Source organism: Protopterus annectens, chromosome 15.part0, assembly GCF_019279795.1.
Source record: "Protopterus annectens isolate FY-2018-M chromosome 15.part0, PAN1.0, whole genome shotgun sequence".
NCBI classification, from domain to species: domain Eukaryota; kingdom Metazoa; phylum Chordata; order Ceratodontiformes; family Protopteridae; genus Protopterus; species Protopterus annectens.
The window spans coordinates 30,307,571-30,379,659 of NC_056749.1; the positions used below are offsets into that span (position 1 = coordinate 30,307,571).

The 72,089-nt window shown below is 43.5% G+C and overlaps 1 protein-coding gene across 1 annotated transcript; it reads left to right on the top strand.

Annotated features, from left to right (window-relative positions):
- Positions 1-1,474: 1,474 nt before the first annotated feature.
- LOC122790060 (guanine nucleotide-binding protein G(I)/G(S)/G(O) subunit gamma-5-like) lies at positions 1,475-51,652 on the top strand. The gene is made up of 3 exons (XM_044057626.1): positions 1,475-1,774; positions 20,221-20,384; positions 48,975-51,652. The coding sequence occupies exons 1-2, from the start codon at positions 1,688-1,690 to the stop codon at positions 20,344-20,346; spliced, it is 213 nt and encodes a 70-aa protein (XP_043913561.1). The 5' UTR covers positions 1,475-1,687; the 3' UTR covers positions 20,347-20,384; positions 48,975-51,652.
- Positions 51,653-72,089: the final 20,437 nt, after the last annotated feature.

A 72,089-nucleotide genomic window follows, 5' to 3' on the forward strand; every position in this document is an offset into this window, starting at 1 on the left:
CATCCTTCAAAAAGGTCTCACAGAGACGGATAACTGGTGCCAGAGCCATGGTCTAAAGCTAAATGCCAAAAAGTGTATAGTCATACCCTTTGGCAAAAACAATGTGCCCACAAATTACCACATAGGCGGTAACCCATTAAGTACAGAGAAAGTAATTAGGGATCTGGGGACCCAAGTTGATAGCAATCTCTCCTTTGACAACCACATTGCCAAAGTGGTTAGAAAGACCTTCTACATAGCCCACCTCATCATGAAAGGATTCACATCTAGATCAAGAGAGGTAATAGTGCCCCTTTATTCATCCCTCATCAGGCCTATCATAGAATATAATGCCCCTTTTGGGATGTACCTTACCCGACACCTGCAGCAATTAGAAAGACCCCAAAAGTACCTCACCAAGAGGACTAAGGGACTCAAGCAGATGTCATATGCTGCTCGGTTAAAAAAAATCCAGCTCTACTCAGTTGCATACCGCCTACTTCGAGGCGATCTATGCCTGACATATAAAGCTATGTCCAATCCAGAATTAATGGACATGCTCCACCTCAGTAAATCTAAATCCCTTAGAGCCACACGCTCGAGGGACTTGAACTTCAGCACAGAAATAAACAGAACTTGCTGGAGGGACAGATTCATAACCCAGAGGCTCCCTTCGATCTGGAATAGAATTCCAATTCATGTTAGGCAGAGCACCTCACTGAATCTCTTCAAGAAGAATCTTGATGAGTGGATGGGGGATCGTAGGTTTGTCCCGGGGATTACTTCGTGTCACTATTAGACAGAGGCACAGTAAACTAAACCTAAAAAAGGGCACAGTATACTCAAATCAAGGGGTGGCGTAAGCCAAACAAAATCGGGCTAGGCTTGTAATTGCCCCAGGGCAGATAGCCTAGTATGAACCTATGAACCCCGGGTATCACTTCTGTGTCACTGTTAGACAGAGGCACAGTATACTAACCTCGAAAAAGGGCATAGCAAAATTAATTTAAAATGGGTGGTGAAAGACACACACACTCTGGCTATGCTTATAAATGCCCTAGGGCAGATAGCCTAGTATGAACCTATGACAGAGTTATGAGGTTCTGGTTACTAGATCTTAAGGCACTAAAGGAAATATAAACCACCCTTTCTCTGAAAGTCACCAATTTTAGGAGGGATTAAGAGGAACAGAGCTAAAATTTGTGTAAAAATCAGGGGCAGCTGAGAGGGGGTATGGTACTGAGACGAGTTCCCATTCTTCGTAACAACCAAGTCATTTAAGCAACTGGTGGGCTAGTATGAATGAAACTGTACCACTGTGGACGCGTAATGGGCGACTCGCGCTTACAGCTGGTTGGGTGACAGTCTTACAAAATAACACTCGACGTTAGAAGCTGGTTGGATAGTAAACTCGACTTTGGAATGTAGTTGGAGTACCAGCCGCAGACTTGCGGTTTTGATTGGACATAGCCCGTAGGAGGTGGGCCAACTGGAGTAGGGAGGGAAGTACTGTAGGAAGACTTCCATGCTGAGTAACTTCCCAGGAAAGGTTGCAGTGTAGGAAGTGCGGTTTGTTTGTTGGGTGGGGCTGTGGGACGTGGAATTCGAAGTACATCTGTGTAAGTCGTATTAACAGGTAGCTTCTACTGGTGAGGATTTGTCTCCGTCGGTACTATTTGGGGTTTGCTTGGTCCGGTTCTTAGCCGCCATGTCTAACAACAATCACGGCAGTGTATTAATGATGCGGAAGGTAGTGCAGCAGCTACAGATGGAGCTCAGTGTGCGGCGAGTCAAGGTGAGTCACCTTGTACCCCGGGAAGGTGCGTTGCAGGGGATGGGGGTGTGAATCACCGTGTGATCGTGCCTATGTAGGAAACACTGTCCACTGCGGGCAGATGGTCTCTTGTTTCGGCAGGCCGAGTACTACATTTCCACTAAAACAGCTGGTCTGTGTGCTCTGTTCCCCCAAGTTGGCTACTGTTTATTACTACTAGTAACTGTTAAAAATGATTCTCTGAGCGTAGGAGTCTGGTATGTTTGTTTACTTCAGTTATAGCACCTTCACCCAGTGGTCCTGCCGAGTTTAAGGGAGTCCTGAAAATGACCAGGTAGAGTGCCTAGTACTACACGTTTACAGTTGGCTTTTACTTTATTTTACAGTTCGGTGACCGGCATACTTCTCTCAGAAATTTGATAAAACAACATCATTTGTGTTAGCATGCATGTTCTGAAGGGTATAATGTGTTTAAGATTGAATTTATATCGTTATTTAGTGACTTCAGCCGTTACCGATGCGCCAGAAAACCACAAGCTCTGAGGGAGAGAGCAAGATGGTCTAAAATCTAGACACTGAAAAATCTAGACAGCTGAGGGGTATAGTGACCGGATGGGTGGGCTGGTCTAATAACCCATTTCGATTATGACCCCTGTGCATCCATGCAAGTACTAGTATAGTGTAGGTTGTTTGTTGCACTTACAAGACGGCTTGCATACTTATAAGAAAATACAATGGCTGCGTTGCAAATAATTGAGTTGTGTAGCTCTCAACCAGTTCGGGAAAATTTTCAACAGAATAGGGGACAAATACAGAAAAAAGTCGGGACAGTTGGGGACACTTAAAATGTTAGTATTAACTTGAAACCTCGATAGAATCGGAGAATATAAATTAATATACATTTCTGAAGTAAAAGTATAGAATGCAATTGTTATAATTTAAGTGTAATTCACTACCTTTCCTCCAAAAGTCGGCAGTTTTAGGTGGGATTATAAGGGTCGGAGCTAAAATTTGAGTTAAAATCAGGGATGTTAGTGAAAATCGGGGACAGTTGTTATTGTATAAGAAACTAGGGTTACCACCTGTCCCACTTTGCGAGGGACAGTCCCTCTTTGGGCAGTTGTGTCCTGCAAAACAAGTGTAAAATTGGCAAATGTCCTGAGATTTTAGGACAAAATTATTTCTTATATGTTATGTAATAGTTGCATAAAACAGTTATTCTGTATCTGAAACACCTAAATGTTATAAGAAACAGAATAAGCAACTAAGAATAAACTTTTATTTAGGAAGAAAATGAAATTCTGTCCTTTGTACTGGCCGTGGGTATGTTTTGGCCTGCAAAATCTGAAGTTTGTACCAAAAATGTCCCACTTTGGGCATCTGAAAAGGTGGAACCCTATAGGAAACAAACAAGTCCTATGAGTGACTGCTTTACATTTGAAGTGAAGATGCATACCTAGCCTGTGTCACAATCATGTAGTAAGATTTATTGATTCATTTTCTAGGTGCTGTTTGATTATTTTTATTTATCTTCAAATATGAGTTTGTTCCTTATATATCAGTAAACAGGCAAACCATATTGAATCACCTGTCCGAATCCCTTTAAGCCTCTCCACTGGTTACATTTCTGAAGCCAGAAAAACAGCCATTGCAATGTGTCTCACCAGATTGTCCAGTCATGCATCCTGGTAACTGTAGACCTACTAATTTCATTAGCCCTGTATGGAAAGCTGGGGAAATGGGGAACAGTTATTTCAGACTTCTCAGATCTGAACAGTGAAATTCTCTCGATCCTTGACCCTGGTCTGTCACAGGCAGATCCTACCATGTCTTTTTATTTTCAAATGTCACCAGAGTGGCAGATAATAGTAGATCAGTGTTATTGCATACTTAGACCTGGTCAAGGCCTTTGTTGTCATTCCCTTTGAAGGCATGATTGGCAGACTTAATCGGAATGTAAATGCACTTACTGCACACTGGATAGCTAAGTAGTTATCTGATGGAATCTGTGTATTTGAGTCTCTGGTGGCACTTTTGAAACCAGAAAATTCCACCAGTGTACTAGAGGGCTTAGTGTTGTACCCTGTCTTTTTAGGGTCTTTCTTTGACCTTCAGGTACGCACTGCTCCCTTCTGTTATAAGTTTATAGATGACTTATAAATTAGTTGTTTTCCTACTGAACTGTAATTGGTCCAACATGTTATGCTTTCTTAGTAGTTGGTGGAGGGATGATAGGCTAGTCTTAAATGTGATGTAGTGTGGTGCACATTTCCATATGTTATGATGCAGGCGAGACAATCTTCCAAAACACTGTCATAAGAGTTCTGAGAACATTTGTTGAGTTTCTTTGCATTTGTCCGTCATGTTTGCATGCTAGATGGGAAGCTTTTTATGTGGCTTGACTATCAAGTCCAGAGAAGCCTACCTATATCAGTTGGTGTATTTATTGTGCTGGGGTAATTAGTTGGTGGTGGTTTGTTTACTGCCATTTTGGAATGTTTGAGCATACTGAGAGACTGTTGCAGTTCCTAAATACAAAGATTACTGGCCTCAGTTATCTGGATAGACTGGTAGCCCTCTGCTGTCTTAGTGACTTGTCCGTGCTAGTCTGTGTATAGCCTATTGAGCCACAAATCTTGTTTGACCTGTTCCTTCTAGAAATATTTCCTTAAATTCCCGGTTAAAGGATCTAAACCTTAATTCACAGGTAAGACGCCATTAGCATGATGTATTCCTATCCCAACATATCCCCACCTCTGTAACTGACTTTCAGTACTTGTCAGACAGGATTGCATTCTTGTAACCTTGTATGTGCAGCAGGATTGCATTCTTGTAACCTTGTATGTGCAGCCTTGTATTCTCTCTGTTTTGTCTTGTTGCCCTTATTTGAGGTTGAAGAGAAATTTTGTAATGTGGTTTATTAGCTAGACTTTAATTTGCAGATTGCCTGGTACCTTTCTATGAACCTTCTAATGTAGTTAGATTCTTACTATAAGTATTGAATTGGCATAACTTTACAGTACCTGCGGTGTAAGTAAATGTTGTTGTATTTCCCTGTGTTTATCCTCTTGAACCGGTTCAACATGCCAGTTGCTTGTTACAGCAAAGTGGTCGTACTTTTAGGATGTGTATTCCTTGCTAGCAATTTCTGCAAGTTGTGGTTTTCATGCATCCCACTTGTAAGCTGAGCTGGTGCCTTTGTCTACCTAGTTGTTAAGGGGAAGTGGTTGCCTGCTGACTTTAAAGTGAAACAAGGGAGTTGGGGGCACTAGCCTCCTTACAAATGATAACAGAAGGCATATTTTGTAGATAGTTGTGACATGTAACGCACTTATTACTTATTACAACTATGCCGCTTGTTTAAACTGGTGTAGCTGTAGTAGATTTCCAAGAATTTGGGGAAACTCCACAATAAGGGAAGCATTTTAATATGTTGGTGCTTTGCATGTAATGGTTTGTGTTAAGCAGCTTTCCACAGCTGTCTGCAGTTGGTGTTGTGTAAATGTTTTGTATTTCTATCATATGCTCACTTAAGATGGATATAGTGCAGCATATGAGGTAAAAGCCAGAGAATAGGATTATGCCTTTGTTTCTGCCCTGACCGTGCATTGTTCTTGTAGTTTGAGTCTTGGGTCACAGCTGTAGAGTTGGCAGTTGTTACTTGGGGCTGCTGTTCATGTAACATATCTGTAGAATTTGGAAAGGTTTGTGATACATTTGTGACTTCTATGTTAACCAGGTTAGCTTTGCATAGTGGACAAAGGGAGAAGGTTAGTGTTTGACAGTGAGCAAAAAAGAGTTAATGCATAGTGTACTGAATTTCAATATATTGGACAAATACACCACTGAACAATGAAACTCGTAACATAGTTAACAGTTAGTAATGATAGTACAGACAAACAAGTGGGGAAAGAGGGCAATCCCACAGGGACTTGGAGAGTTGTGTGCCTTGCATTGCTGTACTAGGTGAAACTGTCTTGTGTTATGACTGTGTACATTATTTTGGTTAAGCTCACCAGGGCGATCGTGACCACCCCCCAGATGCTGGCAGCTTTGAATACCTACTGTGCCAGTCCTTAAAACCTCATCTTGTATAATTTGACAGGTCAGTGTCTTGTCTGTCAGTGCTTCATACTTTATTCAGCTGTCCCCCAGTGCAACCTTATTTTCAAGCCTACTGCCTGCCCTGCACTAACCAGTCTAGTAACACCTTGCACACCAAATCAATCCCTATGATCAGAAGACAAAAATCTCTTTGCTATCTGAAAACCCACAAGAAAACGAGGTCCCTCTACTCTCTCTACACTTTGGAATTCACTACCTCTAGCTACCAGGTCTATGCATGGCCTAACCCATTTCAAAGCATCTTTTAAAAAAAAAAATCATCTAAAAAAATACATGGTTATGCTCCTGCATAAAGCCTGTCTAATGCTCAGGTCTTCCTCTTCTTCCACACTAGCCTCATCCTCCTTCTGTCACATTCACTCCCTCACAGTAGGCTCTCCCAACTCCATCTCAGTTTCTTTAACTTGTCCTTATGTTACTGCTCAAGCTGTAATGTCTATTCTTAACTCTCTCTGCATCACTAACTTTTTGGCTATTTTCCTAACTAAAACCAACATTCTATTTTTTCATGTACTGTAACACTGTCGTACATTATTTTTGGACAGTCTACTCCTAGGCTATGTATATGGTGAAGAGTTAGAATGTTAACTGTAATAGAATGGTCTAGATGTCTAGTATATATTGTAACATTTTTGTACCATTGTTTATGTTCTTTTGTATGGTCTTTCTAATGTTTGTATTGTATTGGATTATACTGTATTTGTTACTATATGTGGAGCTTTTCTGTCCGGGCCTCTGCCGAAAACTGGTTCTGTAAACCCAGTCAGACCACCCAGTAAACAAAACTGGTTCTGTAAACCCAGTCAGACCACCCAGTAAACAAATGTCAAATATTGTTTGGAAGCTGAATTTGTTCTTAAAAAAAAAAAAAAATTCTGGGATGAAGTAAGTCCTTTAACTATATTTTGCCTCTCTCGATACAACTGTTATGTGGGTTTTGTTTACCTACTAATATTTCTTTCACAGCTTGACCCACAAATTCTAAGGTTTGTTTCCTACTTCTACTTGATTTATTCTCCCAAACTGCTTCCAGTGCTTGAGTGTTGCCCTTCTACTTTATTTGCTATTCTCAACATTGCTGCTTCAAAAAGGCTGCTTTACCCTTCACTTTTTCTGTGAAGTAATACATCCTCATGTTCTCCCCCAGTGTTAACTGTGTTAATTGAGAGTAGCTCATGTAAGCAAAAAAGGTGACTGCACATTTGGGCGAGAGTTTCAGAAAAATAATTTTCAGATAGGTCCTTGCCAGAAATGTTTTCAAATCAAATCTTGTAGCATCATGGTAAGTACAAGGCTGTTGATTGTTGTGACCATTTATGCCTTACCAGCAGTACCCCCACTGTTTGTCTGAACCACCATTCTGAAGGATGGTCAGGCTAGTCCAGCCTGGGGGGGGGGGGGGGTCTCGAACACAATCCAGCACTGATAAATATACTGTACAGCACTCTGTATATACAGAGCAGTTGTTTTAATTTTGGTCCATAGTTGTCTTCATGCTTTGCTGCTCTCGTAGTAGTTCTAGGTGTTTGACTTGCACTTAAATTTTACCACTGTTTCTCCGTGTTATAATAGCATCTACCAATCCCCACCACACTTAGGGTTAGCCAGTCTTTCTGGAGTGAAATTGCTAAAATCAGTGTGATGTTTATTGTGCTTTGATTGTTGGTTGGTGTTAAAATGTGTGTACTCTCCACCGCCATTTGTCTGTAGAGGTGGCACCATTTCTTTTTGTGGTGCTTTTAAACCTCCAGTTATGTTTAAATCTGGTAGGAATTGCTAATTCTATAGAGTTTTCTAAGTCGTCATACAACTCTTGTGCACCTTCCCAGCTGAGGATGTCAGGTTATGCAGCTTACAGGACACCCTCTGTCTCCGAGTAATTGTAACAACCTGTAAACTGACAGGTGGGTGTAAGTGTGACTTGACCTCCATGAGTTAGCTCACGAGTTAGCTCTGAGTCCCTGGGAATCTCTCTAGAGGTTATGCAGCCCATAACAAAGACCAAGATGGTACCACAGTTTCCATTGGGTCTGAAAGCGTGGTAAGTGCAGACCCCAGCTGTGAGGGAATGCTTTCTGAAGATTTCAGTTTCTCTAACTATACTGCCATGGATGTGCCCATGCTCCAAATGCAGGAGAGCCTCATGGTTCACCATTTTAATGCTGTTAGCACTGAGCAGAGCCTGCTTAATGTGATCAGGTTTGGGTCTGGTTTGCTGCTAGCACTGAGCAGAGCCTGCTTAATGTGATCAGGGTGGATCTGGTTTACTCATAGGTTCATAGATTACTAGGCTAACTGCCCTTGTGGGTCATTTTAAGCATAGCCAACTACCCCATATGAGATTCAAACCCTGCACCTTGTGGTTGCAAGGTAAACACCTTAACCATTATGCCAACCTCCCACCCTAGGGTGGTGCTGGCACTGAGCAGAGCCTGCTTAATGTGATCAGGTTTGGATTGCTTATTACACTGGGATGTCAGTTAGTCGGAGTGTGCCTAAAAAGCACTATGGGGGCAGTAAGGGTTTTAAAAGCCTATAAAAAGAACACTATGGGGCAGCTATAGCCTTAAAAAAACAGTGGGGCAGCAAAGGCTTTACATCCAATATGCAGAAGGCTTGGAGCGAGAGTAACAGGTCATTCATCGTAGAGCAAGACAACAGCATCTCATTCCATGCTGGAGCTTACTGTATCCTTCTAGAATGACTTAAACAATCGTCTATAAAAAGTTTCCTTTGTGTGTAAGCATCCTTATTGGAGAGAGACTGCACACTGTGCCAGAGGCTTGCCTGCATTTCTGACATGCAGGGCAAGTTTGGGCTACTGCTCCTGTCATGCCACATCTATTCCAGAAAATAAATGCCAAATGTTTTTCCTTTGACCTCCTCTAGAGCTAATGGAGGAAGTTGTGGTTCTGGTAGTACCAGTGGGTGGGATCTGAAAAGAGAACTTGTATGCATATGTTACTCAATGGTACTGTCTGTGAGCAGGTATTAACCCCCTCTTGCTAGTGTAGTGCTTGCTACATAACATCAGTCGTATTTGCCAGGTGAAAAGGCCTTAAGGGCCTTGAGATATCGGAGATTCTGGTACCTGAAAGGCAATTGTCACCCTGCCTTGCCTTTGTCCAGCCTAGTAAGAGTAGAATCTGTGTGCTACTACAGAATCACCAATCACTAAATATTTGTGGAGTGGTCAGCTCGTCTGGATCTGTATTGCAAGTCCTGGAAATGTGCCAGCAAGTGTGCTGTTGGATTTTCACATTAGTCTTCTAGATCTTGAATTGTGGAAGTGTATGATTGGTCGGTCTCTTTGTGAGAGAGTGGGTCTCCATATTTGTTTTTGAAATACTTCACATGTCTCAAACAGAATTCATCTGTCACAAACAAATTTCTTCTGCTAAAAGCTCACTCCTGCACTATCCAAAGATACCAAGTGATGTAAGGCTGCCAATAGGAAGAGAACAAGCAGGCTGACTCTTCTTGGTCCAGCGATTTAGAGAAATAATAAAGGCTCCTGTTAAGTGAGGGAGTTTTTCAGACTAATACTCTGGTGTGATAACTATTTGCAGTAAGTAACTGTGTATTAACTATGCCGAGTGGCCTCTGTCATATATCTTGAAGTAGAGCAGGACCCTTTGCTAACAGTACGACTCATTGCAGGCAGCTGACCTGCTACGGGCAGCTTTAGTAACACTAACTAGTAACAGTTAGTACAAGTTCAGTGTTAAAGACTTGTGGCACAAAATATCTGTTTTATATTAGCTGCATGGATAAATGCAGCTGCATGATTAGTAGCGGTGTGCAATTGCATGTAATTTCAAGCCCAGAAAAGCTAGAAAGTAATCCCGAACGAGTACAGTAATCTGAGGCCTAGAAATGGCAGTGTTTCTCCTGTCATAATAGGGTTAAAGTAGTAGAAACTGATCCGCGTGTATGTTAAAGTGGGGTAAAATGCAACTTTTTACTGCAGTGTTAACCAAATTTTGCTCATTCCCTCTTAATTGGTGTATTCTGTTTCCTTGTACAACTGCAGAAATGAATTTTCTGTTGCTGTTAACTCCTGAGTGCTAATGCATTCTGTGGCATGGCTACGCCATGGTATTGTAATTGGTGAATTGTTGACCAGGGCGGTCTGTGATAGTTGGCAGTGACTGCTTCTCAGTACTTTTAAGCCCTCTGTCTGGGTCCAGCAGTGCTTTACCTTTGGTTTTTCACCCAGTGCTAATGGAGGAAACTGTGGTTCTGATGGTACCAGAGGAGTGGGATCTGAAAGAATTTGTATGCATATATCATAAAGTGGTATTGTCTGAGCAGGTATTAGGGTTCTTGCTAATGTAGCATTTATGCGGTTCCCTTCTGTATTACGGAGTAACATTTCAGGCATGCATAAGAGCAGTATAAAATTACCACAGGCATGTTCCAATTAGCTAGGTGGACAAATCGAGCCAAATTGTAGTGTGTGTGCACAATACACTAGTGTCATCCAGAATTACAGGCTGACTTTTCTATCTTGCATGTAAGCACTGGGCTAGCTACCCTTGTGGTCCTTAAGCCTAGCCAATTCTCTACAGGGTGAGAAACCTGTACATTGCATGTTTGAGAGGTAAACCTCTTTATCATTATACCAACTTTAGCTGCCCTTGTGGGCAATTTCAAGACTAGCCAATTTTCCCTCAAGTACCTTAAACACTTTACTATAACAAATCAAAACCCTTGTACCCTGGCCCTCTTCAAATGCAGTTTGGATCAATGGATGGGGAATCAGAAATTAACACCTGGGGAAGTGCTGGTGTCCCCTATGGACGGGTGTAGAGGCACAAACCAATGCCATCCTTTTGCCCTTGGGGTCATATATTGTGTTAAATCAGGCTATATTGGCTGGGCTTGTAAGGGCTCTTGTAATCGCCTGTGCACCATTGACCGATTCCTGTGACATTTGCTAGAGGAGACTTTGCTTTTTAACTAAACAAATGCTTATGCTTAAAAAATCCCTGAGGTGCCTGTTCATTTCCTAGAGCCTTATTGGTATATTTATCTGTCTAGCTGTTGCATCACTACGTGTTTCTTCCTACTTTTACATGATATTGGTTTACCTTTGCATTTATTCAAAGTAAGTTATTGAAGATCCCAAGCTGGTAACCTACAACTTTTGCAGACTGCACATCTCTTGTATATGTGTCGCGATAAATTTGTTCGTGCACATTTAACTTGTTAGTTGCAAGTTCTCTTCTACTGTACTGTTTGTGGTTATTTTGTACAGATTTACTTATGGTTTACTATCAAGTGCTTGAAGTGCACTTTGTCATTTGTTCAATAAATGTTGAATATCCTGACATCTGCATTCAATGTTATTCGCCATAGCAAAAGTTGATATCCGACACCAGGATATTCTATTGAACGTGCCATTAGAATTTGTCTTCTACAGCACAAGTTGTACTGCTTTGCAGGGGAGCAAGCCCCCCTGCACCACCCTCACCCCCTGCAAATTTTTTGTGTGTGTATATAATCAACTCTGAGATTGCACTACAGTGAGGAAAAAGGTAAATTCTCTGATCCTCACTGTACCACAATCTGCATTCACAATGCCGTACTCATACTAACGAGTCGCGCTTTACATTAATTATAGTGAATTTGTTGTATTCTGGTACGGCATAGTGCATCTTTGAAACTGTACTTTCTATCACCTGACGTTCAAGAAAGTGCATTTCAAGCTTTTTGATAGTAAACCATGCACTGCCATCTTGTGGCACTTGATGTTGCCTTTGTGTCACAGACTTTGCTGAAAATGGTCTTTAGACCAAGTTCATTTATCTGGTTGACATACTGAAGTAAACAAGTGAATGAAACTCACGATGGCTGCCAGGAGTTGCTGTACCCTTTGGAACCATATGCATTACAAATTGGATTGTATGTGATTTGTTTAATTAGACCTTATTATCATTTATGCATATTTCCCTTCTAAAGTGCATATGCTGTCGTCACTGAATGCATTGGGCATTTAATTCGTTCAATCCTGTTGTCTGTCCCTTTATAAACCTCTCTACTGTTAGGTATTTGGCTTTTCTTTGGGCAAAAATGGAGACTACGTTTTAGTCCCTGATTATTATTTCAACCATGCTTGCTAGTGTGTTCTGCCCAAAGTGTTGGACATGCACAGCTACAATCTGTTGCCTTTTGGTCTGTCTTGGACATTGCCCATTGAGACCAGTACATTTTAATAGGGTTTTGTATTTGCCTATTGCACATCCCGGAAGTAAACTTTTGTAGGCATATAGCCACCTTTCTTTCCTTTACCGTTCTTGAAACTTTCCTGAAATGTTTCGACTTTTTATACCTGTCGTCCTCTGAAACTGGTCACTTTCTACGGAGTACATTTGTTTTAGCTTTCTGATCCATTGCATGGCATCTGCAGCATTGAATGAAGTAGCCCAGTGCTGTTCTCAGCCTAGTCTCCCCTCCCTGGGCCTTATTGAAGGGTAGTGTATTGTAATAAAGTAGTGATGCACCTTTCTACTCATTGCAGCATGGAATGAAGGAGCCCAGTGCTGTTCTCAGCCTAGTCTCCCCTCCCTGGGACTTATTGAAGGGTAGTGTATTGTAATAAAGTAGTTATGTACCTTTCTACTCATTGCAGCATGGAATGAAGGAGCCCAGTGCTGTTCTCAGCCTAGTCTCCCCTCCCTGGGCCTTATTGAAGGGTAGTGTATTGTAATAAAGTAGTGATGCACCTTTCTACTCATTGCAGCATGGAATGAAGGAGCCCAGTGCTGTTCTCAGCCTAGTCTCCCCTCCCTGGGCCTTATTGAAGGGTAGTGTATTGTAATAAAGTAGTGATGCACCTTTCTACTCATTGCAGCATGGAATGAAGGAGCCCAGTGCTGTTCTCAGCCTAGTCTCCCCTCCCTGGGCTTTATTGAAGGGTAGTGTATTGTAATAAAGTAGTTATGTACCTTTCTACTCATTGCAGCATGGAATGAAGGAGCCCAGTGCTGTTCTCAGCCTAGTCTCCCCTCCCTGGGCCTTATTGTGTATTGTAATAAAGTAGTTATGTACCTTTCTACTCATTGCAGCTGGCAATCTGCTCTCACCAGCTCCTCTTCTCAGTCATCAGGTTTTTCTGGATTTGCCTTTGCCTATCCTGGGCACAACCCACCCCATGTCTGGGGTCAGATGATATTTAATATGCTGGTACTGTATCGTACTGCTGCCAGGGGGTGTGCAGTAACTCCACAACTTTCCAAGCTCCACTGTCTCCAGGAGGTGCATATGCAACTTTCTGACTAAACTGCATGTAAATTATGAAGTGCAGAACCTGCCAGGCTTGTGATGCTTCTTTACTGCAGTGAGCCTATACTGCCCCCTTTGTGTTGGATGCCCACTCACCCCCCCAGATGTCAGTCAGTGATAGATGGCCACTCGCATCCTCCCCTGGGTGGGTCAGTCGGCAGCTGTGCTAACAAGTTCATAAAGTTCATGGGTTGTCTGGGTGTAGTAAAAGCTTTGTCCCCTGCAGCATGTGGCTACTGGCTGTGGTGTACGCTTGTACTTTGCCTTTTTCTGCTGTGATTCTAGATAATTAGGATGAGGTCTGGTGTAAGCCATGTTCAAGAAGTGGATTAAAGCAAACCTTGAAGTGTGAATCTTTATTTTGAGAACATATAATTTGGGTGTGATCAAAGTGGCTCTTGTAATTCATTGTGGTATATTGAGCTTTAGCTGTTTCGTATTAGCTCTTCTGCACTTTTTATTCCCTCAGTTAAGTGTTGTAGTTTTGAAAGTTGTAAGACACAACTGCTGCAGCACAGCTTGTGGTACATTCGCTTTTCTACTGAAAAGGGTGGGGGATCTTTACTGCCTCCTAGACAGAGGTCAGCAGAAGTGTAACAGCTTTACATTAGTTGCTGCATTGTAGTACAGCTTGTAAAGCTGTTTCAACTCCCTAGTACTGTTCTGTGTACACTCTAACATGGCACTAAGCTTAGTGATGCTAAAAGTGCTTTTAAGCACCTTAGTTTTTATTTTACTTATATAGTAATGGTATCCCTTATACTTTACACTGTGCTTGTACAGCCAGCCACGCTTCTACCAAGAAGTGCCACAGATATTGGGGAGCCTCGTAAGGTCTAGGTGGAGTTCACGTGCCTGTGTCCTAAAGCCATGGCAATATAAATGAGAGAATCCACAGAGTTTGCTAGCAACTGCAGTTGTAATGTTCAAATCAGGTTATGCAATATGAAAACAAAATACCTTGTACACTACTTTTAAAAGTAGCCCCCAAAGCCACGTATGTTAGCAAGTGAGGAACTTGATGGTAAACTGAAGTTGCTTCATCTGCAGGTCTACCCATTTAATGGGGGGAGGAATTATTACTGTAATTTTATGTTTCTTCCACACCAGGGACTGAGAGCATGATCTCTGGACATCTGTAGTAACTTGTCTCATGTTAGCAGCTTGGCAGATTGCAATAGACTTAACATAAACCAGTCTTAAATTGACTGCCTTGTGCTCACTTCTGCATGAAAATGTGTGTGCAGTCCAGAAGGCACCTCCCACATGCATTTGTAATAAAACCTCTCCTTTTCTGAGCAAATGATGCTGCTTTATAAATGGTTTTAAAATGAATGGTAGTATAATTGACTTACAACAGTAAATGACTTGAATAGTGGATTTGCCCAAGTGCAATGGGTTCATTTTACTAGGCTGTTATTTCCAATGAATAGGTTGTAGTTTCACAATCTTCCACTGGGTGGTGGTAGTTCTCCTGAAGGTGATTATCTAACCTAAATGATTTCATTCTATTCTGAGCTGCTCACCTTTGAGATTAATGCTACTGTTGTGAGCTCATATTGGTGGGGACAACTCCTTTACTTTAGTCAGTAGCCAGTGCCTACCTGTTTGCAATTTTTTTTTGTCAGAAATAGCCCTCCCATCGTGCCTGTCTTGAATTGGTGCCCATTTGCGGACTGGCAGGAGTCTTTTATTGGCTGTTGGTGAAGCACCCACCAAGAGGAGAAAACGCTGAGAGAAGAAGGGTGCCACTTTTGAGATTTTTAAGTATTTTTTCTCTGTTTATTTGCTAAGTTTTTCTGCATAGCTGCCTAGCTTGAGCATTTTCTGGCTTGTTAAACTTGATTTCTGCATTAGTAGCTGTATTTAGAGCACAACCAAAAGCTGTTTGCTGAATTTCCTGTTTGCACTTAATTTTAAAATCGTTTTTTTTCTCAAAACTTGCATATTTTCTGTCTTTGACCTAGCACTCTTGTGTGGGGTCATTTAACTGCACTGTTATAACTTGATATTACTTGTGAACCTCTGCTATCTCTGAAAAAAAAACAAAAACAAAAAAAATCTTGCTTTTTTCCTACTTTTCTGAGATTTAAAAAAGTTCAGTTGCAGGCTTGCTGTTCCTGAACTGTTTGTAAGTTTCTGAGAGGCCATTTTTGCTTGGGCTAAAGGAAAGTCTCTCTGATAGTGGCAGTGAAAAACATTGAGCAGCTCCCCTGCCCCCCGTGGGAGTGGTTGCTGACTTGAAACTGTAGTTTTATTGGCCGTAGTTTTATTGGCCGTATTGGGTCAATTCCTGGCTCTTTCCAGCCCCCTGCTGTCAAGCACGCTTTAGCGCGGAGTTGCTACTAGAGCAGCATCGGGCAGCGCTGGTTTAACAAGGTTAAACTTTTTCTGGCTCCATAAATTCTGTTCTTCATTTTTTCCCTTAGAACTGCTCTACTAGTAATCTAAACAGTATATCCCTTAACTAAAAAGCGCAGCACTTGTTCCTAAAAAGCTTTTTTTTTTTCTCCCAAAAAAAAAAGCTCAGCACTTGTCTTAAAAGCATCTTCTTTTCAGGCTTAGCACTTCTGTATTGTACAAATTCCCTCACTAGCGAACCCCCCACCCCAGGAGTACCCACTTCCTTACTAAGTCCTCTCTCATTCAGTTACACCCCAAACTTCTTAATTTCTCTAGCATGTCGAAGGGCCAGATGCTGGCGTCCTCTCCTGTCCAGTTGGTGAATCTGGGAATATTGAGGCAATGTTACAATTGCCTCATGTACACAGACAACCCTCTCCTCCTCCCACATAACACAAATACTTGCGAGAGATGCAGCTATTTAGCCAAACTGGAGGCTGAGCTCTCTCAACTCAGGACTGGCAAGACCAGACAGGAGGAGAAGGCAACTACACACACCACAAAACCCAGTCTCGCATAAAGCTATCACAACAATGAATCAAACACATAAACACACAAAGACATACTCGGAGGCTCTGAGCAAAAATTTACCTAAACAGCAGAGGCCTCCAAAGCAGACACCCAAGCAACAGCCACCTCATGACACACCACAGGCAACACATAAAACACAATCAGTGTGCAAAGCAGTCACAGCCCTTAAGGCCAAATAAAACACCAAACATACTTGTCATAGGTGACTCCATAGTCAGACACACTGATGTCCCACTCACCAGGCTGAACAAGGAGAGGGTCACAGTAAGCTGCCTATCGGGCGCTAGAATCCGCCACATAACACAAGCACTCGGGTCACTCCACAGCAAGTACAAATATGACACTGTCATTGTCCATGCTGGTGTGTGACCTGAGACGTACCTCCCTGGACTACATGAAAAGAGACATAGAGGAGCTCTCTGATTATGTAGCCCAGGCAGGTATGACCCTGACCCTGAGCAGCATCCTTCCTTCACCAAGAATGATGCCACAACATAGAGACAAGATGATCAGCTTTAACAATTGGCTTAATTTCTGGTGTCATTCAAAGGGGATCCAGTGTCTGTCTGCCTGGGATGACATGCTTGACAAGCCACGCTGCTTCAAGGGACGGCTTGCACCTGTCACCCCTGGGATTCCGGATATTGGCTAAGGCTCTTGCCAACCCATAGTGCCTTTTTTAGGCAAGGCTCAAATTCTAAACCTACCACCCTAGAAAACAAAAATGGGAAGAAACTAAGGGTAATGCTGCTCAATGCCAGAAGTCTAAATCTCAAAATGCACGCACTCAAGGCCCTTCTCAGTATGGAGAACATCGATGTCTGTGCTGTGACTGAAACCTGGTTCAAGGCTCCTGAGAGCACCCCGGCACTATCAGGTTTTACCTCATATCATGCGTTCTGGCCCCAAAACCCGGACCACACCACAAAAGGAGGGGATGTATCCATATTCATAAAGGATACCCACACCTCCAGGTTGGTAGCAACGCACGAAGCATCGGAACCATCCAGGTGCAATTAACCATGGGCAAAACTGTTCTACAATTTGTAGCATGCTACAGGCCATCCTCTCAAACTCAGGAACCCCACACAGCCTTCCTGTAAACACTGGAGGGTATAAATTTATCTCCAAACACCATTACATTGGGTGACTTCAACTACCCGAATATAGACTGGGAACATTACTCAAGCCCAAACTTTCTAGCCCAAAGGTTCCTGGAGTTCATAAATTCAAATGCCATGGAACAACTAGTCACCGTTCCCACAAGAGGAGAAAATATACTAGATCTCATCATCACAAACATGGGGACAAAATGCTCCACACCGAAGTATATCCCTCATTGGTGAGATCAGATCATAAACTAATCTCACTGGATATCCACATCCCGCCCCCACCCCAAACAAAAAAGACCACAGTGAAGAACTTCTCTAAAGTAAACTTCACACTACTCAAGACTGGTGTGGAATCCTTCAAGGCCCCCAAGCCAGTGGAAACCACAACCCAAGCTGCGGAAGCCCTTACAAATGCCTTCTACGAACACCTCCAGGACTGCATGGATCATGCAGTCCCTAATAAAACCAAGACTCAAGGGCAAATGTCCAGTCTGGTGGACCCCAGCCATAAATAAACTTTACAATAAGAGGAGAAAGCTGTTACATGATAGAGCAAAATCCATAAGAGAAGACACCTTTGATCATTATTAGTAAAAAAAAAAAAAAAATACGAGCACTCATAAAATCATCCAAGGCCAACTTTGAGAGAAAAATTGCCATAGATTCAAAGGACAATCATAAGGCCTTCTTCAGATATGTTAGAAACCTGGGTGGAAACTCCCAGATATGCTCAGAATTAATCCAAAATGATACAAAATCACTGAACCCACAGACATTGCCAACATACTGGCAGACAGGTTCAGTGCAAACTTCACCACCCTCTCCTCCCCAAAAGGAGAGAACTATCCCAACGGAGTGCAGCCTCCCAGACGTCTCCAATGCGCAGGTGAAAGCTGCTCTCTCAAGCTAAAAACACAGTATCAGTGGGACTGGATGGTGTCCCTGGCTGTGTGCTACACTAACTCAATGAGGAACTAAACCCGCACATAAGGCAGCTGTTTAATCTTAGCCTTACCACAGGATACATGCCCAAGGAGTGGCGTACGGCAACTGTGGTTCCACTCCACAAAGGCGGTGCCTCTACGTACCCTGGTAATTACCGCCCCATAAGCTTAACAAGCCTGGTCTGCAAATCTATGGAGAGGATCATAATGGAACTCATAAACAAAGACATAGGGGACTTGCAGACATTGGACCCGACCCAGTTTGGCTTTGTCAAGGGCAGATCATGCCTTTTGAACTTGGTCGACTTCGAAACAGTCACCAAGGCCATTGATGAGGGAAAGGCAGTCCATACAGCCTACCTTGACCTTGAAAAAGCTTTCAACACAATACCCCACTCGGGTATTGTAGAGAAACTTGCCAGCTTAAATGTAAACCCATGTGTCACAAGATGGGTTGCAAACTGGCTAAAGGACAGAACCCACAGGATTAGAGTAGCTGGCGCCATGTCAGACTCCAAGCTGGTCACAAGTGGTGTCCCACAGGGCTCAGTCCTTGGCCCCCTGTTCGGCATCTACTTCTCAGAAGTACAGGCTTACATAGGAGGACTATGGCTGACAAAGTTTGCAGATGACTGCAAACTGGGAGCCATAGTGGAAAGTACATCGGACACAGATATCCTTCAGAGGGGTCTCACGGAAACTGATAGCTGGTGCCAGAGCCATGGCCTGAAGTTAAATGCCAAAAAATGTATAGTCATACCCTTCGGGAAAAACAAGGTAACCCCAAGCTACCATATAGGCGGCAATCCACTAAGCACAGAAGAGGTTATCGGGGACCTGGGGACCCAGGTTGACAGTGGCCTTTCTTTTGACGCTCACATTGCTAAAGTGGTTAGAAAAACCTTCTACATTGCCCACCTGATCATGAAGGGATTCACATCCAGATCAAGTGAGGTCATTGTTCCCCTGTACTCTTCACTTATCAGACCAATGATCAAGTACAATGCCCCATTCAGGATGCATCTCACCCGACACCTGCAGCAATTGGAGAGATCCCAAAAGTTCCTCACCAAAAGGATAAACGGACTCCAAAATCAGTCATATGCTGCCAGACTGAAGAAACTCCAGCTCTATTCAGTCGCATACCGTCTGCTCAGAGGTGACCTGTACCTGACATACAAGGCCATGTCCAACCCGGAATTAATGGACATGCTCCACCTCAAAAAAATCCAAATCTACCAGATCCACTAGAGCAAGCAACTTAAACGTTAGCACGGATATAAATAGGACATGCTGGAGGGATAGATTTGTCACCCAGAGACTCCCTGTTGTGGAATAAAATCCCGGTCCATGTGAGGCAGAGCACCTCACTGGCTCTGTTCAAGAGAAATCTTGACCGGTGGATGGGAGATCGTAGGTTTACCCCGGGAATAATCTCTGTGTCACTGCTGGACAGAGGCACAACAAACTAATGGGCACAGTATTTTTTAACATAAGGGGTGGCGTAAGCCACAAAAATTCTGGGCTAGGCTTATAAATGCCTTAGGGCAGTTGAACCTATGCTTGATTTTTTTTTTTTTTTTTTTTTTTCTTCCTCTCTCCCTGGCTTGTTTTCACTCTGGAGATAAGACTGTGTCCCCCTCCCCCCACCTTTTTGGAATGAGGGTCGATGATGTCTGGGCTTTTAATTTCTTTTTCTGCAGCATTGCTGCCAGGTCTAGTTGTGATGTTTTACATGTTCTTTGATTATGTTTTGCAGTTTAAGCATTGAGCTATTGAGTGGCAGGTGCCTGGTTCCTGTAACATGCAGTCTGTGTAGGAATTGAAGGCTGAAAGCTGCAAACCTTTCTCTGGAAGCTTTCCCTCCCTCATTGATAGGAAACTTTGTTTAGTAAGACCAGCATTTCAGAACTTGTGTTTTATGGAGTTAATCTGTTCCAACAATTGCCAATTTTCTGGTGTTGTGCATTCTAACATAGGCTACATGTCCAGTTCTGGAGATAGTTTTGCTTTCTAAAGTCTGGTTCCCTGCACTTTCTGAAGGCGTTAACTTTTTTCTTTTCAGGTGTCTCAGGCTGCCGCAGATCTCAGGAACTTTTGTTTGCAGAATGCTCAGAAAGATCCTCTGCTGATGGGTGTTCCTTCCAGCGACAATCCTTTCAGACCTCCAAAGTCTTGCCTTCTACTGTGATTGGTTTTAGAGAAGTGTTACTTTCTTGACTCTTTCTGGTAAGACATTTTTAGTTTATTTATTTGCCTAGTGTAGAACAGCGCAATTTTCCAGACTGAAAAACTGATGTGATACTGGCTGAAATGCATATTTGCCTTGGTGGTGGTGGCGATGGGGTGTGTTTGTGTTTTTTTTTGGGGGGTGGGCTCCTCATCTATGCTGCAGTGGGTGTAAGGCGGCACCTCTGCTGAAATGGATAGAAACGTATACCCTTTTCTTTACTGTCATGACTTTTCAATACTGCAGTATTGACTAAACTGTGTAAAGGGAAGGCCGCTGTCTTGTGATGTTGATGACCAGTGTGGGCTGAGCTGTGCAAAGGGAAGGCCGCTGATGTTGATGACCAGTGTGCTATGAACAGCCTGCCGTAATATGTTTCTGGAAGGGAGTTAACGTTAAGCACCCTGCCTGTCCCCCCTGCTTTGGAGGTTTGTTGCAGGTTTTCACAATCTGGCAGGTGTTGGGGGTGGGGGGTGTTAGCGGGCTTGCACTGTTGCGTGCATGTTAACTGCCTTCTGCATGTACTTGGGGCCTTGGGAATGCAGAGTTAGTGTATGCATAAGGTTTTCAGATTAAAAAGAAAATGTACTTTACCATTTGTTTACCATTGTAATATCAGTTGTGGCATAAACTTGCATTTATGTAAAAATAATCGTACCCTATTAAGTTCACATTTACAAATATTATACATAACGTGTATCGTTATATTATACAATGTAGGTCACATTATATAAATTTAATTCCTCCCTTCTCTTAGACATCATTCCTCCTCCAAAACCTTTTCTGCATGTATTGTTCAATTTCCCTTTAATTGATTTGTTCCTACCCTTTTCTAAAGATCCCACTTACTGTTCTTTTTCTTGTTACAATATTTACGGAGTATAGTTAATTTTAGATTTTGATTTCCCTTTTCTAGTAATTTTTTGGCAACCACCAGAATTAAATTTAACGAGGCCTTACTGTGTCTGTGCGGTTCAGATCCTGTATCCCAGCTCAAAAAAAAATGTCTTCGTTACATTAGTTTGTTCGCCCAGTATTCCTGGCAGTGCTCTGTAGGAGACTTAATCTGCCAGCTCCTTACACTCTGAAATCACTTGTTCCCAAATACGTCTTTCTTCCCAGTCACACCTTCACCCAGTGAAGAATTCTTTGGAGTAGTCTGCTAGGGGTATAAAAGTATTTATGCAAACACTTCCATGTAAAAATCCTAAATCTTACAGATTTTTTTCTCCTATTTGGGAGCCACACATGTCCTCCTGTTTATTCTGTGTGTGGGTATTGTACAATATTTTATATGCTTTACTAACTATCCCTTTTTGAACAGTCGACCAGTGCATGCCTTTCATTTAGCATTCCATATCCCTTTCTCTTCTGTCTATACTTTGCCTTTCCTATTCAGGATTTATATCCATCACTAGCCTAAAATCCAAATGTCTTCTTGTCTCTTCTCATTTGTTTATTTTTTCCTTCTCAGTGTTCCCAGTACCTTGGTTCCTTTCTCATCTTCCTCCAGTAAATTCCACCCCCCTCTTGTCTGCTGTCTGTACCTCTAATCCCTGTCGGCAGAATCTCCTTTCTCTGTTTCCATGTTGGCTTACTTTTTAGTGTACACTCTCTGCTAGTTTGAGTATAATATTCTCTGTCTGTTGTCCTTCATAAGGATTTGCATCCAAAATCTCCTCTGATTTTTGAATTACCCCCTTGCTTCATCATCATTGGTTTCCACTCTGCATTATAGTTTTCTGCTTGTTTTAATTGTAAAAGCCTTGACTGTGTAGCTCTAAAATATTATTTTACATTTGTTTACTGGGAAGGTCCGACAGGACAGAGCTGTTTTCAGCAGAGGCCCGGGGAGAAAAGCTCCAGAATAATTGCTAACATACTATACACAAGATATTTATGCTGTCAGTTATAAAAATATAGCAGACAAGAACATACGACTGCATAAGATTTACATAAGCATAGTGGTTTAGACATGCAATTAAAAGTATAGCCGGTAGTAATATTTGATTGTTCATACAGCATGTTTAGTAGAGATGATCTTGAAGATGTACTGAAGATGAGACCAAGGAAAAACTAAAAAAAGGAGAATATAGGTAAGTTAATATGAGGTGTGTTGACATTTTCAGGGAAGGGTTTTCAACTTAGTCTAGGGGAGAGTTAGTGGCTATAGCTGGGGCAGTAGGCGGCAGTGAGTTGGTATAACGTGTGATGTGTAGTGCATCTGTGGGAGTTTTACAGAGGAGGTTGGATAGTGGGTAGAGGAAAGGAGTTAGAATATGTCAGCCAGGTGCTAGGCAGTTGCATGTCCAGGAGTTATTTAGGTGGGAAGTAAGCTATTTTTTGAAAATGGTTTTATTAGGTTGCCCCTGATTTGTAGTGATATGGAGTTCAAAGTCTTGGCAATGTTGCTAGAATACAGGGAGTCACCAGGGCTGTAATGGCTTTTGGAGATTGCGATTAGTACCTTGTTAGTGGATCTGAGTTTGCGGTTATTTGAGTAGAGGGTGATCAGGTCTTGTAAGGCTGGAGTTTGTCAAGTTGGTACAGTATTTAATGAGCTAGAAGTTGGTTTAGAGCTAAGATGTTATGGATTTCAAGCCAGGAAAGCTGTTTTAAGGACCTGACAGTGGTGGGTGCCGTAGGAGGAGTTTGTGGAGAAGTTTGCTATTCTGTTGTAGCATACTGATAGCTTGCTTAAATCACTCTTGTTTAGATTAATTGGGACAGGAGAAGCATTGGGACAGGAGAAGCATACAGTAAGGTGGAGAGATTGGGACAGGAGAAGCATACAGTAAGGTGGAGAGAAGATGGGTATGAACTAGGGTAACTTTACTGTTGCTGGTTAGGAAGTGTATACATCTGTAAGTACCTAGTTTTTTGCTTTACAAGAGCTATGTGTTTGTCAAATTTCATATTGTCAATAATGAACCCTAGTAATTTGGTTTGTGTGATGGGGAGATGGGGGTATTATCTAAAGGAGAATGGGGGCGGTAGTTGCTGCTGCTTTGGAAGGATGAAAGCTTAAGTTGGGTCATTTTAGGATTTAGTATTAGCTGGGAGTTTTAGTCCTGTTTTGATGGATGTAAGGGCTTCTTGGGTCTTGATTTGAAGGTGGAGGGTAGAGCACATTAAGGTGGAGTCATCATCGTATTGAACCAGGTTTGCTTGAGGGGTGGTTTTGTGAAGATTTGTAAATAGTGAAAAGTAGGGGATTGATCCTTGGGGCACTCCTAGTTTTACAGGAAGTAGGGGGAAAGGGAGTTTTTCCACTGAACAGCTTGTTGGCGTTGGAAGAGAGTCCTGAAACCATAATAGAGTTGGGGTAGTTGGTTTTAATTCTGAGTGATGTTAGTTTGTATGGCAGACTGTATCAAATGCCTTTGATAAGTCAAGGAAAACTACAGACACTAGTTGACCGTTGTTGCGTTGCATATTTACTAGGTTACTAAAATTGAGTGCAGTGGTAGTGCTATGGTTGAGGGAGAATCTGTGTTTCAGCAAGAAGATTGTTTGAGAGGAGATGTTGGGACCTGGTTGTGGATACATTCTTCTATTATTTTAGCCAGTGGGGAAAGTATAGCTATAGCACGGAAGTTTTAGGTCAGTGGAGTTCCCCCTGTGTGAATTGGTATAACATAGGATATTTTCCAGAGAAGTGGCACCTTTTTGTTCTTGAGGTTGATCTGTTAATTATAGAGACTGAGTAGGAAATGGCTTTGGCAGCTATTTGTAGGAATCTGGCAGATAGTTTGTCTACTGCTAAGGTGGTGGGTTTGTTTGGTTAGGTGTCTATAGATTGTGTAAGTTGGTACAGGTTGACTGGTGAAGGAGTTAGTGTTTGATGGGTTATATAGTATAGTGGGGGTTGGAGTGTGGGTCTTGACGGCTTTTAATATAGAGTTGTTAAAGAACTTTAATTGGGTGGCTGTGTTTATAGAGATGGTGTCTGTTTTGAATGAGTTTGAGTTACCTGGTTGGAGAATACTGTTAATAGCGGCCCAGAACATTTGTGGGTTGGTAGTCTGCTTAGTTTGAATTTCACTATAGTATTTTTGTTTATCTAGTCTGATTTGCTTTTTTCTTAGTTTCTCAGTTGTAAGAATGTTTGCCTGTTGGGGGTAGTTTGTTTTTGCTCCAGGTGTCCCATGCTCTTGGTAAGCCATGGGGCATGGGGATCTGGCTTGGTGGAGCAAGCTGGTTGAGCAGGCCTAAGAAGATGGTGTTGAAATACTTGACTGCTTCAGCTAAAGGAAGTGTTAAGAGGTTTCTATTTCCACAGGTAGATGTTAAATACTGCTAGCTTCCGCAGTGGGGGTTTTACCTGGTATAGAGTCAGATGACAAATGGTCGTTCTGCAAGCTATCCCAGCAGTAATATTTGAGAGAGTAATTTAAGAACTGTCAGAGAACATTCTGTATTCTGTTTTGGACCTGACCAAGTACAAGATCCATTCACCACATCTGGCGTGCTTTTAAGTAAGTTAACTAGGGTATAGCGATTCTTTGATTCGGTCAGGAATATAGTGAAGCTTGGTTTAAATATTTTTCTTTGAGACTGTCCTACAATGTTTTAAATATTTCCTGTGATTTTCAACTCTGCCACTATGAATATATATTTAGTATTGTCTTGTTCTTTTATGTATTGGTAAATATACTTAAGCCTTTCATTGTGGCTGATCTGTGTAGAGATATTTAAGTTCTGAGAGTACTTGCATATTTGGTGACACTGTGTAGACCACTCCTAATAGCCTTGCTTTTGGTCAAACTACCATTTTTATTAATAACATTACACAGTAAGATTGGAAACCCTTTAAGGGCCTTAAAGTAGCTAAGATTTGGCTGGTGGCAGTGTTCACAAATAACCTTATAGTCTGGTTAAAAGGGGGCATAGCGTGTAGACGTTGCCAGCCTTTCTTGTGTGCATCTGTTTAAATCTAATATCTGATCTAACATTTGTGTGCGCTTAAATCCAACACATATATACTGTTGCCAGTGGTGAGGATTGAGGCTTCTTGATATTACTGGTCCAGTAATCATCACTGACACAAACACTTGAAATGGGCCTATATGAAGCTGGATGAGATGGATTTTAATCTTTTTTTTTTTTTTTTTTTTTTTTTTTTTTTTAGGTATTGCAACCACAGCACTTTTTTTTTTCTGGAAGTTGGTGTCTCTCCTCCTTTTAAAATGTTGTTAAACCTTCCAGATCTGTAACTTTCTGTCCTAGCTTCAAAACCTCCATCAGAATATTTCTGGAGATTTTCCTGTAGATTTATTATACAGTATAATTTTTATTGCCGCCTCTTGTTTCCAACCCTGGCTTACTTGTGTTCCATAAATATTTCGTTTGCACTTTTTCTTGATTTTTCCCCCACTTCTCTGCTTCAGTCCTGTCTACTGTCCCTCTTTTGTAGGGACACCCTGATGTTCATAACTTTTCCTAAATATTGCCAATTCCTCTACACTCTCTGGTTATTTTTCTTGTTGTAGGCTCCCTAAGTTTGGCAACAACCCATTTTTCCTTTGTCGTGCCAGAAATCTTTGTGCTGGAGTTTAAAAAAGTGTGTCTGTGTGTGTGTGTGTCTGTGTGTGTCTGTGTCTGTGTGTGTCTGTGTCTGTGTGTGTCTGTGTCTGTGTGTGTCTGTGTCTGTGTGTGTCTGTGTCTGTGTGTGTCTGTGTGTGTCTGTGTGTGTGTGTCTGTGTGTGTGTGTCTGTGTGTGTGTGTCTGTGTGTGTGTCTGTGTGTGTGTGTGTCTGTGTGTGTGTGTCTGTGTGTGTGTGTGTGTCTGTGTGTGTGTGTCTGTGTGTGTGTGTCTGTGTGTGTGTGTCTGTGTGTGTGTGTGTGTGTGTGTGTGTGTGTGTGTGTGTGTGTGTCTGTGTGTGTGTGTGTGTGTGTCTGTGTGTGTGTGTGTGTCTGTGTGTGTGTGTGTCTGTGTGTGTGTGTGTCTGTGTGTGTGTGTGTGTCTGTGTGTGTGTGTGTCTGTGTGTGTGTGTGTCTGTGTGTGATATTGCTGAAAGCAAAACTTTTATTCAATTACTCCCTTATTTTTCTCTTTAGTACTCCGCAGTTCTGCTTTTTCTGTGAGACCCTCTAATTTGTAGTAATTTAATCTTTTTCAACCCCTGTAAATTACTAACCAGGTCTTTCTGCTTTTTTAACCATATTTTTTTTAATTCCATTTTCATTTTATCCCAATGACTTAGCTGTAACTTCTGGAGTACGTTTTATCTTCCCTAATAACTCTGGATAATTTCCACTAGCCATTCCTTAAATTCACCTCGTAACAGGTAGGTATGGGAGCACCAGTCTCCTCTTTATTTCATTAACTTGTATTATCTTTGTAACTTGTTGGTGCATGATCTGAAATACTTATTGAATAGCCAAGTTCTTATTAAATGGATGTGTATTGTGAAATAATTTGTCAAGTAATTGTACCTTGGGGAATAATGCACAAGATCTGTCTGAGCTCCTGCTACTCATTTTCACATCTTTCCTAGCAAGTATTTTCATAAATTTCTTCAGAAATCTACCCTCTTTGTTTATATTTTCCCTTTTATCCATCCGATATACATCCTCATTGTTTTCAAATCGGATTCCAATCCCCACCTACAAGTAATATTGCTTGCTGAAAGCAGATTATTTCTCCTCCAAAATAGCAGTTTTAGGTAGAACATAAATACATGCCTCATCTCGTGCCAGTTGCCCCTTAGTAAGTCTGCCATTACATTAATTGCTAGAAGAGGAAAGATAAGTATTCCTATTTCCATTGTCCCTGCTATTCTGCAGACTCTCTCCCTCTGCCCCTCTCTCACCCTGTCAACAAATTATATTCCTGGGAGCAAGCTTGAACACAACTTCCAGATGGCTTTCCTCATGCCAGAGAAACCAATTAATTTGACCACTTACCTCAAACGAGTGGCCATCTGCAAAGCAATTACTGCAAGCCTTGGGGTTCATGGCTTCGTGCATTCTACTAATTCCCTATGCAAGACTGCATATGAGGAAACTATAGTGGTATCTAAAAAGCCTATGGTGTCAACATTCCGATCCTAGAAGCATGATTCCTATCTTACTTTGCCTATGGTTAGAATTCGTTTGGTGGGCAGAGGCCTGCCACCAAAAAAGGGACTACCCTTCACTCTACCCCCTGCTGTCCAAACCCTAAGACTCATCAGACTATGCATGGGGGGCTCACCTGGCAGGGATGTGCATTCAGGGAAAATGGAACCCAAGTCAAATGCGCCTGCATATCAATCAAAACGAAATGTTAGCTGTACAGAATGCTCTGACAGCCTTCAAGGACCACATTCTTCCAGGATAATTAATGGTAAAGACTGACAGTGCCACTATGTGGTACATAAGCAGGGGGGTACCCATTCTTACTCCCTCTGCAGGATAGCCATGGATTTGTGGAACACCGCCTTGAGCTACCAAGTGCATCTACAGACTTAATTCCTGCCAGGAAAACTAAATACGCTGGCAGACGAACTAAGCAGAAATCTTATGGACCCACACGAGTGGAAACAGGAACCAAAGACTTTCAACATGTTTATCAACAAATGGGGGAGCCCAGATATAGACCTGTTTGCTTCCCCCCAGAACTACCAATTGGACACATTCTGCACAAGGACTCATCACAAACAAGCTTGGAAAGTGGATGCTCCGTCCTTAATCTGGAAAAATCTATCAGTTAATGCCTTTCCTGCTCTGCCTCTCCTCTCCAAAGTACTACTAAAGATCAAACAGGACAAACCAAGGGTGATACTGATTGCACCAGACTGGCCATGACAACACTGGTACCCCCTCTTGCGCAGTGTCACAGTTGGCCCCATGGCACCTGCCTCAGACCCCTACCCTGCTGTCACAGCAGGAGAGCCAGATTCTGCACCCCCATCTTCAAACCCTGAACCTGGCAGCCTGGCTAATTATCTAATCTGTGTTACCATCCCTCAGTAAACAAGTGATGGATGGCATTTTGTAGGCAAGGAGGCCTAGTACTAGAAAAGCTTATGCTGAGAAATGAAAAAGATTGTCTGGAACCAAACTTGAGGGATGGCCACAGCAGTGCCCAATTTACCTCGGATTCTTCAATACTTAATGGAGATGCTTCATAAGGGCCTTTCCTTTTCCTCCATCAAAATTCATGCCTCAGCCATTTCAGCTCATTACAACACAGAAGCACCCCTCTTTTCTCGCCCACTGCTCTGAGGGACAAAAAACGAAGACCACACTGGAGAGCCCTCCACTCCAGCCTGGAACCTTAACTTTGTATTGGAAAAACTCACTCTTCTACTTTTGAGCCAGCTGCAAGTGCAGAGTTGAAATTCCTTTCTTGGAAAACCACTTTCCTTTTAACTATCTCTTCAGCAAGAAGGGTATCTGAATTACAGGCCCTTACGGCAGTGGAGCCTTTCATCATCTTTCATGCGGACAGGGTGTCCCTCAGGACCAATCCCTCTTTTTGTTGAAGGTGGTATCCACTGTGGCTCTTAATCAGTCCATTCATTTGCCAACCTTCTTGTCTAATCCACAGAACAAAGGGGAGCGGATACGTGTACAGACAACTTGGATTTTACTTGGACAGGACTAAACCTCAAAGGAAATCTGAACTGCTGGTGGCATTTGCTTGAGGGGTGGAGGGGAAGGCTATTTTAAAGCAAACCATTTCTAAATGGATAGGCCATTGCATTTATTTCTGCTATAAGCACCAAGGAAAATCTATCCCACAGGGAGGGGGGATTAGACCCCATTCAACCAGGGCTGCATCTACCTGTACAGCCTTTCTGAGGTGTCCCTACCAGAGGCATCCTAGAAGCTGCTACCTGGAGTTCTGTACACATTTTCACCAAGCATTACCATTTGTCAATTTTCTCTAATTCCAGAGCTGGCTTTGCCACTGCAGTCTTGCAGGGCTTTATAGCTGATGTCCTTCATGGATGCATCTGCAGTCATAACAAATGGGTTGTCCTGTCGTCAGGCAGCCCTTCGGTCGGCCGGATTCCAAAGTCTGGGTCCGGCCTCGGCTGATGTCGCACTTCACCCGACGTCATCTCTGCTGGTCTTCGGGTATAAAGGCATCAGCCGACGCCATTTTCCTCAGTCTTTCTTGCCGCGTGGCGCCCGAAGCAGAAGCTGTTCGCAAGTGCCGGTCGGTCAGATCCAGAGTACTACTACCGAATACTACTTCGAAGACTTCTAAAAAGCTAAGTACCCCGTTGGGGACTCTTTCTTGCCTCAGCCGATGTCAGAAAAAGTCAATAACTGTTTAACTTGTGGAAAACAAATACCTCATAAAGATTTCCACTCTTACTGTTTGCCTTGCTTAGGCCCAGACCACGACGTAGCAGCCTGTTCGGCCTGTGCTTCCTTCAACCAACTAACGCTTAGGCGTCTGTCGGAGTTTGCTGAACAGTTTTTCGGCTCAGATTTTGCGTACATTATGCCGTCAGATCCTCAGACTACCCAAATTGTTAAAAAACGCAAAGAAAAAGACCGACACTCGCGGACCGCGGTTTCGGCCGAAACCACGGTTAAGCAAGCCGCGAGTGTCTCTGTTTCGGCCGAAACCGAGAAAGCTGGTCAATCTTCAGCCGAATCCATGACTACTACTGAGGCTCCTGCTACCTTATCTGAATCTGCCTCAGAAATTTTGCCTACAACTGTGGTTCCTACTGATCTATCAGACACCATCCCCTTGGATATCTCTACCCCAGCACGTGGTGCTGCTAGGCCTCCTGCAGCCATGTCTATTAAGGCCTTTGCCAGGGCTAAAGCAGCCAAATCAGCTAAATCAGTGCCTGTTAAACCACCCTCACTCAGGCCCACTTCTAGTTCTCAAATGCTTACTTTGGCAGAAGATTTAATATCCTTAATTAGGGGATCCCAATCTCACCCAGACAGGGCCTCTCAGCCCCCAGAAAAGAGACCTAGAGCAGAGCCCCCCGAGCCTGTGTCCTCTGATTCTGCGGATGACTCAGACATTACAGACCAGCCAGAGGCTCCTTTTTCCAATTATGAAGATTCAGATGCTGAAGAATCCATTCCAGCTGCCTCTCCACCAGAGGAATTCTCCTTTGGGAAACCTTACATGCCATGAGAGAACAATTCCAATGGCAGGGACAAGATTTCTCAGATTCAAGAAAAAGGCTTAGGACTTTTCTGCACTTACCACAACATAGGCCCTTAGCTATACCTCCTGTCCTATCTGTTGTGGGCGATGCATTTAATGATGTCTGCACTGCTCCTGATTCTTTACCTCCAGCCCCTGCCAAACCAGATAGATTTTACAGGGTGCCAGACACTCATCACCACCTATACAAGGCCCCACTTGCAGACCCAGAAACTATATCCCAGGGGCCTAAGGCAGTAGCCTCGACCACAGCAAAAAACCCTATTCCCTCTGAAAGGGAATCCAGGTCCTTAGAGAGATGGGGGAAAAAAAGTCTACACCTCTGCTACTCTCTCTGCTAGAGCTTTAAACTGTCAGTTTCACATGATCCAATACCAAGAGTTTATGCTTGATCAGTTAATTAAAAAGCTGTCCTCTGATGAATCTTTAGATAAGAAATATGTATTAGAAATGGTGAATAACATCCAACAGGTTAGTAACCATTCTTTAAAATGTGGCTATGATTCACTGGAGGCTTCATTTAGATCAGCCATGACTGGCACAGTGATAAGAAGGCATGCATGGTTGAAAGAACAGGTCTTGCCCGATCATGTTAAAGCTAAGCTATTGGATGCTCCTATGGATAAGGCCAGTCTATTTGGGGAACCTGCCCAGCAGGTAATGAAGAAAATGGAAGAGCAGCAAAAATGTGTACAAACAGTTAAAGATTTCCTACAGGTTCAGCCCCCAAGGTTTAGCAGGAACTGGCCTGCCAAAAATTGGTCCTTTCCTGACTCCACAAGATCCCAAAGGGCAGGAACAGATGCTCTAGGGGCAGAAATCAATCCAGAGGAGGTGCCTACAGAGGACGACAGTGGCAAGGCAATAACCGAGGCACAGACGCAACCACTGCCACTGCAACAGGACAATCTCCGTGACTTGGCTCTGACTCCGCCTACCAGGGAGCAAATAGCAGCACCATTAGGCGGAAAGTTAGCCTTATTCTCGAAAAATTGGCACTATATTACAAAAGACAAGTGGATTTTACAAAAGACAAGTGGATTTTGCAAACCATAGACCAAGGCTACCGGTTCCACTTCCACACTTTACCAGTAAAAAGAGGAATGCCAAACCTGCCCCCAAATCAAAAAATAGAAGCCCTACACCAGACAGCAAAATTAATAAAGATGAGAGCTGTGGAAAGGGTACCAATAACAGAACAGGGCAAAGGATTCTACTCCAGACTCTTCCTAGTACCAAGAAAAGAAAAAAACTGGAGACCTATTCTCGACCTGTCCATCTTAAACACATACATCATTGTCCCAAAATTCAAAATGCTGACCCTACAGCAACTTCTTCCCATGCTGGGCAAGGAGTGTTGGCTGGAAACTCTAGATCTCAAGGAGGCATACCTGCACGTCCCCATTCGACCAAATTGCAGAAGATACCTCAGATTTCTTGCAGGATCAGAGCATTATCAATTCTCAGCATTGCCCTTTGGCTTATCTACTGCGCCCAGAGTATTCACAAAATGCCTGGCATCAGTAATCGCTCACTGCAAAGTACAGGGAATCCAAATTTATCCATACCTGGACGACTGCCTGTTACAAGCGGACAACAAAAGCAAGCTGACAACAGATTTACAAAGGGTCATTTACTTGCTACAAGCCCTGGGATACACAGTCAATTTTCAAAAGTCAAGACTGATACCATCCCAGACAAGAACTTTCTTGGGCTGAATTGGACACAGTAAAACAGATGGCATTCCTAACTGCAGAAAAACAAAAAGAACTCCCTCTTTACTTCTTGGCATTAACAAAGCAGAACAAACTAACAGCAAGAAAAGTTCTGCAGGCCTTGGGCTTCATGGCATCATGCATAATCTTGGTCCCACATGCCAGACTGCATATGAGAAAGTTACAGTGGTACCTAAAGAATTTATGGTCTCAACACAGGCACAGCTTAGAAACAGAAATATCACTAATCCCATGCTTAAAACAGGAGTTCCTATGGTGGGCTCGGGCATGCCAGTCAAACCCAGGCTTACCCTTCCACAACTTTCGAACAAACCAAACCATCACAACGGATGCCTCAGACCTAGGATGGGGGGCACACATGCTGGACAAATGCGTACAAGGACTGTGGACTCGGGACCAGCTGCACCTGCACATAAACCAAAAAGAAATGCTGGCAGTAAAACTGGCAATCCTAAAATTCAGACCATTCCTCAAAGAAGGCCATTTGATGATGACAGACAACACCACAGTCATGTGGTACATCAACAAACAGGGAGGCACTCATTCTTACCCCCTATGCAGAATGACTTTGGACCTTTGGAATCTGGCTCTCGGCTACAACATCCAGTTACAGGCAATATTTGTACCGGGAAAAGAACACCCTAGCAGACATTTTAAGCAGAACCACCTCAGATGCTCACGAGTGGATGCTACACCCGGACATCTTCAAGGCCATCACAAAGAAATGGGGAATGCCACAAATAGATCTATTCGCTTCCCCACAAAATCACCAGCTCAAAAAATTCTGCACAAGGACATTCCACCCACTTGCATGGAAGGTGGACTCTCAATCCTTCAGCTGGAAAGGCCTGACAGCATATGCATTCCCACCTCTTCCCTTGATGCACAAGGTACTACTGAAAATCAAAGAGGAACGTCCAAGGATAATTCTGATAGCTCCGAACTGGCCAAGACAACACTGGTACCCATTGCTGAGGAGCATGTCTCGGGAGAAAATGTGGTCAATACCCCTGATGCCTCTGATGTTAACTCAGAACAACTACAACATCATACATCCAAACCTAAAAACGTTGCAACTGACTGCCTGGAACATCACATAGCAGTAACTAACCCAGACCTTTCACAAAGGGTTAAAGACATTATCCTTGAAGCCCGCAGACCTTCAACAAGAAGGAACTATGCAGGAAAATGGAAAAGGTTCGTCATTTGGAGTACTGAAAGAGGAAAAGATGTGTCGAACATAGATATTGCTAACATTCTGGAGTACTTGGCAGAGCTTCTACATACAGGCCTGTCCTATTCCTCCATCAAGATACATGCATCAGCTATTTCAGCAGAATTCAGCTTTGATCCTCCTGTCTTTTCACATCCTCTACTCAGGCAGTTTCTCAGAGGGATCAAGAATGTAAAACCTCCTAGGAAACCACCATTACCAGCATGGGACTTGAACTTTGTACTAGAAAAGTTGACACTACCTCCGTTTGAACCAGCAGCAACAGCAGATCTACAACACCTGTCATGGAAAACTGCTTTCCTACTGGCTATTACTTAAGCAAGGAGGGTTTCGGAACTACAGGCCTTAATGGCAGTGCAACCCTTCCTAATCTTCCATCAAGATAGGGTGTCCATGAGAACTAATCCTACATTTATGCCTAAGGTGGTATCCAGAGTGTCTTTAAACCAGGCAATCCACCTACCTACCTTCTTTCCCAATCCACAAAACACAGGTGAAAGAATAATGCATACCTTGGATGTACACAGACAGTTACGCTACTACCTGGACAGAACCAAAGGTAACAGAAAACTGACCAGCTCTTTGTGGCCTATGCAACAGGAAGGGAAGGAAAAGCAATTTCCAAACAGACAATCTCCAAATGGATAGGAAATTGCATAAGATTCTGTTACTCCTACCATGGAAAACCAATTCCACAGAACATAAGACCTCATTCTACAAGGGCTACAGCCACTACCACAGCTTTCTTAAGAGGAGTGGCAACCAAGGACATTATTGAGGCGGCTACTTGGACCTCCGTGCTTACATTTGCCAAGCATTATAATTTACCTCTATATTCTAGATCCCGAGCAGGGTTTGCCACTGCTGTACTGCAAGGGATCCTGACTACACCATAATTATTATTCCTCCTCCCCTAGTTTGGCTATGGTATTCTACCCATTTGTTATGACTGCAGATGCATCCATGAAGGACATAGTACAGTTTTGTACCTACCATAAATGTAGATGTCCGAACTGGATAGCATCTGCAGTCAGGATTACCCTCCCTCCTTCCCCTCTGCGGTACTCCTAGGGTATTTACCCTCCTAATAGCTAGCTGGGGGGGGGAGTCTCTTATGGTGTATTTGTTTGTATATATGTACATACATGTTTATTTTTTGTGTTTGCCTTCTACTATTTTGGAAACATTGGCATTTATCCAAAATTTAGCTTTCCAAGAGGGCAATTGGCATCTGGGGCAAGAAACACTGAGGAAAATGGCGTCGGCTGATGCCTTTATACCCGAAGACCAGCAGAGATGACGTCGGGTGAAGTGCGACATTAGCCGAGGCCGGACCCAGACTTTGGAATCCGGCCGACCGAAGGGCTGCCTGACGACAGGACAACCCATTTGTTATGACTGCAGATGCTATCCAGTTCGGACATTTACATTTATGGTAGGTACAAAACTGTACTTTTCTATTCCTCCTCCCATATTTAGCTTTGGGAATCTACCCAATTCTTTATGATCCTTAGACATAATCTATTACTGAAGAGAAACAGCTAACAAACTATGTATAGGGTTCGGAGCAGACATTCTGACTCTGCCTATTTTACTAGCTCAAAAGTCTCTGATTGGCTAGGCTAAGAGGGTATCCCATGGTACCCTGCTTCATATCCCCAGATCTCGTTTGCCACTTGTAGTCTTGCTTGGCTGTGGCTAAGTACCTCTTTTGACTTATTTCTCTTCAGAAATTGGTTGCTTTAAACTCTAAAGCTATTTTAATAGCTATATCTTGCTGCTGTCGCTGTGATTGTGTTTCTTGGTGTTTTGTGGTATCCCTAACTATTCCCATGGGCTAGGCCCATTTTAGTTAGAGGACCTAGTCCTCCCTTAGTCAGTTGTGCGTGTTTGTTTCCGTATTGTTTTTAAGAACCGTTTTAGTTAGAGGTTCTTTTAGTGGTGTCTCTTGTTGCTAATAGTTTGTTTAGGGCTTCACTCAGTCTGTCAGTACTGTTTGTAGTGAACATTGTGTGCTTTCCCGCCTGTTTGGAAGTTTAATTGTAGTGGACGTTTTGGAAGTTTGTTAGCTGTTTCTCTTCAGTAATAGATTGTCTAAGGATCATAAAGAACATAAGCCATCTGGCTTTAAAACGTGTTTGAAATGCAGATATAAAATGTCCATCACAGATGGGCACTGGTCTACTGCCTTGGAGCCATCCATTTACAGGAGTCATGTAGCTTTTGCCCACGCCTTCAGTCCTCTGGTGCTCCAAGAGAAAACAAATTGATTCTAAAGGGACTGCTTAAACCGTCTTTTTTGAGGAAGCTATAGATTTGGCTTCCAGCTCTGTCGAAATCTAAAGCCTCCAAGTCCAAGAAAAGGTCTCCGGCTCCATCTGCATCTCCGAAGCCTCTGGAGAAGATTACTATACTGGACTCTGCTTCCTCGGCTCCACTGTTTTCGGGGCCGCAGGAGGTATCTGTTAAGTGAATCTGCTGCCGCTCCGATCATTCTCGAACCCATTCGGAGCCGGTCGCCTAGTGTGAGGCATGGTTAACCAGATAAGAGATCCCAATCCCCATCCATCTCCTCCAAATCCTCCAGGCTTTCTGATTTGGATGTGGATAGGGTAGTGCAGAGGCTCCTACAGTCGCCGGTGTTGGCTAAATTGTTTTAGGCTCCGACCCAGTCTGCTCCAGAGCCAGTTCCTATGGCTGTTTCGATGATTCCTCCTCCGAGCACATCCTTGTCGGAGCCGGTATGTTCCGCTCAGTGATGTTCTTGTGCCGGCTCCGATACCCCCTTGGGATTATCGGTGCCGACCTCTGCTCTGACCATTTCAGTCCCGTCCACAGGTTTCAAGGCTCTGGTTTCCTCTGTCGGGCCCAAAGTGGGTACTTCGAGACGTCTTTCTGTTCAGAGTCTCCCACTCGGTGCATTGGCCTCGGGGACCCTGGTCGTGGCCTTGGAGGTCGGTCCTGTGACTCTGGGGGGGGGGGGCCTGCGGAGCACGCTGGTCAGATAGTCAGCTACATCACTTGGGTCGGTCATTCTATCCCCTACCACTCCTGCGAGAGCTTCTGACACTCTCCTTTTATTGGACAGTACAGCGCCAGGCCCCAAGGACACACCACGAGCGGTCCCCCATTTTCTGAAGGTCTCTGAGCCAGTGCCTGAGGAACCTCCCAGAAAGTTGTGCAGGAGGAAGCACACAGACTCCCAGGACGAGTCTCACTTCCGATACTGACCTCTAATCAGAAGGATCCCCCAAGTCTTCCTACTCTCATTCTTGAGGGTGTGCCCGACTGTGCTTATCCAGAGCTAGTCTGGGGTTGAATTTCCTTGTATCCGGAAGCCTGGGAAACCTCACCCAGGACCGATGGTATTAAGGATAATTTCCGGAGGTTACCTCATTCCATTCTCTTCAGTACCCCCTCCAATAAGAAATCCCGGACGTTCCACACAGTCAAAGGGATCAAGCAGCCTCTGAGATATCTCAGCTGCTAGAGAAAGGAGCCATCCAACCAGTCCCCTCAGACCAAACCGTATTTTTTTTGGTGCCGAAAAGAACAGGGACCTGAGACCCATAATAGATCTGTCAACTCAACCAGTACATACACAAGTCCAAATTCCGTATGGTCACTGTACAGTCCATTCTCCCATTGTTGGGTGAGGAAGTATGGATGAGCTCCATCGACCTCAAGGATGCTTGCTACCATGTCAAAATGGACAGGGCATCCAGGTGACCCCTACGCTTCCAGATGGGAGCCAGTCACTTCCAGTTTTGAGCCCTGCCCTTTGGTCTCACCACAGCCCCCAGGGTGTTCAAGTGTATGGCAGTGGTGATGGCTCACTTGAGACGTTAAGGATTCCAGGTGTTTCCGTACCTCGACGACTGGCTCCTCACCACCCCACCAGGCATCAACTAATTCAGACCAGGGACGCTACCGTCAGTCTGTCACCAACTAGGCATCACAATAAACTGGAAAAAAATCTGCCTTATTGCCTTTACAGCATGTCACCTTTATAGGAGCATAGTTGGACACCATTCAAATGTGGGCATTCTTACCACAGGAAAGGATTACAGGGTTGCAACAACAAATTCTCACGCTGATGCCCCTGAGACATGCGAAGGCAAGACTGATTCTACAACTCCTAGGTACCATGGCGGCGACTATCATGTTGGTTCCTCTAGCGAGATTACACAGGAGACTTCTTCAATGGCTCCTCTTTGTCCAATGGTCTCTGCAAAGACTTCGCTATCCCATCCAATCTTAATGACAGACAGATGCAAACAGGACCTCTGGTGGCTGTGCACCAACAACTTGAACGGGGGAAAGCCCTTTGTTCCACCCGTCCCTTTTGCCACGGTGACCACGGATGCCTCCCAGATTTGGGGGGGGGGGCATTATCTCAGCAGGACGGTCCAAGGCACGTGGCAGGAACACAAGATACATTTGCACATAAATGTCCTGGAGAGGAGAGCAGTGCTTCTTGCGTTGCAGGCACTTCAACAAGTTCTTCCTCTAGGGACTATAGCGATACACTCAGACAACATGTCAGTAGTGTGGTATCTCAACAAACAAGGGGGAACCCGATCCTACCCACTATGCAGAGGCCATGTGCGTGTGGCATTGGCTTCCCAACTGTTTCTAGTGGCAACGCACATTCCGGGTAAGACCAATGTAATAGTGGACAAGCTAAGCAGGGCGATCCTTATGCCCTACGAGTGGTCCCTGAATCGCCTGGTTGCAGAGCGAATCTTCAGCAGATGGGGTCAACCTTGCTGCAGCCTTTTTGCCAGCCCTCTCAATGCGAAATGAAGCAACTACTACTCGCTGATTTCCCCCCCCCCACACCGGGGGAATCTCCCTGGGATTCTCTGGCTCACAGTTGGCCCTCCGGTCTGCTTTATGCTTTCCCTCCATTTCCCCTTCTCTCAAGGGTGATTCAGGAAGCAGAATGATTCTGATTGCCCCACACTGGCCTTGTCAGGTATGGTTCCCCTTCACACCTTATATTGTGGATACACCTTGGATTCTGGAACCCCTTCCAGATTTACTGACTCGCATGTCGGGACAGTTCCACCCCCGACACTCCGGTTGACAGCCTGGCTACTCCACTTCCATAGTTAGTAAAATGTCACAATTTTTCACCGGACGTAGTCCATATCCTATCGTCCTCTCATAAACCAGCCACTAGAAAAATCTACTCTAGCAAATGGAAAAGGTTCTCTATCTGGGCTCATTCTAGAGAAATTGACCCATACACTGCTCCAATTGATTTGGTTCTGGAGTTTTTGTCTACGCTGTTCTATTAAGGGTCCGCATTAGCCACCATCAAAGTTCAGCTGGAGGCTATATCAAACTTCCATGTGGCCAGTGAGCCTAGCCTTATGGCGCACGGACTATGTAAAGCATTCCTTAAAGGTACTCTCTTACTTCGTCCCCTAGTATCGCTATCATGCCCTGGGACCTCACTTTTGTTCTTCAAGCCCTCACTCTTCCACCACTCGAGCCTGCAGCTACCTGCGAGTTAAAATTCTTGTCATGGAAAACAGCATTTTTAACAGCAGTCACTTCAGCGAGGCGGGTCTCTGAGATTCAAGCCCTCTCCATCAAACCCCCATATTTGATCTTCCATAAAGGTAGTCTCTCTTAGACCAAACCCATTATTCCTTCCCAAAGTGGCTTCTGTGTCTAATATAAATCCAGTCTATTGAGCTGCCAGTTTTCTTCCCCAATTTTTCTAACAAGGCAGAATTTAGATTTCACCAATTGGATGTACAACAGCAATGCTTTCGTCTTCACCGGACGAAAGATGGCCGGTGATCTGACCAACTCTTGGTCTCCTTTTTGGAAAACTGTTCTGGTTCTCCGGTATCTAAGGTCACTCTCTCTAGATGGATAGCCAGCTGTATTTCCTTCATCCATCAGACAGCAGGTAGAAATTTGCCTTTTCCAGCTAAAGCCCACTCCACAAGAGCAGTCTCCACATCCACAGCCTATCGAGCTAGATTGTCAATGGATGATATATGTGCTGCGGCCACTTGGGCTTCTCACACCTTTGTTTCTCATTACAAAATGGACGTGGTTTCCAGGGGCAGATCTTCATTTGGTTCCACAGTTCTCAGGAGTATTTTCCTGCGAGTCACCCAGGATGTAGGTGCTAGGGACGCTGTCCCATGGATAAGAATGTAGGCGAGAGGACTACATAACATCAAGAAGTTATGTACTCACCATAATGTTTGATGTATGTAGTCCATTTCGCCTCACATTCTTACTTAAGCTCCCGCCTTCCCCCTGCCTGGAGGATTTGGAAGTTATATTGTATCCTGCAGAGTCCCTTTGAATAGTATTTGTATGGATGCGTGTTATGTATGCAGTCATTATGTGGTTACAGCAAACTAGATCTGGGGATACGAGGCAGGGTACCATGGGATACCCTCTTAGCCCAGCCAATCAGACTATTGAGCTAATAAAATAGGCCAAGTCGGAGCCTATATTCTGCTCCAAACCCATGGGTAAGCATGTGAGGCAAGATGGACTACATACAGTGTGCCCTAGGGCATTTATAAGCGTAGCCAGAGTGCGTTTGGCTTTCGCCACCCATTTTAAATTAATTTTTATGCCCTTTTTCGAGGTTAGTATACTGTGCCTCTAACAGTGACACAGAAGTGATACCCGGGGTAAACCTACGAACTCCCATTCACTCATCAAGATTCCTCTTGAGAGTCAATGAGGGACTCTGCCTAACCTGGACTGGGATTTTATTCCAGAGTGAAGGGAGCCTCTGGGTTATGAATCTGTCCCTCCAGCATGTCCTATTTATTTCAGTGCTGAGGTTCAAGTCTCTCGAGCGCGTAGCCCGATGGGATTTGGATTTTCTGAGGTGCAGCATGTCCATTAATTCCGGGTTGGGCATGGCGCTTTATACATCAGGCACAGATCGCCTCTGAGCAGGCGGTATGCCACTGAATAGAGCTGGAGTTTCTTTAACCGGGCAGCGTATGGCATCTGTTTGAGCCCTTTGATCCTCTTGGTGAGGTACTTTTGGGGTCTTTCCAGTTGCAGGTGTCTGGTAAGGTACATCCCAAAAGGGGCATTGTACTCAATTATGGGCCTGATGAGGGAGGCGTAAAGAGGCACGATGACCTCCCCTGATCTAGATGTGAATCCCTTCATGATTAGGTGGGTTATATAAAATGTTTTTCTAACCACTTTGGCCACGTGGTTGTCAAATGAGAGATTGCCATCAACTTGGGTCCCTAATTACTGCTGTACTTAATGGATTACCACCTATGTGGTAATTTGTGGGCACTTTGTTTTTGCCAAAGGGGATGACTATACACATTTTTTGGCGTTTAACTTGAGGCCATGGCTCTGGCAACAGTTGTCTGTTTCTGAGGCCCTTTTATAGGATGCTTGTGTTGGCTTGAGAGTCTATTATGGCGCCCAGTTTGCAGTCATCTGCGAACTTGGTCAGCCACAGTCCTTCTGTGTTGGCCTGTACCTCCGAGAAGTATATACCGAACAAGGGAGGTCCCAGGACTGAGCCTTGTGGGATGCCACTTGTAACTGGTTTGGAGTCTGACATGGCTCCAGCAATTCTAACCATGTGGGTTCTGTCCTTGAGCCAGTTTGCAACCCATCTAGCGACATAGGGGTTTATATTCAAGCTGGTGAGCTTATCTATAATGCCTGAGTGGGGTATTGTATCGAAGGCTTTTGCGAGGTCCAGGTAGGCTGTGTGGACCACCTTCCCCTCGTCAATGGCCTTGGTGACTGTTTCAAAGAAATTGACCAGGTTTAAGAGGCAGGACCTGCCCTTAAAGCCGAACTGGGTAGGATCCAGTGTCTGTAGGTCCCCAATATCTTTGAGGTCCATTATGATCCTTTCCATAGCTTTGCAGACCACGCTAGTCAGGCTTATGGGGCGATAGTTTCCAGGATCTTTTGAGGCACCACCTTTGTGGAGAGGGACCACTGTTGCTGTACGCCACTCTTTGGGTACATATCCTGTAGTAAGGCTGAGATTGAACAGTAGTTTTATGTTTGGGTTTAGCTCTTCTTGGAGTTCATGTAGGACGCAGCCCGGGACACCGTCTGGTCCCATTGATGCTGTGGTTTTTGCTTTGGAGAGGGCAGCTTTTACCTGAGCATCTGAGATGTCAGTGGGCAGCACTCTGCTGGGATAGATATTTGCCCTTTTGGTGGGGTGGGGGGGGAGAAGTTTGCGCTGAACCTGTCTGCTAGGATGTTGGCAATGTCTGTGGGTTTGGTGTATTTTGTCATTTTGGACTAATTCTGTGCAATTTTTCTCTCTAAGCTGGCCTTGGACGATTTTATGAGTGCCTGTAGTTTTTTGCTAATACTGATCAAAGATGCCTTCCCTTTTTGGAATTTTGCTCAAGTAGTAGCTTCCTCCTTCTATTGTATAGTTTATGGCTGTGGTCCACCAGACAGGACGTCTGCCCTTGGAGGTTTTATTTGGGATTGCATGATCCATGCATTCCTGAAGGTGTTCATAGAATGTGTTTATAAAGGATTCTGCAGTCTGACCCGTATTTTCTGCAGGCCCAGGGGCTTTGTAGGATTCCTCCTCTGTTTTGAGGAGTGTGAAATTTGCTTTAGAGAAGTTTTTCACTTGGTTTTCTGGGCAGGGGAGTGGGGTCGGGATGTGAATATCCAGTGAGATTAGTTTATGGTCTGATCCTTACCAGTGAGGGATACACTTCTGGTCTGGAGCATAGAGTCCCCATGTTAGTGATCAGGTCCAGTATGTTTTCCCCTCTTGTGGGAGTGGTAACAAGTTGTTCCATAACATTTGAGTTTATAAATTCTAGGAACCTTTGGGCTAGGGTGTTGGAGCTAGAGTAATGCTCCCATTCTGTTTGGGTAGTTGAAGTCGCCCAATATAATGGTGGTTGGAGAGACCTTCATATTTTCCAGTGTTCTTAGGAAAGCTGAGTGGGGTTTCTGGGTTTGGGAGCGTGGTCTGTAGCAGGCTATAAACTGGAAGGCAGTTTTGCCCACTGTTAGTTGCACATGGATAGTCTCTGATGCTTCGTGTTGCCACCAACCTGGAGGTGTGGGTATCTTTGACGAATATTGATACTCTCCCTCCTTTTGTGGTTCGGTCCAAGTTTTGGGGCTGAAAAGCATGGTATGAAGTATAACCTGGTAGTGCTGGGGTGCTCTCGGGAGCCTTGAACCAGGTTTCTGTCCTGCACAGATATCTATGTTCTCCATGCTAATGAGAGTTTTGAGTGCGTGCATCTTGAGGTTTAGGCTTCTGGCGTTGAGTAGCATTACTCTTAGTTTCTTATCCCTTGTTATACCTATGGAGGTGGATTTGTCTTTTGAACCTTGCCTAAAAAAGGCACTATGGGGGTAGGAAGAGCCTTTGCCAATATCCGAAAGCCCAGGGGTGACGGGTGCAAGCCATCCCTAGCGAAGCATTGTGGCTTGTTGAGCATGTCATCCCAGGCTGACAGGCATTTGATCCCCTTTGAATGACACCAATTCTTAAGCCAATTGTTGAAATTGATAGTCTTGTCTTCATATTGTGGCGGCATTCTTGGTGAGGGTAAGATGCTACTCAAGGTCAGGGTCATACCGGCCTGGGCTACATGCTCAGAGCTCCTCTGTCTCTCCATGTAGTCCAGGGAGGTACGTCTCAGGTCATTCACACCAGCATGGACAATGACTGAGTCATATTTGTACTTGCCTTGGAGCGACCTGAGTGCTTGTGTTATGTGGTGGATCCTAGCGCCCAACAGGCAGCTCACAGTGACCTTGTTCAGCCTGGTGAGCGGGATGTCAGTGTGCCTGACTATTAGTCGCCTATTACAAGTGTATCGGGTGTGTTGTTTAGCCTTAAGGGCTGTGACTGTTCGGCACACTGGCTTTGTGAGCTATGTGTTGCACGTGTTTTGTTTTTGGGGTAGCGGTTGCTTGGGTGTGTGCTTTGGAGGTCTCTGCTGCTTAGGCAGTTTTTTTTTTTTTAGAGCCTCAGAGTATGTTTTTGTGTGTTTGTGTTTGGTTTGCTGTCGTGGTAGGTCTATGTGAGACTGGAATTGTAGTGAGTGTGGTTTCCTTCTCCTCCTGACTGGTTACGCCAATACTGAGTTGAGAGAGCTTAGCCTCCAGTTTGGCTATATGGTTGCATCTCTCATGTGTTGGAATTTGTTGGGAGGAGGAGCGGGTTGTCTGTGTACATGAGGCAGTTGTAACATTGCCTCAAGATTCCCAGATTCACCAGCTGGTCCGGAGAGGAGATTGACAACTGACCTTTGGACATGCTAGAATAGTATTGGGAATTCCTTTATAATTGTAAAAAAGGGCCAATGGGGAACATGGTACTCAAGGGGAGTCTGTGAGGGGGTAGTGCTTTTAATTTTTTAGTGCTGACTTGTATAATTGCTTTAGTGAGCAAGGGCCAGGTAACTTAAATGCAGTGTGTTTACAGGTAACTTAAATGCAAAAACGACAAACAGTAACTTTCTTTCAAGTGAAACAAGGAAATAAGTACAGTAAGCAATGCAGATATCATTAAGGATCCACAGAAGTGCAGAAAAGCCGTGTTTTAGGTGGAATTAGCGTTTCAGGAAAATAACAAGCAAACAACAAGCATACAAACAAGCTAGATTCAGCAGGCCTGGCTCTAGTCTATGCTACAGCAAACCAGGTGTACCAATTTCAGTAAGAAGCAGTTCAAATATGCAGGCACTATAAGCCTTTAACCAGAAATTCCCAGCTCAGAAGGGCAAAGTCCAGCCTCTCCTCCCATAAAAGTGCAGACCACGAACCCTCTTAATGTAAAATAACTGGCCTGAAGCCCAAGTGCTTAAACCAGAATTAATACACTTTTAGAATAAGACACTGAGCCCTCAATCAGCAGTTCCCAACTTAGAAGGATGTAAGCTACCTGTTTTGCCACTACAGTGCAGACCACAAACCTTCTTAATGTAAAACAACTGGTCTGAAGCCCAAGTGCTTAAACTAAAAGGCTTAGAATGAGTTACACCAAGCAGTAATAAATACAGTTGAGTACTTTTAAGATGATGCAAAAACAAAATAAAGTAGGAAGCAACACAAATACAGTAAAAGCAGATACTTTTTTTTTTTTTTTTTTTTTTTCCACAACTGAACTTTTTAGGTAACAGAAGGTTGAAACCTGAGACTGCTTTTAAGAAAAATCTCAAAAGAACCAATGAGGTGCTTAGTCTAAGCTGTAGTCCAGGTGACCTCAGTCAGCCAATGACCTCAATTTTCTCACTGAAATGCCTGATGGCTTTGGCTAAACCAAGATGTCCCTTGTGCTCACACAGCCTCCACAAACACTAGGCCCAAATACAAGCCTGAATATGCTACAAATATCCCCACTACTTAGAACAAACTGCAGAAATGTTTCTCACAGCTGAAAAGTAGCAGTGAGCCTTTAAATGAAAGTTTTAAACAGCTAAAGGAGCCTCTAGAAAAATGTTTAACTGCAACAAGTTATCAGAAATGAACAACCCAACATATGCTTAATAAAAGTGGACAATTTCAAGATAATACCTCGCACACAGTGAAACTAGCTAGAAAAATACACAGTACAAAAGTGCTATAAATAACAAAGAAATAAAGAACAAAATAAACAAAAACCAGGATATTACAGCAACCGACGCAGGACCCAAGACTTTGATAATTAGGCCGACTGAGGGATACTGCAAGCAGATAACCCTAATGTGATGACTGCAACAGTGAATACACTCTCTAACATCTACATTTATGGCAAGTGTACACAACTGTACTTTTTCAATAGCAAGTGATAGGAACTGTCTTCAGGGGTTACGGAGTACGTTTCCCTTTTGTCTCCAAAGGTACATTAAAACCCTTTTTTGCAGAGGTGTATATTAAAACATGGGATAATTTGTTTGCATTTGTCTGTGCGCCAAACTTTGAAAAGTGCAGTATTTTATCCCTTGTTTGGGGTGGGGGAACGCTGTGTCTGTTCAGGAAAGTTACAAGGAGCTTGGTAGAACAAGCCCATGTACCATGGCCCTCAAAGATCGGGGAGAAATCCAAAAGTAGTCAGGGATACTTTTCAAAATATTACTACTGTTAACTTGAACCCTTGACAGAATAAGCAAATGTGTATTAACTCATTCTTCCAATGGAGCTCAACAAGCTTTCTTTCATTTCCAATGGGCAGAGCCTAAGCTTTTTTGCTACAATCAAATTGTCTTCACATTTCAAACAAATGTTCATATCTTTGGAACCTTTGGGGTTACTAAAGAAGTATAAATGGTAAACTCTTCAGCTCAAACCATTTGTATAGTGGTAGTATGTTGAGGTTCTAGCTTTTTAACTGGAGTTTGTGTCTGTGGTCTCAAAGGAAGCACCCAGATTTTCTCAGAACTGGTGGTCAAGGACACCATATACACAAATGCCGTAGATGCAGCCAACCTGCTGGCTGACAGATTCAGCAAAAACTTAATCAGTCTGTCCCCTCCATCAGTAAATCAGGACATCACCGCACCTGCACCCCAATCTCTAGGGAACAAGTCATCATTGCCCTCTCAATAGCAAAAAAATACAGCCTCTATGGGACCCAATAACATATTGGGCTGTGTCCTACATGAACTCTGGCACTTGCGCCACCATTAGGCACCTTGTTGAACCAAAGCTTGAGTATCTGCTTTGTCTCATCTGAGTGGAGGACAGTCCACTGTCATTCCTTTGCACAAAGGTGGAGCATCCACCGATCCAGGAAATTGTAGACTCCGCCTAACTACTCTGATCTGCAAGGCCATGGGACAGATCATGGACCTCATTAACAAGGACATTGGCCACCTGTAGACATTCAATCCCACACAGTATGGCTTCAAGGGAAGGTCATGTCTGTTAAATTTGACTTCTTTGAGTCACCAAAGCCATGGACAAGGGAAAGACTGTGCATATACTGCCTTAGTTAACCTGGTCAAAGCCTTCAACACTATTTCCCATTCAGGCATAGTAAATACTCTCTCAACTAGGTATCAATCCATATGTTACCAGATGGGTAGCAAACTGGCTCACTGGAACCCACCTAGTCAAAGTAGGGGAAGCCACCTAAAGCAGTAGACCTGTAATGAGTGGCATACCTCTGGGATTGGTCTTGGGACCCCTGTTATTTGGATATACTTTTGAGGTACAGGCCAAACCCAGTGGGACTATGGCTGACCAAGTTTGCTAATGGTTGCAAGCTGGGCTCTGTCAATTCCCCTAGTGATGTGGAATCCTCCAAGAGGGTCTCGCAAACAAATGACCGGTGCCAGAAACATGGTCTCGAGCTGAATACAAATAAAATGCATCATCCCATTTGGGAAGAGTGACGTCCCCACAAATTCACATTAATAACAATATCCTAAGCACACAGTTGGTCATGAGGGATTTGGGCACCCATGTTGATGGTAACCTGACTTTTGGCCACCATGTTGCTTCCATTGCACCGCAAGCTTTCTACATGGCCCACCTCATAAGTAAGGGCATCTCATCCAGGGGCAAGGTGGTCATAACATCCCTGTATTCTTCCATTATAAGGTCCATTGAGTACAACTCCCCTTTCAGCATGTACCTCACAAAGTACATGCAGCAACTGGAGACAGAGGTTCCTCACCAGGAGGAAGAATCCAGGGCCTCAAAACGCCTACCCTACACAGGCGAAAAGCCCTGTCCCTCTATTTCATACTGACTCTGAGGTGATGTCTGTCTGGCATACAAAGCAATCTCAGATCCTGCCTTGATGGGACTGCTGCCTAGCCGCAAGTCGAACTCCACTAGAGTAACCCACATGTACGACCTCAGCCTTGTCTGTGACATCAATAGGACTTAGTGGGACAGATTTGAGTCCAAGAGCCTCCCCATCTGTGGAATAGTCCTCCCTGTCCACGTCAAGCAGAGTACCTCATTTTTTTTTTGTTAGTGCAACTGGAATACCGGATGGGGAAACTGGTGGAATCGCAGGGGTGTATTTTCTATGTCCCTGCTTGACAAAGGCATCAGGTGCTGACTTGTCTAAACAATGGGCTAAGCGTATAAGGGCCGATGTGCCAATAGCGTAGCGACTTCCTATGAAGTCATGGTAAATGTGTATTACATTTGTAATATTTTGTAAACAACTTTACTATTTCAGCAACCACTCAAGTTACACACTTACTGTTAATATTTTGTTTATCCAGTTGACTGTTTTCATATAGAATACAACGTCCCATTTGGTATGTACCTCTCAAGACATCTGCAACAACTGTAAGGCCGCAGAAATGCCTCCCCTAAAAGAATCACAGGTCTAAAGCAGATGCCCTGCGCTGACCGCCTTAAACTCAAGCTATACTCTTGTCGCATATCGTCTACTCAGAGGGGTTCTCTGTTTAACATACAAGGCCATGTTAAACCCAGAGTTGTTGGACATCCTACACTTAAAGAAATCCCAATCCCTCAGAACCACACGCTCCAGGGATCTAAACCTTATCACAATAAACAAAACCTTCTGGAGGGATAGGTTCCTGACCCAGAGACTCCCCAGACTCTGGAATAGATTGCCCATGCATGTCAAGCAGAGCGCCTCTTTGGCCCTCTTCAAAAGTAACCTTTGATTGGATGGGAAGAAATTCACCCCGGGGATCACGTCAGTCGCCCTGCTAGACAGGGGTCCAGGGAAGTAAATACTGTGGGAAGAAATAGCCAGGGGATTGTTATGGCTAGGCTTGTATCAGCCCTAGGGCTGATAGCCTAGTACCAACCTATGAACCATATGAGGCTAAGCAGTTTTGTCTGTGCTATTAGTTAAGATATTTGGAGAAGTATAACATTTATGACAGTATAAATACATGAATAGCAATGTTTACTTGCACTAGGCAGAGGTCAAATATCAACACAGTTTGCCATTGTGTAATCCTTAATACTTTGTATGGAGCATGATTTTAAAATTAATGCAGATATGAACAAGCAATATTTGATGCCTAGAGGCGTCGGTAGGTTGCAACTGTAAAAGCACTTGTGTAATTCTCCACATTTTTCCAAAAGTCACCAGTTTTAGGATGGATTAAGAGGGATGGAGCTAAAATGAGTCAAAAGTAAGGATGTCCCTGAAGATCAGGGACAGTTGAGAGGTATGCTGACTATGGTGTATGTAATCCTTGCAGGAGGTAGTCACTGGCAAGGTAGGTGATGAGTGAAATTGGGTCGACTTCCATCTTAACAGAATTGTCACCTATTGCTAGAGCACTATATCACAAACTTTCAGATGTCATGGTGAGCTCAGTTATGTGTTTGCAAAGAATTTGTCAAGAGCATGCTTGTTACTTGCCCGGGGCACTGTGGGGTGGGGGCTTTTAGTGCTAGTCCAGCATGAGACTGGCAGCAGTACAGATAGAAAGTGGTGCTGTACAGTGTGAGGTTTTGATGCATTATCCAGCTGTAAGCCTCTACAGACAATACAAAGCCACAAAGGCACTTACACTGTTCTCTTTCTCTTTCAGGTGACTTGTGTAATGTATTTTATCTGAAGATCCTTAAATCTGGTACGACTTTTCTTGAATCTGGTGGAGGTTGCTTTTGCTGAACACACACCTAAAGAAGATAACCAAACTAGCCAATATGCATTTTGAGTCCTGAGCAAAGCCATCTATTCACTTTCTGTAGCCCAAGTGCCTTGTTGAGCATCTTTATTTAACAAAAGTAGCTGTTTTGTAACTCTGCCTTTTGGTTAGAACATGCAGAGTTGTGTGATTATTTTTTTTTTTTTTTATTTCTTCTGTGGACATCCCTCCTTTCTACTACCACCTGTACCTACCCACCAACGTTAATAGTGTTTGGCAAGCTACACTGGACCCTGCATCCATAAAAATATCCATGGCTGTAGAACTTACCAGAAAGCAGCAGCCATTTCCCACAAAGTTGTGTGGTAACGTGCTGAAAATGCATTTTTATGACTTCTAGCAGTTTTGTGCCAGCCCAGGCTGTTGAATCCACCGTTTTTTTCCTGCCTTTGTCATAATGTGTCGTGTTTTCATGAAGTTCTAACCTGTTACATATTTCGAGAGTGGGTGGCATTGTTCTACAGTTTTCAAAGGTGTGGAGTAAGTGAAGGTCTTAGTCTGGGATTGTACAAAATCGACCAGTAAATAAGGTATAGTATTCATTTTTGTGGTGGGTTGGGGGTGGGACTGAAACATTTTAGCTCACATACCGAATTGAACTGCAAGTGCCAAGGATGTTGATGTGCTGCAGATTTCACCCGTCAGTGCTGTAAGAGTGAAAGTATTGCAGGATAGTGGAGCTGGAAGTTTGCATAACTTGACAGTGAAAGCAGCAGAAATAAGTGTTTCAAGTTTACACTGTTTATGAATTTTAAAATTTTGTGTAACCTAAGCAAAAACTCCATTCCTGTTGTAAATGTAATGGGAGGCACATTCTTCCTGTTAGAAACAGTAGAACAACTTTGTTCTTGTGCAGACATTTTTTCTGTCTGCATTTTTTATTACTGTCACACAGGCATAAACCCATCTCTTGGGGGGATTGGGTGTAGTTATTGTGCCAAATAGTGAAGTATTTATTTCCACTTGTGCCAAAATAACACTAACAAGACTTTGTTCCTTTGGGTTTAGTAATTTTTTAATGGAAGCTATCCAGAGTAGTTTAGTCTTAAACTTTATACCACCTGAATGTCTGTCCCCCCCCCAAAAAATAACACTAACAAGACTTTGTTCCTTTGGGTTTAGTAAATTTTTAATGAAAGCTATCCAGAGTAGTAGTCTTAAACTTTATACCACCTGAATGTCTGCCCCCCCCCACACCGAGAGACTTTTCTGTCTGCATTGTCTAGATGGAAGAAAAGTGCTAATTTTGCTTGAGTAATCACCCGCACTCCTACTGCTGGCATTCACTACAGAGCTCTGGGCACATATAGTACACTAATCTGAATACTGAAAGTCATGGTTTTCATGGTTTGCATTGCTCTGTTCCTCTGTTTTTTGTGATTTTTAGGTGGTGCCAGTTGTGAGCCAATTAATTTGAGCTTTTTTTTTTGGTAGGAGGTAATGTCACCTGTAACTTTTTGATGGTTAAACACTTGTTTTCTAGAGACCTATTGAAACATTGTGGTTTACTGCACCCTTATCTGAAACTGGGGCATTTGATTGCACCACAGCAGTGGTTTGGTAAGTGGGGTAAAATCTTTGAGAGACTTTAAAAGGTTCTTATTGCTCTGGTGTGCCAGTATGCTGGTTAATGGAAACCTAGGACATACATTTCCACTAACTTTTCAGACTGATAGCATCGTTGCTGGCTTGTCTTGAATCTGTCTGGCCCTTATACAGTGATGGCAGTTTAACATGGGGTTCTGACTTTACCACAGGTGACTTTATTGTGCATTCGCTTAGCTGCATCATTGTGACGGTTCATGTAATTAAGCAGCTGAGCAGGTAACATGCTGGAAATGCCCTCTTGCATTACATGTTCTGGTGGGCTTTTCACTGAAGTATGTAATTGAAGATAGTTATTGGCATACATTGTGGTGTGGCCTACTGAACCTTCCATGCTGCATTCCTTACCCTCATACCCTTTGAAACTGCTTACATTTCCTTATTCGCTTCTTGGAGAATTTTAGTAACGTTAGTAATGTGTACATTTTGTTAGTGTATTGTAAGTAAAGTGCCTTTTCCTCCTCCCAAGTTTAAAAGAGAGTAGTGCTATAGATTTGCCAGTGGTTTTTGGGTATTGTAATTTTATTTTTACTTTCCTGTTCTAGTTAAGCAGTGTGTAAAAAGAAAGCAGTAATTTTTTAAGTGAAATGTCTTTATTCACCCTCATTTTATGATTAGAACAGTTTGATCTGACAACTGCTATATTTTAAATGTTGCTGTTTAGCTTGTGATCCCAGCCCTAGCCGAGTCTGTCACCTGATGTTACTCATTCACCAGAGCTGCACCATAGCTGAAGTATCTTTCAGACTTCCAACAGCCATATGAAGCGATGGTCTTGAATCCACTGTTTGCACTGTTACATACTGCGTTGCCTCTTACTGTGCCACGTTACAAAGCTGTGTGCAGTACTGCCTAGCGGGTTATGTGAATCTGGTTATGCAGCTCTTACTCTGGTACCATCTGATATTACTGTACTTTGTACTTTGAAATAAAGTTCAAATCTTTGTCCACTGCTTCCTGTGAGCTGTGTGTTTTGTTTTTGTATGTCTTGTGGGTTTTTTTCTCTCCACCTTAACACTGTAGATCGCAAAGTGGTAAAGATTCTTTATTTATGCGGCATGCACTTCTGGTACTGCTGTTGGAATTTGTTTATTCAGTGCAGCAGGTATTAATTTTTTTGTATATTATTTTAATTTTTGTTTAGCTACCTATTTTGACCAGATGGACTGCTTGGCTCATTTACATTGCTCGTATCCTTGCATTTTAAATGTGTTACTGGAGACCCACTAGGGCAGGTACATCCCTCTAACCTCTCAAAAGGGGTGACCCTGGACACCTTATTTTAAGTAATCTGCCAAAGTAGATTGGCAGAGAGACTTGAGTATTGTAGCCATAGTTCTCTAGCAGTTTAGTGCAAAAAGCTTAACTTTGTATCCTAATAAATGAGTTTTAGGTAGTCATACCTCTTGAGAATTGCTCACTGTTTGTTCTGTACTTGAGGAAAGTATTCAGTTGTGCACAATCCCTTGGGCATCAGACTGATATATTGTGCCATCTTGGCACATTAATGTATTGTCAACTACTGTGTTTTGAATGTTTTCATTGTACCAGTTACCTGTATCTGATGTAGTTGTAATTGGCAAGGACCATAGGTTGTAACTGAATATTATCATTAGAGCAGCTCACTTGCACATGTGTAAGTTTCCAGAACAGCTTGTAATCACTAGATGGGGGGTTTGCCAATGATCTGGAGGAAGAGGGACCCATTTCTTATGTGGATTTCTAGTGATGCATCTAGTGAGCAGCCACTTCCATAAAAAGTTGAACTTTTTTGTAGTGGTTTTGGATTTAGAGCTTTGTTTTTGGAGAACCTCTTCCATGGAAGAGCTTCCATGATGAAACTTGACAAGTAGTTGAGAGTTTCAATGAACCCAAATATTTATCAGCTGTTTGGATACCAACTATCTTGGTAGATGGAGAGATTACAAATCAACAGGTATGGTGTGTATAAAATGTGTTACAGGTGACAATGACTTTACTGTGGAAGCAGCATAGTTTGGGCCTGTGAACATTTCATAGCACCACACACAGCTTATTAGGACTGCATAAATTGATGTTTGCTGTGGCTGTACAGTAAAACAAAAAAAGCCTCCTATGATTAAGAGAACTGTATCTCGGCAGCTATCGGCCACTATATCAGCACCATGCTCTCGCACAAAGTTTCCAAGGAGATTGCGAATGCATCCAATATCTCAGATTTCATGTGTTAAAGTAATGTCCTAGTTATGGACCCTATTGTCTCCATATTTGCAACATTTAACAGTTGAAGTTCTGATGCAAAGATGTGCTGTCACAAGGACTCGTCTGCCACTGGACAAGTTATGGCCTTAATGGTAGCCTTTGTGGGAGTGAATGACCATGAATGCAGAAAAATGTGAAGGATGTAGAGAAGAGAGATTGGAGCTCGCCAAGTATGTAGTCAATGCAGGCACGACACTGGTCTTGAGTGGAATCCTTACTTCACCCAGAATAGTGTCTGCTTACAAAGAAAGGATGATTGGCTTCAACAGATGGCTTGGTAAATGGTGTCATTTTAGACTGGGCCCAGTATTTGCCCGCATGGGATGATATGATAGTCCAAGTGATGGTATTGGCACCTTTTTGTTTAATGATCTCCATATGCTGTCTGAGGCCCTTTCTAACCTTGTAGTGTGATTTTTAGACAGTCTGGCTAATGAATATCTCGATTTTTAGGCATTTTTAGTGCTAAATGAAACCGTATTGGGAGTGTCTTCTCAACAACAAATTGATCTTCAGACGCTTGTAACTTTTAACACACACATCTGCCAAGTTACTGTGATGTGGTACTCTCTTCCTCTGTACCTGGACTTTATGCTTACCCTGCATTCAGGCTTTGCAGTCCTTAACAAATATGGGAATTCTGCATCACTTCTAGATAGAGCCAGAGAGACCCACAAAACTGAACTCATTCAAATCCCAATTTACCCTGAAGAAAAGCTACCAGCTTATTTCCTTCTACATGATGCAGTGTGTCCTCTGACCATGCAAGGTTGGAGTGAACTTGACAAGCTGCTGCTGTGAAGAACACCATTTATAAAGGGAGACCTTCAATAGACAGCAGGACCTGTACTTCCAAAGTCAGGTATACAAAGATTCTTAGATGTAATAAATGATCCCTGGAACTGGTATCCAACAAAAAAGGGGACATAATATTGCTGACCTAATCCTAACTAATATAACCACTGCATGCATCACCCTCTTGGTTTCTTCACCCCTTGTCTGTAAATTTAATCACCTCTTTCCAAATCCCTGTAACCCCTGGAGTCCATTTTGAATTCAAGGATTTCAAATAGATGTACAATTTAAGATTCTCTATAATGGGCTTTCAGAATTCACTTGTAACATCACCAGACCAACACTGTTTAATCTGAGCTTATCCACATGATTTGTCCAAGTGTGGAAAGTGTGGTGCTGCTGGTCCTACAGAATGGTAGCCTAACAGGCATGTGAAACTTGTGGATTTAGTAGCCTGACTAGTTTGATTTGCAGAACTATAGAATGCCTTATGTCTGATCTCAAGTTCTTGATAACTTAATGGTTTATAGACCCACATCATCTTGGCTTGGTGAATGGTACAGCCTGCCCTACTTTTAGGTAACTTCTGTGAGAAGGTTACACAGGCTGCTGACAAGTGTTCTGTTCACACGGCTTGTTTTGATCTGGCCATAGTATCCGACAGTGTGCTTATCAACAAAGCTTGTATAGCGTAAAGTACTTTAAAAGTAGATCCATATTTGGGGAGGTGGCTAGCCAACTGGTTGAAAGGATCCACGTAGTTGTGATGGTGGAGGGCACATATTTGGAAAATAGGCCTGTATTTCAGGGCTCAGTACTGGGACTCTTCCTTTTTGGCTTCTGCATCTTCAGTTTCCAGTCTGGGAATTGGGTCCTTTGACTAAGCTTTCCAATGACTGCTAAATTGTTTTTTTTTTATCAAACCTTCCTTCGGTACCTAGCAGTCACAGCAGGAACTAACCCTTGTAAATGAGTAGTGTATAGAAAAGTACTAAAATGAAATGCAAAAAAATATGTAGCTATGGTCTCCCTCAAATACAGTATAGTCAATACCCCTCTCCAAAATGTCATGGTTGGTGATCTTTACCCTGACTGATAAATCCCTCTGTGACCACCATTTATTAACAGTCAGAAAATTGTGTGGCACAGTTAGTAAAGTACAGTTGTGTAAAATCTTACCATAACAGTAGATGTCGTTCCCCTCACTGCTGCAGTACTCATTACATATGGGATTCCCTAAGTCTGCCATTGCTTTAAGGTATGCTGAATGTCACCTATGCATTCTTTGCGTAACATGGGGCATAGAGGTGACATTTGGGCGTACCTTCCTCAGAACTGATTTCCCCAGTAGGAACAGCAGTCAAGGAAAACCAAGGAGAACTTGCACCTCCACGAAGGAATAAAAAATAGGGGGATGGAGGGAGTGAGTACTGCAGCAGTGAAGGCAAGGACATCTACTGATATGGTAAGAATTTACACAATTGTACTATGTTTACATTCACCGCTGCAGTATTCATTACAAATGGGAGAGGCCAAAGATAAAGAAGAAACTTGGGAGGAGGAACAGCAGCAGCAGAGCCCTCTAAGAAGGCATGAAGAAACCAGCCCTAGAGATGCCATCCAACTGGTTGTGTTTGGTAAAGGTATGCAAAGTAGTCCAGGTAGTGGCTTCAACAATAGAATTCGCATCTAAGCCTTTGAAAAAAGCACCAGAAGAAGCCACAGCTCTAGTGGAATGAGCCTTTATAGAAGTAAGGCTCTCCCCATGAAAAGTGTAACAAAAGGAAATAGCCCTTGAAATCCAAGTGGGAATAGTTTGCTTGGAAACAGCCAAACCTAAAGACCTAGGATGAAAGGAAACCAATAACTGGTCAGATCTTTCTGATAGCTTCAGTTTTATCCAAATAAAATCTGAGCAGTCTATGCACATCTCAGATATGCAGCACCCTTTCACTGTCAGATTGCAGAGGGAGGAAAAAGTAGGCAAATAGACTAAGTGAAAAATTGTTGGCCACCTTGGGCATGAAAGAAGGATTAGTACACAAGGACACCCTGTCCTCATGAAATATCAAAGGTGGACAAGCCATAAGGGCTTGCAACTCGGGCACCCATCTAGCAGAAGTAATTAACAAACTAATGGTCTTCCAAGAACAATGATGCAAGGAAGCTGAAATAGCCTTAAAAGGAACCAGAGTCAATTTTTCCAGAATGAAAGTAAGAGCCCAGGGAGGAGGAACAGGTTTACTGGGAGGTCTAATATTAAGAACACATGTAAGAAATTGCTTAGCCTCAAATCTAGAAGCTAACAGGGGAGTTAAAGGCACACAAGCAGAGAGAGAGTTTATACACGTGGGCCTTAATAGAAGACTAGGCAAACCAGCATTTAGCAACTCTCAAATAAGAGCGAACCAAAGGAACGTCCACAAAGTGGGTCTAGGTCACGAAAGGCACCAAATAGAAAACCTCTTCATTTAGACAAGTAAGATTTCCTAGTAGTAGATTTCCTGGCCTCCTGCAGCATATCAGAAAAAAGTGTCTGCGGGATCAAACATTTATCACCCACGGTGTCAGTTGAAGCATGGACCAATTGAGTTGGGAATGGATGAGACCTCTTGTTTTGTGTGAGGAGATCCACCCTGTGGGGTAAGTTGTAATTTGCTGTTTGGCTAGATCCGAAGTAGAGGGAACCAGTGCTGTCACTGCCAAAAGGGAGTCGCCAACAAGCTTTTCAGAGCATCTGGTTGGATCTTGAACAGAACTGTCGGAATGAGAGGAAGGGGAGGGAATGCATAAAACATTCCTTTCCAAGAAAATGAGGGGGGCATCAACTTTCCATACCAAAAGACCTGGGACTCTGGCACAAAACCGAGGGAAGTTGTCCAGAGGGGAGGCAAAAATCTACTTTAGTACCCCCCTGGTGAACAGTGTCCAGAAATGCATCCCTGTGAAGCCTCGATTTCGTGGGAGTGAGTGAAGGACCAGCTCAGATTGTCTGCCACATTGTTCTGATCTGAAGGAATGTAAACTGCTTGAGGAGTCACTTGATATTGGATAGCTAGATCCCATGCCAGAAGTGCCAGCCGGCAAAGACGCAAGATCTCGTACCCCTGTTTATTGATATACCACATGACTGTGGTATTGTCTGAATACCTTGAGAGGCCCCAGAGAGAAGGATCTGTTCACAGATGCCTATGTCAAACAGAGCTCCTCATTAGCACTCTTCAAAAAAAATCTTGATTGGATGGGAAATAGGAAATTCACCCCAGGGATCACTTCTGTGCCTCTGCTAGACAGGGGCACAGGAAAATAATTTTCTTAGGTGGCGAAAGCCAGGGTACCTTTTTGGCTAGGATTATATAGGCCCTAGGGCTAATAGCCTACTATCTACCTATGAAGAGAGGATGAAAGGCCTGAAGAGCCAACATAAGAGCCCTCGCCTCTGATGTTGATAGCCGCCTCCTGCTGACGAGGCAAACACACTCCCTGAACTATCAGGGAGCCAAACATTCCTCCTCATCCCACATCTGAAGCATCTGTGAACAGATCCTGAGAAGGGAAGAGGAGGTTGAAAAGGGAGCCCTGGATTCAGAGATGACAGCTGAATCTACCACAAGCTTTCTTGAGACATGGGAGAACAAAGTCTAGAGGATGCGCATGCTGATGCCACACAGACTTCAGAAATCACTGGACATCTGCATGTGGAGTTTGGCCAGAGGGAGCATCAAAATGGTGGAAGCCATGCACCTCAGAGCTCTCAAAACTCCCTGGCTGTAATGGAGGCCAGGGGAAGAAGTTTTGAAAGAAAAAGAAATGAGGGAGTGCCTTTGGAGGAGGCTGGGATGCCAGCATTGGCACCATTTGAGTCTGCAACCCAGAAAGACATCTGAGAATGAGTTGGAAGACACTTTTTTAAGTTTGTGAACCCCAAACTCTGAAGAAGAGTGGTAAAATGAAGATTTTGCAAAAGGACCTGTGGGGAAGATGAGTGAATCAGCAGGCCATCCAAGTAAGGAAAGAGTGGATCCCTTGAAGCTTGCAAAAGGAAATCACAGGAGCTAGGCAATTGGTGAATTACCCCATGGGGCAGTAGAAAGGGCAAAGCACAGAACTGAAAATGCCAGGAAGCAGCAGAGAAACACCAAAATCTCCTGAAAAGTATGGATTGGAATGTGGAGATCGGCATACTTGAGGTCCAGAGAAAAAGGGACAGAAGGGACAACATCCAAAAGATAGGCACCTTCAGCAAAGTGTTTTAGATGGAAGAGGTCTAGAATAGGTCTCAAAGTACCTTTTCTGGACAGTAGAAACATTCTTGAATAAAACCCTTTCCCCTTTTGGGACACAGACACCTCTTGTAGTACCCTGAGACTAGAGGTTTCTGAGCTCTGGGGGGGGGGGTTGTTCCAGAGGAGGCCTTAAAAGGAAGGTGGGCAATCCTGACATTGAAGCACCCCTGCCAAATGATTATTGAAACCCAGAAATCCTGGGCGAGTCGGAGCCAAACGGAGAAAGGCGAAGATATAGGTGGATAGTCAGATGGTACCTGGTTTGCCAGGAATGGAAGTCTTTAGAATCCCTGCAGTCTGAGTGGTCTTAGCAGGAGTCATCCATTTACTATCCTTTTTACCTTTAGAAGGAGGTCGAGATTGCTTATGAACAAAGGCTGGCATAGAAGGGTAGTTTTGCTGAAATTTAGGCACAGGAGAAGCAGACATGCTTGAGTAAAGTCTTCCCCTTGTCCTGAAGAGACTTGAATAAACCAGCAGCCACTTCACCAAACAAATGTTTATCCAGGGGAGCATCCATCAACTTGGCCTTAATATCATCAGGCAAAGGTTGAAGCTTAAGCCAAGAATATCTCCTCAGAACTGAACCAGAAGCAGCAGCCCTAGAAGAGGCAACTGCTGCATCATAACTACATTTGATAGAATGACTACCTGAGAGGAAGTCCCAAGCAAGGAAAGAGCAGAAGATTTACTCTGAGTCAGGAAGATCCGAAAGAATCTGACAAGTCTGAGAAGAGCCAAGACATACCTAGAGATACGGGTCTGATCATTAATAGCCTTAAAAGCTAGGATAGCTGAAGTATAAACCTTACCCAGCCCATCCATGGTTCTGCTGTTCGTCAGTAGATAGTAACTTTGAAGGAAGCAACTGAGACTGCTTATCAGAGGTAAGACGCACAGAGTGGTCAGCAGCAGGACATTTAAATAAAAAGGTGCAATCCTCAGGCACCTTTTAAAACCTGTCCCACTTCTTGGGAGTGGGGGCAGATAATCCGGTGCTGAGGCATTGGAAAAAAACATCCAGTAAAGCAGCCAAGACGAGAGGAATTGGCCACAGGTTTAGGAGATTCCATCAGCAGTAATTCATAGTACCTCTTATATGTGAAACCTGGGCACAATCCCACTTAGAATTTTTTTTTATATCATCCTAGAGATTGTGTCCCCAAAGGAAATTTCCTCAGAAGGATTTTCTAGAGTATGGGAGTAGTCCTTCTCAGACCCCTTCTCAGTCTAAAGGAGAGGGAATCTGGGTAGAATAAGCAAGGGATGAGTCATCAGAATCCACCTCTTCCTCAGAATTCAATACTCTGGGCCTTTTAGGGGAAGAAAAGGAGCAGGAACTGAAACCCCTTGAGGAGGCCATAATGAGTAAAGCACTAAACCCCTGAGTAAAGGCCTGCCACTCACTCTGTGGATCCCTAGGAGCAGAAGAAACATGATTAGGTTTCCATGTCCTTTTTAAGGGGACATCTGTCTGAGAAACCTGAGAAGGTGCAGACTCAGTGGCATTCCACAACTGTAGTAGGAACCTTTTCCCTAAAGAGACTGCAGAACCCCTCTAGACCCCATGGAAACATTCAGCAGTGGTTCCCCCTGAACTGCCAAAATGGACACCTGCAAAGCCTTGTCTGATCTGCTGCTTGCCAAATTCTCACTGGCTTCCAACCAGACATAGTAGAGGAATCTGGCAAAACGGGATGAGCCTCCAGGTTCATAATAACCGCAGGAGAAACTCCCCAGCAGAGGCTGGAAAGTTGAAGATTCTGGTGCACCACCTTCTTTCCTGATGGCTGACCTCTGAGCAGGAAGTTCCATCCATAGTATCTTTAGCAAGAAGCTTAAGATGCTGGTTCTCTAGATGCAATGAAAGGCAAAGTCTACTATGAAGAGTTTTAGGGACAACACCTGACATGGAACAAGATGTATGGTCATGAGCAGCACATAGGCAAATAAGACACTTATGGTGGTCTTTATGGGGAATTAGTCTCCCACACTGGCATTTACTCTTTCTGGATGACAATCCAGTCAATCAAAAAAAGAAACAAAAACTGGTACTTCTCTACAACTGTGGACTTCAGCAAACAGGAGTAATCACCGGAAAGCCAATAAACAGAAAAAAGGCAAAGAACAGACAGAGGTAAGACTGATTAAAAACAGCATTTGGACTGGTAGCAAAGAAGATGTTCTTAGTGTTTCATTGTTGCAGTCATTACATTTGGGTAATCTGCTGGCAGGTTGCCCTCAGTCGGCCTAATTAACCAAGTCTTGGGTCCTGCGTCGGTTGCTGTCCCTTCCATGATGTCAGGGGTATAAAATTTTATTTATTTTTATTTTATTTTACATTTGTTGACCGGGATAGTCCGACTGGATGCATGTCCATTTTCAGCGGAGGCCCGGGGAGAAACGCTCCAAGGGTAAGCAGATACAGCATTACATAATACAAACTGACTATTTACAGAGATTACATAAGTAAGCAAGTTAAACAAGTTCCACAGGTTACAGTTAGTCCTGAGCACAAGTCAGGATTAAATTAAATTACACAGTAAACTGGTTAACAGATTTTTACACATTCGAGTTAGCTAGGCTTGATACATTGACATAGCCAGTTAAGTGACAAATGTTGTTTGAGTCTAGTTTTAAATTGACCTAAGGTGGAAAGTAAGGCAATATCAGCTGGAAGAGTTCCAGGATCTACTTACAGAGTTTGCAAAGAGAATCACCGGCTGTGTTATTAATTTTGTTAGTCTGAATTAGTAGTTTGTTAGAGGATCGAAGCGGTCTAGAATTGTTATAGGGGGTGATAATATATTTAAGTGCAGGAGTATTGTCCGGATTATAGAGGATTTTATAGGCCATAATCAGTTGGTTATACTGGATTAGGCTAGGTAGTTCAAGCCAACCAAGCTGATTTAGATTGATGCAATGATGTGTCCTAAAAGTCAGCCCAGTGGCAAACCTGGCAATGTGGTTGTAGCAAATTGAGGGTTTAAGGACAGTCTTGTTCAATTTGAGAGTAGAGGGGATGCATACAGAAGGGTGGAAAGAAGGTGAGAGCGAGCTCTGGCAATTTTAGCTGGAGGGGTTAGGAAGGCTTTTATTCTGTAAAGTGACCCCAGTTTTTTATTGATGGTTTTGATAATTTGGTTAACATGTACAGACGATGGATGCATCCAACGCCATTACATCAGACTTTCTTGCCGTGCGGTGCCCGAAGCAGAAGCAGATGTTCTTCATTCCACATTGCTGCAGTCCTAACTATTGGGTAGTCCGCTGTCCAGTCGGCCCGAATACCAAAGTATATGGCTGACGTCGGTCAGGGCGCATTAGACTGACGTCAGTACGTCAGGGTACTAATGCGCATGACCGACGTCATATCCTCAGTCTTTTTTGCCGCATGGTCCGATGCAGAAGCAGTTTTGCGAGTGCAGGTTGGCGTTCTGAAATTTTCTGAAGTCGGAGTTTCAGACCGAATCAAAGTTGGCTAAGTACCCCGTTGGGGAACATTTTGGTTTTTTCTTGCCTCAGTATTTAACCGGATGTCAGAAAAAGTAAATAACTGTATTTCTTGTGGGAAACAGATACCTCATAGGGATTACCTTACCTTGTGTATACCTTGTTTAGGGCCTGAGCACGACGTTGTTGGATGCCGCTCTTGTGCTAGATTTAACAAATGCACTATTAAGAGAAGGTTAGACTGTGCCAGGTTAGTGTTTGGGAAGCGTTGTAATTATAAAATGCCGTCGGATGCTCCGACGCCCGCTTCGTCCAAAAAGCGCAAGGACAAAACAGCGAAGCCTAGGGTTGATGAACCGGCAGTCCCAGACGTCGGTTCTTTAGAAGGCTCAGTGGAGCCAGAGGTTTTGCCAGGAGTTTCTTTGGAGTCTCAGGCAGAGACTTTACTGTTACAGGATGTGCCTTCTCAGGAGGTAGGCCAGGCTGAGGGGCTTCTCAGGTAACTGTTCTTCCCTCTCTTCCCAAGGTAGTTAGAGCCTCTCCTTCTGTTTCCAAAACTTCTTTGAGAGGTAGGCCAAGTTTAGCTTCAGTGGGGGCTTCTCCTAGCACTTCAGGTTCTGTGCCTAAGAAATATATGCTTAAAATGGCAGAAGATTTGATTACTATGATTAGAGGTTCTATGCCCCCTCCTGATAAGAGGCCTAGGGTGGAACCTGGGTTTGAGAGTTTTGAACAGTGTTCAGAGGCTTCTGAGTCTTCTGGAAGACTTGCAGGAGTATCCTCCTTATTCTGATTCTGATGTGGATGATTCCACTCCTACAGCTTCTCCTCCTGAGGATTTCTCATTTTCAGAGACTCTGCATTCCATGAGGGAGCACTTTAAATGGGAAGGCCAAGATTACTCTGATTCCAGGAAAAGGCTTAGGGAATTCTTGTTTTCACCCCAGCATAGGCCCTTAGCTATACCTCCTGTGTTGAATGTGGTGGAAGATGTTTTTGCAGAGGCTTCCCTGAACCCTGATTCTTTGCCTCCTGCTCCTGTTAAACCTGATAGGTACTATAGGGTGCCTGAAGCTCATAAGTATCTTTTAAGAGTCCTAGGGCAGACCCGGAAACTGTTTCTCAGGGACCTAAAGGTGTTAAGGCCTCTGTTGTTAGAAACCCTGTTCCCACTGATAAAGAGGCAAGGGCTTTGGATAGATGGGGAAAGAAAGTGTATACTTCTTCCACTTTAGCCATGAGGGTGTTGAATTGTCAGTTTCACATGCTAAAATATCAAAATTATCTCCTTTCACAATTGAAATCTAAGGTGGATGCTTTGGCGGAAGGTATTGAGTGTAAAGAGTTGCTGGATTTAGTTCATGTGTCTGAACAAGTGGGTAAGCATTCTTTGCAATGTGGTTTTGATGCTGTACAGGCCTCCTCGAGGGTGGCTGCCACTAGTTCTGTTCTTCGCAGGCATGCCTGGTTGAGGGATCAGAATTTAGCTGAGCATGTTAAGACAAGGATTTTGGATGCTCCTTTACAGTCTGATGTGTTGTTTGGTTCGCCTGTGGAAGCAGTTTTAAAGAAAATGGAGGACAAAGCTAAGTCTATGCAAACTGTTAAAGATTCTTTGCAGGTGCAGCCACCGAAGTTTAGTAGAAATTGGCCTACTAAGGGATGGACATATCCTGCTTATGATTCCCAGTCTAGGGGTAGGTCTAGACGTGGTAGGGGCAGAGCTCAAGGTTCTTTTAGGCCTAGAACAGGGAGTTCACCTGCTCAGACTTCTGGTGAAGGCAGGGGTCAGTCCTTTCGTAAACAGACCCAATGACCTGCCTTTTCAGCTGCCAGTAGATTCTCGTCTGGCAGCTCCTTTGGGAGGAAGACTGTCTCTTTTCAAAGAAAATTGGGATTTAATTACTCAAGACAGATGGGTGTTGGATATCATTCACCACGGTTACAGGTTTTATTTCCATACATTGCCCCCTTTCAAAGGCATGCCAGACGTTCCTCCTCCACAAAGGAAAGAGGCTCACAAGCAAATTTCTCTGTTACTCCAAATTGGGGCCATTCAGCCAGTCCCTGTATCAGAAAGGGGCCTAGGATTTTATTCTCGCCTGTTCCTAGTACCAAAGAAGGGGAACACGTGGAGACCAATTTTGGATTTATCTATCCTCAACACTTATCTGGACATTCCCAAGTTCAAGATGTTGACGTTACAACAGCTTTTACCTCTGCTGGGCAAAGATCACTGGATGGTAACTTTAGATCTCAAGGAAGCTTACCTTCATGTGCCTATAAGACTAAGTTGCAGGAAGTATCTGCGTTTTCGAGCTGGAAATTCTCATTATCAGTTCTCTGCATTGCCCTTTGGCTTATCTACTGCCCAGAGTATTCACAAAGGTTCTGGCTCCAGTGATAGCTTACTTCAGGCTAAAAGGAATTCAAATCTATCCTTACTTGGACGACTGCCTGATTCTGGCTCAAGAAAAGGAAGATCTTCTACAGCATCTGGAATATGTTATAGCAGTGCTAAGATGCCTAGGGTATTCTGTGAGCGAAATAAAGTCCAGTCTAGTACCCTCTCAAGACATGTGCTTTCTGGGTGTGAGACTGAATACAGCAGCCCAGATGGCCTTTTAACCCCGGACAAACAAAAGAGTCTATCCCTTTACTTCCATCAACTATCTCATCAGTCCGTGCTGACTGCAAGGACAGTCCTTCAAGCATTAGGGTTCATGGCATCTTGTATTCTGGTGCTTCCCAATGCCAAACTGCATATGAGGAAGCTGCAATGGTATCTCAAAATGTATGGACACAGCACTGCCAGGATTTGGACACTGTCATTCAAATAATACCTTGCCTTCAAAAAGAATTTTTGTGGTGGGCTCAGGAATGTCACCTAAACAAGGGACTCTCTGTGACCCGGCCAGAGGCGAGTCAGATTTTAACGACAGATGCCTCGGACATTGCTTGGGAGCTCATCTAAATGGAAAGTGGATACAAGACAAGTGGCCTGCCAGACTACAGCATCTACATATCAACATGAAGGAGATGTTAGCAGTCCAGTTTGCATTAATGGCTTTCAAGGAGTTACTTCTTCCAGGGCAGGTGTTGATTCTAACAGACAACACAACTGTCATGTGGTACATCAACAAACAAGGGGGAACACATTCTTATCCTCTATGCAGGCAAGCAATGATTTTATGGGAGACTGCGCTCAGCTTGCAACTAACTCTTCAGGCAAGGTTTCTGCCGGGAGCACAGAACTCCTTGGCAGATGTGTTAAGCAGACAAATCATGGATCCCCACGAGTGGAAACTGGATCTTCATGTATTTCAGAAATTGACAGTGTCATGGGGAACTCCAGACATAGATCTGTTCGCTTCTCCACTAAACCACCAGCTGCCAAAGTTTTGCACAAAGGGGTTTCATCACACAGCTTGGAAAGTGGATGCTCTGTCTTTCAGTTGGAAAAATCTTCATGTGTATGCCTTTCCACCTCTGCCTCTTCTTCCAAAGGTGCTCTTAAAGGTCAGACAGGACAAGCCAAGGATGATTTTAATAGCTCCAGATTGGCCTCGGCAACACTGGTACCCACTACTAAGGAGTCTGGTAAGGAAGCCTCCATGGCCTTTACCTTTGATTCCACATCTGTTATCTCAGAAGGACGGTCATCTGCTCAATGTCAAGCTTCACTCTCTTCATCTAACAGCCTGGCATATTCTGTGTTGAAACACAGCAGGTCTCAACTTCCTCAACAAGTTTTAAATGTGATTATGGAAGCTAGAAGACCTAGTACAAGGAAAGTGTCACAGAAAAATGGAAGAGATTTTTATTTTGGAGTACAGCAAAGAATTTGGAGATTTCTGAGCCTAATTTGAGTGTGGCTCTTCAATATCTTACTGAGTTATTGGACAAAGGTTTGTCCTTCTCTTCCATTAAGATTCATGCTGCAGCAATTTCAGCTCACTATGATTGTGACCCACCATTGTTTTCGCATCCTTTGTTCAAGCAGTTTCTTAGAGGGCAAAGAATATAAGACCCCACGTAGAGCTCCTACTCCTGCTTGGGATCTCAATTTTGTGTTGGAAAAACTTACTCTACAACCTCTTGAGCCTCGGCTACTGCTGAATTGAAATACTTCTCATGGAAGACTGCTTTTCTGTTGGCTATTACTTCTGCAAGAAGGGTGTCTGAGTTGCAGCCCCTTATGGCAGTAGAGCCCTTTTGATTTTCCATAAGGATAGGGTATCATTACGTACTAATCCTTCCTTTATGCCTAAGGTGGTTTCTAGTGTGGCTTTAAACCAAACTATTCATTTGCCTACTTTTTATGCAGATCCCCAAAATAAAGGGAAAAGATTTTGCACACTTTAGATGTACACAGGCAATTGCGTTATTATTTAAGCAGGACTAAGGATTTTAGGCAGTCTCAGCAGTTGTTTGTTTCTTTTGCTTTGAGTTCGCAGGGCAAGCCTGTGTCAAAACAAACTATTTCTAGGTGGATTGGGTTTTGCATTGCATTTTGTTATTCCCATCATGGCAAGAAGATTCCAGCTGGGATTAGGCCTCATTCCACTAGGGCTACTGCCACTTCAACAGCATTTCTAAAGGGGTGGCAACTAAGGATATTTTGGAGGCAGCTACTTGGAGTTCAGTGCATACTTTCTCTAAGCATTATCACCTTCCTCTCTACTCTAAGTCTAGGGCTGGTTTTGCCACAGCTATTTTGCAAGGCATGTTGTCAGCTCCTGCTTCTTTATGATTTGCCAGCCTCCCTTACCTCTGCTTTGGGATTCTACCCAATAGTTAGGACTGCAGCAATGTGGAATGAAGAACATAGTACAGTTTTGTACCTACCATAAATGTAGATGTTCGAGGATCCACATTGCTGCAGTCCAATTTACCCTCCCTCCTTCCCCTCTGTGTTTAGGGGTGGTTGTGTAGGTGAGGTTATATGCTGATAATTTTGTATATATTGTACATATTTTTGGTGCAGGTATATTGGGCCTTGTCTTTTTAGGGTCTTCTGACATCTGGGGCAAGAAAAGACTGAGGATATGGCGTCGGTCATGCGCATTAGTACCCTGACGTCAGTCTAATGCGCCCTGACCGACGTCAGCCATATACTTTGGTATTCGGGCCGACTGGACAGCGGACTACCCAATAGTTAGGACTGCAGCAATGTGGATCCTCGAACATCTACATTTATGGTAGGTACAAAACTGTACTTTCGTAAGTGCCGATTGGCCGACTCCTGAAATTTTTAGTTTTCAAGTTTCAGAACTGAAGTTTTCAACTTAAAGCCAAGTACCCCATTGGGGAAACTTTTTCTTGCTCCTTACAGATGTAAGTAAAAGTTAATAATTGCATTACTTGTGGAAAGCAAATACCTCACAAAGATTTTAATTCGTACTGTATTCCTTGCCTAGGCCCTGACCACTACGTACCTTGCTGCTGGATTTGTGCTTTATTTAATCGGCACACTATCCATCGTCTGCACATTTTTGCCTCTAAGTATTTCGGTTCTCTGTTTAATTATCAAGAAATGTCGTCTGTTAGCAGATCCAGAAACCATTTCTCAGGGGCCTAAGGGCATTAAGGCTTCTACTGCTAAAAATCCTACACCTTCTGATAGAGACTCCAGGGTGCTGGATAGATGGGGTAAAAAGGTTTATACTTCTGCAACCTTGGCTTTAAACTGCCAGTTTCATATGTTAAAACATCAACAGCATACTATTGGACTGCTTAAACAGAGTGATGATTCCTGACTCTGTGGAAAATAAAGATTTACAGGATTTATTGCATTCTGCTGAACAAGTTGGAAAACATGCTTTGCAATGTGGTTTTGATTCTTTAGAGGCCTCCTGCAGGGCTGCTGTTACTGGGTCTGCTTAGAAGGCATGCTTGGCTTAAGGAGCAATCTTTGCCTGATCATGTTAAAGCAAAATTGTTGGATGCTCCTTTAAATCAGGACCACCTGTTTGGCAATAAGGCTGAAGTTCTAAAAAAAGATGGAAGATAAAGCTAAATCTATGCAAACTGTTAAAGATTTCTTACAAGTGCAACCTCCCAAGATTTAGTAGGCACTGGCCTACTAAGAATAGGTCTTTTCCACCTCCTTCCAGATCGTCTCAAGCCAAACTCAGACACACCAAAAGCACCAGGTTTCAGTCCCAGGGGACTCGGAACTAAGCAATGGGAGTCCTCCACTTCCAACTCTAAATAACAAGACACCCCCATATGGTAAACAGTCTCAATGACTTCCTTTTCAAATTACTAAGCACTTTTCTTTTAGCCGCCCCTTTGGGGTGAAAGATTGCTCTTCATGCCAACAACTGGGAACTCGTAACCCAGGGCAAATGGGTTTTAATTAGTGTCCCAGGGATACAGATTTAATTTCCACATGTTGCCAACACCAAACGGTTGGCCAGACCTGCCCCCAAATCAGTGGGCAGAGGCTCAAAAACAAGTACTTTCCTTCTTAAACATGGGGGCTATTCAACCAGTACCGGAAGAGGAAAAGGGACAAGGTTTTTATTCCAGGCTTTTTCTGGTATCCAGAAAAGACAAATCATGGCGTCTAGTTCTGGACCAGTCTACTCAACACCTTTCTGGACATTCCAAAATGGAAGATGCTGACTTTTCACCAGTTACTTCCTATGCTAGGCAAAGATGCCTGGTTGGCAACTCTAGATTTAAAGGAAGCATACCTGCACAATCCCAATCAGGGAATCTTGCAGAAGATACCTTCGCTTCAAAGCAGGCTACTTGCATCATCAGTTCTCTGCACTGCCCTTTGTGTTGTCTACTGCGCCCAGGGTATTCACAAAGTGCCTGGCTCCAGTTATTGCATTTTGCAGGCAAATATTCAAATATATCCATACCTGGGCGATTGTCTAATTCGGGCAGAAAACCAGGGCATACTTAATCATCTGGCGTTTGTAAAAAGGGTTCCAACTTGTCTGTGGTACACCTAAACCAAAATAAATCACAACTGGTACCCTCTCAACAGATAACATTCCTGGGTGCCAGCTTGAATACAACTGGCCAGATGGCTTTCCTCACACCAAAGAAGCAAATTCAATTTGGTAACTTACTTCAAACAAGTTGCCACAAAAACCCTGCTATCTGCAAGACAAATACTGCAAGCCTTGGGGTTCATGGCCTCATGCATTCTTTTAATTCCATATGCAAGACTGCCACAGCCTGCAAACGGTGATTCCTATCATACTACCTTGCCTACACCTGGAATTCCTATGGTGGGCAGAGGCCTGCCACCAAAACAAGGGACTACCATTCACACTACCCCCTGCCACCCAAACCCTAACTACAGATGCATCAGACTATGCATGGGGGGCTCATCTGGTAGGAAAGTGCATTCAGGGCAAATGGAACCCAAATCAAATGCACCTACATATCAATCAAAAGGAAATGTTAGCTGTACAGAATGCTCTGACAGCCTTCAAGGACTACATTCTTCCAGGACCCCTAATGGTAAAGATGGACAACACCACGGTTATGTGGTACATAAGCAGGGGGTACACATTCTTACCCCCCTCTGCAGACTAGCCATGGCATTGTGGAACCCAGTCTTAAGCTACCACGTGCACCTACAAGCTCAATTCCTGCCAGGAAAATTTAATACACTGGCAGACGCACTAAGCAGAAATCTCATGGACCCACACAAGTGGAAACTGGAACCATGGATTTTCAACATGTTGACAAGCAAATGGGGGAGCCCAGACATCTGTTTGCCTCCCCCCAGAACTACAAGTTGGGCAGATTTTGCACAAGGACTCTCCACAAAGAAGCCTGAAAAGTGGATGCTCTGTCCTTCAGCTGGAAAAACAGAAAATCAGTCTACGCCTTTCCCCCTCTGCCTCTGCTCTCCAAAGTTCTGCTAAAAGTCAAACAGGACAAACCAAGAATGATTTTGATTGCTCCAGACTGGCCATGCCAACACTGGTACCCACTCCTGTGCAGTGTCACAAGTCTCCATGGCACCTGCCTCAGACCCCTTCCTTGCTGTCTCAGCAGGAGAACCAAATTCTGCACCCTCAGCTTCCAACATTGAACCTTTCAGCGTGGCAAATCACTTAAATTCACCCTTATCTCTAAGCAAACCTGTGATGGATGTCATCTTGGAGGCAAGAAGACCTAGTACTAGAAAATCTTATGCTAACAAATGGAAAAGATTCTGTGCCTAGAACCAGTCTTTAGGGATGAGCACAGCAGCACCCAATTTGCATCAGATTTTGCAATACTTAACTGAGATGCACATCAGATTTTGCAATATTTAACTGAGATGCTTCACAAGGGCCTGTCTTTTTCCTCTCAAAATCCACGCTTCAGCTATTTCAGCTCACTAACACAGAACCACCCCTCTTCTCTCATCCCCTGCTCAAGCAGCCTCTCAGAGGGTCAAAGAACTTGAGACCACCCAAGAGAGCTCCTATCCCTGCCTGGGACCTTTAACTTTGTTTTGGAAAAGCTCACTCTACTTCTGTTTGAGCCAGCTGCTACTGCAGACTTAAAATTTCTTTCTTGGAAAACAGCCTTCCTCCTAGTAATCACTTCAGCTAGAAGGATATCTGAATTACAGGCTCTTATGGCAGTGGAGCCTTTCATCATCTTTCATGCGGACAGGGTATCTCTCAGGACCAATCCATCCTTCATGCCCAAGGTGGTTTCCAGTGTGGCTCTTAATCAGTCAATTCATTTGCCAACCTTCTTTCCCAATCCACAGAACAAAGGGGAACGGACTCTACATTCCTTGGATGTGCACAGACAACTTAGTTTCTACTTAGACAGGACTAAATCTCAAAGAAAATCTGAACAATTGTTGGTAGCATTTGCTGCAGGGGAAGATGGGAAGGCTATTTCAAAACAAACCATTTCTAAATGGATAAGCCATTGCATTCATTTCTGCTATAAGCACCATGGAAAACCTATCCCCCAGGGGATCAGATCTCACTCCTCCAGGGCTGCATCTACTTCTGCGGCCTTTCTCAGAGAGCTGCTACCTGAAGTTCTGTACTTACTTTCACCAAGCATTATTTACCAATTTTCTCTAAATCTAGTGTTGGCTTTGCCACACAGTACAGTTGTGTACACTTACCATAGATGTTAGTGTATTCACTGTTGCAGTCCTGGTTACCCTCCCTCCAGCCCCCTACTTTTCTCTGGCTATACCTCTACTTTCTTTTACTGTGCTTAAAAGCCTTTTTGGTGCATTTGCTTTTGGTTGGAGGTATATTTTTGTGTTTAATTTTATTTGCTCCCAATGGGGACACCTGACATCTGAGGCAAGAAACTGATGTCATGGTATCTGATGCATGTTTTATACCCCTGACGTCCTGGAAGAAGTGACAGCAACCGCCGCAGGACCCAAGACTTTGTTAATCAGGCCGACTGAGGGCAGCCTGCCAGCAATTACCCAGATGTAATGATTGCAACAGTGATTGTAGTCTAACATCTACATTTATGGTAAGTGTACACGACTGTACTTTCTGAGGATGGTATGCCTGAATGTCACCTTTATGCCCTATGCTACGTAAGGAATGTGTAGGTGATGTTCAGTGTACCTTTAAAGCAATGGTAGAGTTTGGTAAACGGGCCAGACGAGGGGGGGGGGGGTTCATGACAGGGAATCCCATTTGTAATTAATACTGCAGCGGTGATTGTAAGGACATATTTTGATCTGGATGATATGCCTTCAGCTATCGCCAACAGCTACTATTTGTGTACATAGGGGTTGTGTTCCTACAAGGGTAAATGCTTGGACCTGGCTGTCCGTGTTACAGCCAAAATATAATGGAAGTTAAAACACCCTTTTTTCTAATCCCAGTTTCTTTGCCTCAGAATATTTTAAACTACTGAAGTACGAAAACATCGATCCACAGAAGGTTGAAACTGTAAATCCTGAATGACTGAAACAAGCTTCCCTGCACCCCCTCACACCACCTGCTACACTAATCAAATCAGATCCCACTACAGTGAGGAAAGGGCAAAAACACAGTCCCTGCTTTGCCTTGATCTATGACAAGTATCTGCATTTAGTACATACAAAAAGCTGTTGGTAAATGCATTTTATGTTCTTTTGACCTTCCTTCTTTGGTTGATGTTTTCAATGGTTTTCTTTGCCTTTCAGGATTTTAAATGTTATCCCTCTTTGCCATGATTTGTTTCATTTCCTGTGATGACCATTGGGCTGGGTTTACTTAAACAAATTTCTAAGTAGGGCTAGTTCAAGATTTAGAGAGGTATTAAAATGAGTGTCATCATCATCATCTAGGTGTAGATAGTGGGTTGTTCAAGTGAAAAAAGACCTTTCCTGAAACCAGGGAGTTTTCATTACCAAGTTGTAATGACAGTTTTTTTTTTTTTGAGAAAAATTGGTAGGTGGTCACTTAGGGTGCCAGTTCAAGAGACATTTTTGGGGTTGGGCATTGTTATCTAGTAAAGTGTAGTTATTCTTGATTTTGGGACAGATAAAGTATTCTTTCGAGTAAATCCAAATGGGTTTAAGGCTGGGGCTGGCGCTTCAGAAATCACAGCCAGTCATTACTGAAGTCTGCTAGTATTTCATGGGGATGTTGGATAACCATTAGGAGTGCTCTTCTAC

What these genes read in the sequence shown, in the direction of transcription:
- LOC122790060 (XM_044057626.1), top strand. Translation starts at nt 1,688, where the DNA reads ATGTCTAACAACAATCACGGCAGTGTATTAATGATGCGGAAGGTAGTG. An exon ending in TCAGTGTGCGGCGAGTCAAG is followed by an intron (nt 1,775 to 20,220) that starts GTGAGTCACCTT and finishes TTTTCTTTTCAG; the next exon opens with GTGTCTCAGGCTGCCGCAGA.